This window comes from Eublepharis macularius, chromosome 12 (genome assembly GCF_028583425.1).
Source record: "Eublepharis macularius isolate TG4126 chromosome 12, MPM_Emac_v1.0, whole genome shotgun sequence".
Taxonomy (NCBI): domain Eukaryota; kingdom Metazoa; phylum Chordata; class Lepidosauria; order Squamata; family Eublepharidae; genus Eublepharis; species Eublepharis macularius.
Genome location: NC_072801.1, coordinates 64,777,217 through 64,849,305, shown reverse-complemented (window position 1 = coordinate 64,849,305; position 72,089 = coordinate 64,777,217). Strand labels below are relative to the sequence as shown.

General features: G+C 46.0%; 1 protein-coding gene across 1 annotated transcript; it reads right to left on the bottom strand.

Moving 5' to 3' along the window:
- Window positions 1-15,235: 15,235 nt before the first annotated feature.
- LOC129339545 (uncharacterized) lies at window positions 15,236-59,720 on the bottom strand. Its single transcript, XM_054994127.1, has 20 exons — window positions 59,456-59,720; window positions 59,084-59,136; window positions 56,502-56,707; window positions 55,301-55,575; window positions 52,693-52,944; window positions 51,763-52,011; window positions 47,765-47,806; window positions 46,028-46,273; window positions 42,854-43,096; window positions 40,825-41,052; window positions 40,360-40,608; window positions 38,654-38,730; window positions 36,243-36,304; window positions 33,700-33,923; window positions 30,816-31,066; window positions 25,938-26,066; window positions 21,875-22,013; window positions 21,036-21,098; window positions 20,222-20,311; window positions 15,236-17,840 (listed from the first exon to the last, which is right to left on the bottom strand). Exons 1-20 carry the CDS (start codon window positions 59,718-59,720, stop codon window positions 17,560-17,562), a joined length of 3,624 nt encoding a protein of 1,207 aa, XP_054850102.1. The 3' UTR covers window positions 15,236-17,559.
- Between the last annotated feature and the right edge of the window lie 12,369 nt (window positions 59,721-72,089).

Here is a 72,089-nt window from a genome sequence, read left to right as displayed (position 1 = left end):
TTAATCATTGTACTACGTAGAAATGGAAAGCATTGAAACAGGCCAGGTGGGAGTCTCAAACAGGCTTTCCCGCTTATTTACAGATAACTGTTGGAGGGTTAGTTTCAAGAAAGGCTCTCAGAGCTTGTCCTTATTAAAGAGGTTTGTCAAAGAAATAAGACTGGGTCATAAAATATGAAATAAGGGTGAAATAGCACGAGCAGCTGTCACACAAAACCCTGAAAACATGCTGTTGGGATCAGCAGCAGGAAGTCATGCTGTTTCCCACTATTGTTCCCAGTTCATTACTTACCATTGTGCTGAAAATCCGCAAGTTTCCATGCCAGGGCTTCCTGGTTCATAGACTTTTTTTTTTAAAGAAATTTTTATTAGGTGAGTACATTTTTACAAACATTATTTCAGTTCAAAAACCTAAATATCAATTTCCCCCCACCCTTTCCCTCCCCCCTTTTCTGGTGACTTCCAACAGTTTTCCAACCCATATCCTATTCTATAACTTACTTTTCTATTCTCTCTCTATATAATTAACTCATATTTCATTAATAAACTAAATAATTTCCATTAAACTCAAATCTATTCAAAATTTAAACTTTACAATAATTAAAGCTTCTCTTTAAATGGTAAAGATTACTATCCCCGCTAAATTCTCCAATTAATAACTTTCAAATTGCCACAATTTCCCCTTCACGTCCCACTTTTTCTCCAATTACTCCTTCAATCTACCCCAGTCTTTGAAAAAATCTTCAGAATTCTGGTCTCTCAGAACAGGACCACAAGTGACGCCTGACACAGGTTGGACACTTGCCAGCTTCCCTCAAGTTTTGATGGGAAATGTAGGCAGCTTGGCGGAATGTTGGACGAGTGACAGTTGAAAAGTCCATTGGACAGCAGTCAGAGAGTCAAGCTGCAAGACCAGGATGCCTACATTTCCCATCAAAACTTGAGGGAAGCAGACAAGTGTCCAACCTGTGTCAGGCGTCACTTGTGGTCCCGCTCTCAGCCTTCTTGTCATTTTGTCCATTTCTGCCATGTACAGCAACTTTTGTATCCAATCTCCTATAGATGGTATTTCTTGCACTTTCCATTTCTGCGCGTATAAAATTCTTGCTGCTGTTGTCATATAAAATAACAATGTTCTATATTGTGTAGGAACATCTTCCATATTTAAGTTCAGTAGCAGGAGTTCTGGGTTCTTTATTATTGAAATCTGCAAAATTTCATTTATCACTTCTAAAATATCTCCCCAGAACTGCCTAGCAACCTCACAAGTCCACCACATATGATACAGTGATCCTTCATGCTTTTTACATTTCCAACACTTATCTGACATCTTAGCGTTTCCATAAGCAATTTTTTTTGGCGTCAAATACCACCTATATATCATCTTAAAGACATTTTCCTTAATACTGGTACAAGTTGAAATCTTCAATGTATTTTTCCACAAATGCTCCCACACCTCCATTGTTATATCTCTTTGACAGTTTATAGCCCACTTCACCATCTGGACTTTAACAACTTCATCTTCTGTATACCACTTCAAAAGCATTTTATAAATTTTTGAAATTTTCTTCTTACTTTCTTGTAATATGATTTCTTCCAATTCTGAATCTTTCCATTTAATTCTGTCTTTAGCACGATTCGAGTTATATAAGTCCTTTATCTGCCTATATTGGAACCATCCATAACAAAAAGCTAATTCTTCTTCTGATTAAATTCTTATCATATTCTGCTCCTGAATAAGAATCTTCTTATAGGACAAACATTGGTCTTTATTGTAGATAACTCTCGGATCGATAACTTCAAATGGTACCACCCACGAGGGGATACCCTCACCAAAATAACTTTTGTATTTTTTCCAGACTGTGAAGAGACTTCTTCTAACATAGTGATGCAGAAACATAGAATCAGCTTTCAGTTTATCATACCACAAGTAGGCATGCCATCCAAACAGTTTTTTATAGCCTTCCAAAGTTAGTAACTTAAGAGTTCTCCAAAGACATCCAATCTTTAAGCCAGACCAAACAAACTGCTTCATAATATAGTCTAATATTTGGCAGCTGCAGTCCACCTCTCTCTTCGGCATCACATAATACTTTCATTTTTACTCGAGGTTTCTTGCCTGCCCACACAAAGTCGGAAATCTTCCTCTGCCACTTTTCAAATTGCTTATTGTCTCTAATAATTGGAATTGTTTGTAATAAAAACATAATCCGTGGTAACACATTCATCTTGACTGCTGCTATTCTTCCCAGCCATGACAAATTTAATTTATTCCATTTAAACAAATCTCTATCAATCTGCTGCCACAGCTTTTCATAATTATTCTTAAACAAATCAATATTCTTCGCAGTAATCTCAATTCCTAAATATTTCACTTTATGCATTACTTCACAATTTGTAATCTCCATCAATTCCTGTTGCTTTTGTTTAATCATATTCTTACATAATATCTTTGATTTTCTCTTATTAACATAAAATCCCACCAGATGTCCGAATTCCTTTATTTTATCAAGCAATTTTGGCATATTTTGTATTGGGTCTTCAACAATAACCATCACATTGTCTGCGAAAGCTCTAACTTTGTAGGTAAAATATTTAATCTTTATGCCTCTTATAGCATCATTCTCTCGAATCTGAATCAATAACATTTTCAAAATCAAAATAAACAACAATGGAGATAGTGGGCAACCTTGTCTTGTACCTTTTCTAATTTCCAGTTTTTTGGTCAAATTGTTGTTAACTACAATTGCTGCACATTGGTCTTGATACATCGCTCTTACTGCTTGTATAAAGTCTTTTCCCATCTGCAGTTTTTCCATTGCGGCAAACATGAAACTCCAATTTAAATTGTCAAAAGCTTTCTCTGCATCCACAAAAAAGAAACCAACTTCCTTCTCACAGTGCTTATCATAATACTCTATCGCATTTAAAACAGTTCTCAAATTGTCTTTGATTTGTCTATTTGGAAGGAAACCTGCTTGCTCTTCCGCAATAAATTCCATTAGCCCCTCCTTTAATCTCTCCGCCAATACTTTTGCAAAGATTTTGTAATCATTGTTCAGCAACGAAATAGGCCGATAATTTTTTACATCACATAAGTCCTGATTTTCCTTTGGTATCAATGATATAATAGCCTCATTCCAAGATTCTGGAACCTTTTGTCCTCTTAAAATTTCATTCATTACCACCTTCAAAAAAGGTACCAATTCATTTACTAGTGATTTATAAAATTTAGCGGTAATTCCATCTGGACCTGGTGCTTTGCCTAATTTAGTCGACTGAATAGCTTCTCTTATCTCTGTCTCTGTAATTTCTGCGTTCAGCTTTTCCTTCCATTTCTCTGATATCAATGGTAATTTAATTCTCTCCAAATATTGTTCAATAGCATCCAAATTTACTTCCTTCCTTTGATATAATTTTACATAAAATTTAAAAAATGCTCTGCTAATCGCTGATTGATCTATCAAAGTCATTCCGTTATCTTAAATCTTTGTTATCGCCTTTTTTTCTCTTTTCTTTTTTAGCTGCCACGCTAGATATTTTCCAGGTTTATTTGCCCCTTCGAAAGACTTTTGATTTAATTTCTTAAGTTCCCATTCCAACTCTTTATTCTCCATTGCTTTCAATTGTTCTTGCAAGATTTTAATTTCCTGATAAAGTTTCTTTTTTCCTGGCCTTTTCTTCAATTGTACCTCCTTAATTCTTATATTCTCCACAATTTCTTTCTTTTTTTCCTCTTTTCTTTTTTTGTCCCTTGCGTTTAAGTCCATTAATACTCCTCTAATAACTGCTTTATACATATCCCAAACTTTGTGAGTTGGAACGGTATTATTCAAATTATACTGTATAAAAAATTTGGTCTCCTTTTGTAACAGTTCTAAATTTCCATTTTGATGCAGCAAGTCCTCATTTATCCTCCATCCTTGCCTTTTGGTGCATTTTCCAAACTTCCACATAATTGGATTATGATCTGAGCCTACCTTTGGCGTTATCTCTGCATCTTTTGTCCATACCACCAAGTCCTTAGAGGCCCAGATCATATCAATTCTTGATAAAACAGGGTTAACATACCTGTAACTTATGTTCATCGAGTTCTTCTGTGCTGACACACATGGGACTGCGCAGGCGCAGGCCAGCCGCCGGAGAATTTTCTAGAGCTTCCATGGCTCCGAAGGGGCCGTTTGTCGCGCGCCTCAGCGACCGTTTTCCCGCCCAAACGGTCACGTGATCCTCCAGCGACCAACGGCCCCTTCCCTCAGTTCTCCCTTGCCGCCGCTTGACCAACACACTTCTTTTAGCCATAACACCTTAAAAACACCAATTTCCGTTACAGCCATCACAATATCGTGCATTGGAGTTCACAGCGGGGTAGGAGGGAGGGTTGTGTGTCAGCACAGAAGAACTCGATGAACATAAGTTACAGGTATGTTAACCCTGTTTTCATCTTCGTTCTTCTGTGCCTCCACACATGGGAGTGTACCAAGCTTCACACAATAAGGAAGGCGGGGGTGAAGTCCAACACAATTTTATTAAGCAAACAAGATCAACAATAAATAGATATGCATATATACATCTATGTAAAAATACTGTGTAAGGACACATAAATACTCAATATTTACATATATACACACCCCCAGGTACATATATACACACTTTCACTCAAGGGTACCCAACAGGTACGCCAAGAAAGTCATTCCAAAACTCCCTCAGGAAAAAAGGGAGTGTAAGACAGCCTTGGCCACAGATACATCCTGCTCCGCATTGACATCAACGGCGTAATGCCTGACAAAGGTGTCTGCAGAGGACCATGTGGCTGCTTTACAAATGTTAACCAGGGGCACCCCCCTGAGGAGTGCCGAAGAGGATGCTTGGGACCGCGTGGAGTGGGCCCTGACACGAAGCGGGCAAGCCACCCCTGCCAGGGAATAGGCCTTGCTAATGGCCGTCACAATCCACCTAGACAGGGTCTGTGAGGAAGCCCTGTTACCCTTTTCCTTGGCCCCAAAACATACAAACAGGTGAGGACAGGAGCGGAATCCCTTCGTCCTATCCAGGTAATAGGCTAGGGCCCTCTTCAAGTCTAGGGAATGGAGGGCCTTTTCCCCCTTAGAGGAAGGTTGAGGAAAGAATGCAGGCAGTGAGATATCCTGCGAGAGGTGGAAGGCGGACACCACCTTGGGCAGGAACCCGAGGCAGGGACGCAGGACCACCTTGTTGGGATGAAACACAAGAAAGGGAGGGTCAGACCGCAGTGCAGACAGCTCACTGACCCTCCTGGCCGATGTGACGGCCACCAAGAATGCTACCTTGTAGGACAGCATATCCAAGGGGCATGTAGCCATAGGTTCAAATGGAGGCAACATGAGACGTGAGAGCACCAAGGACAGCGACCACTGAGGCACTGGCGCCGACACAGGTGGGTAAAGATTGTACATGCCCTTAAGGAACTGGCGGGATTGTGGGTGAGAAAACACCGTAGCACCCTCTACTCGGGCGTGAGCAGCTGATATCGCTGCCAAATGTACCTTGAGGGAGGACACCTTCAAGCCCAGGCCACGCAAGTGGCACAAATACTCGAACACAATCCCCAAGGGACTGCTTTCGGGCACCACTCCTCTGGCAAGTGCCCAGAGCTCAAACCTGCGCCACTTGGCCGCATAAGCGCGCCTAGTGGATGGCCGACGAGCATTCAGGAGGACCCTCTGTACCTCGTCAGTAAAGCCTACAGGGGAGGAACGATCCGCCAAGCCGTCAGGTGCAGCTTCCTGGGATCGTGGTGGACTAGGCTCCCGTTTAGGAGAAGGTCTTGCCGAGGGGGCAGACTCACATACGTCCGTTGGGACATTCGCAGGAGCTTCGGGAACCAAACCTGCCGTGGCCAGAAGGGGGCCACTAGGATGCAGTCCGTCCCGTCCTCCTCTATCTTGCACAGGACCCTGGGAATCAAGGGGAACGGAGGAAACATATAGTGCAAGCCCTGCGTCCACGTAAACTGGAAGGCATCCCCAATAGAGAGGGGGTCGCTCCCTGCCCTGGAACAGAACGTGTGGGCCTTGGTGGTCGCCGCAGTGGCGAACACGTCTATCACCGGATGACCCCACATCTGGAAGATCGGCCCAACGCACTCTCCGTTCAGTTCCCACTCGTGGTCTAGTAAAGGGGCCCTGCTGAGGGCATCTGCCCGGGCATTGTCTGACCCAGCCACGTGTATAGCACGGAGCGACACGCCGTTCTTGATAGCCCACTGCCAAGTGAGTGTGGCTTCCCGGCACAGGGCCATGGACACTGTGCCCCCCTGCTGATTCACGTAGTACATGGCAGTCGTGTTGTCCGTCTGCACCAAGACCTGACGATTTCTCAGCAGTGCTGTAAGAGACACAAGTGCGAAACGAATGGCCCTTAGTTCAAGCACATTGATATGGAGGGTCTTTTCCCTGTCAGACCAGATATCTTGCACAGACACATCACCACAGTAAGCCCCCCATCCCAACAGAGAGGCATCAGTGGTAACCGTGATGTCATGGTGTTGATACCCAAAAGGGGTCCCTCTAAACAAGTTGTCATCAGACAGCCACCAGTCCAAGGAGGAGAGGATGACCCTCGGGATAGAGAATTTGAGGGACGGAGGGTGCAGTAAAGCATCGTACCTCCGCACAAACCAGTTCTGGAGAGGGCGCATACGCAGCCTAGCGAAAGGCACTACAGAGGTGGCCGCTGCCATATGCCCTAGTAAGCACTGGATAGTGCGCACAGACTGGAACCGGTTCCTTTTAAACATGGACACTAGACCCCTTAGGGACCGAGCCCTCTCCAAGGGGAGCAGGGCCTTACCCTCCACAGAGTCTAAAAGTGCACCAATGTAGGACACCTTGCAGTTGGGCACCAGCTTGGATTTCTCCAAGTTCACCAGGAGCCCCAGGCGTTGGCAAGTGCTAAGTACCAAGCCAATGTCCTGCACCAGCCTAGACTCCGATTCAGCCACGATGAGCCAGTCATCGAGGTACGGAAAGATGGTACAGCCTTCTTCCCGTAGGAAGGAAACCACAGGGGCCACACATTTAGTGAACACTCGTGGGGCAGTGGACAGGCCAAAGGGGAGCACCTTATACCGGAAAACCCTTTGCCGGTAAACAAAGCTCAGGTACTTCCTGTGCTCCTTCCGTATGCCCACGTGAAAGTATGCGTCTTTTAAGTCAAGAACCGCAAACCAATCTCCCTGTTTCAGTAAGGCGATCACAGCCGCCAACGTAACCATTTTGAATTTGGTCACCTTGAGGAAGGCATTAAGGCCCCTCAGATCTAAAATGGGACGTAAGCCCCCATCCTTCTTAGGGACCAGGAAGAACCTAGAGAAGAAACCCTTTACAGAGTCCTCATAGGGCAATTCTTCCACAGCACCCTTGGCCAAGAGCGACACGATCTCCGCATCCAGCTCGGCCATAGTGTTATTGACAGCTGTCAGGGGTGAACTGCATCTAGGCAGCTCAACAAACTCCAGCCCGTATCCCAGTTCAACAATAGTTAAGACCCATGAGTCAGATGTTATTGACTCCCACTCAGAGAGGAGTGGACTCAGTCTGTCCGAAAAGTTCGGGGATACGGCTGGCGTGACCCGTCAGTACTGCCTCCCAGCGCCCTGCTGATCTTTCTGCTGGGCCGGTTGCTGTGCCGGACGAGGCTTGAAGGGCCGACGCCTCCTCTGCTGTTGTGCGGGAGGGTAAGGCCGCTGCTGGTAGGCAGGATACTGCTGGTAGCCCGGCCGCTGTTGTTGGTATCTGCCCTGGTAATGGTAAGGGCCAGACCGGGGAGCGTACCGTGACCTGGAGGAGGGCTTGTCCGCTGGAGCCAGACCCAAAGACCGCGCCGTCTGCCTGTCCTCCTTTTTCTTCTTCAGGGTCTCGTCGGTGGACTTGGAGAACAGCGAGTCCCCTTCAAAGGGCATGCTCTCCACCCTGGAACGCACCTCTTGGGACAGGGCCGTCGACCGCAACCAAGAGTGGCGCCTGAGGACCACCGCAGAAGCCATCCCCCTAGCAGCAGTGTCAGCAGCGTGACTCCCAGCGTTCATTTGCTGTTTAGACAGCCGGACAGCCTCTGTCTGCAACAGGGAGACGACAGCCTTCTGCTCAGGTGGGAGGTCTCGAGTGTAGGATGCCAACTTCTCCCAGAGGTACAGTTGGTACCCTGCCATGATGGTCTGGTAGTTGGCAATCCTCAGACCCAGCGAAGCTACAATGTACTGGCGCCTGCCCATGGCATCAAGCTTCTTGCCCTCTTTATCGGCAGGCACCGAGGAGTGACCCGATCGTCGGGGGTTGAACTCCTCTGTGACCAAGGAGGAAGGTGGAGGGTGCTTCACCAACGCCGGCCAGGTGCCCTGCTTGATCTTGTAAAGCTGCTCGATGCGCTTAGATGTTGGAGGTTGATCACAGGGCACCTGCCACACCTTCTCCACAATCTCCTCAATACCCTCGAGCATGGGGAAGCCAACGTACGCCGGATTATCCCCATAGATACGCTTGAGGAGCTTGTCCTTGGTCTGGGGGACTGCCGAAGAGATATCCATCTCGAGAGCCTTGGCCATCCTTGCCATCTGGTCGGCGTAGATGCGGAGGTCCTCGAATGGCGAGTCCGCAGATGGCACTAGCTCCTCAGCTGGCGATGGTTCGGACCAGGACTCCGACTGGTAGCCGCCAAAGCTCTCCACATCCTCCTCATCGGAACCGAGCTGGGATTCCGGAACCTGGAGTGGAGGGGGAGCCCACGCCGACCTCGATGTCGAAGGCCTCGGTTCCGACACGGAGAAGCCCGCAGGTGCCCCCTCCCATTGGCAACGGTATGGCGAGGGGAGGTAGGAAGCCTGTCGATGCCGGGACGCAGTGGACCGGATTGATCGGACACTGTCCCCGGAACCATGCCGCTCACGACCGACCGGAGGTGGAGACGGACGGACAGGCGACGGACGGCTCCGACGAGGAGACGGGCTCGGTTCCAGCCTCGGCGACCGAAGGGCAAGCGATGGTCGGCTCCGACGGTGTGGGCTCGGCTCCGGCCCCGACGAGAACTCTGCGGGCACCGTCTCGAAGGCCATCGGATCCGGCACCGGCACGGAGAGTTCCTCCGGTTCGGGGGAACCCAGATGAGGGGAAGGCGTGTGAGGAAGCACGATGACCTCCTCCTGGGGAGCGGGATGCGGCGACCGATGATGTTTGGTCTTCTTCTTCTTCTTTGCTGGTTCCGAAGAAGACCTCGGAACCGACGCGCTCCTCGCCTTCGAAGGGGACCTCGGCTTCGACCTCTTCGCCTTGATCGGGATCGAACCGGTCGTCGGTTCCGACCGGGGACTCGGTACCAGGATCCTCGGTTCCGAAGCTGGTCTCGGATCCGACCTGGTAGATGACGCGCTACGGGGCGGCCGCACCGGTCCCTGCGCTGGAGAGGCCGCTCTCGACGCCGAGGTACTCGGGGGACGCGGTTTCGACCCCGACCTCGCGGAGGCCACTGAGCCAGCTCTTGAATGCCGTTCGGCAGAGGGGCTAGGGCCGGCCTTGGGGGAGGGCAACGGAGCGCCTCCGGACATGACCTTCTGCCACAGGGAGGAGTTCAGTCGGGCCTTGCGCTCCTGCCGGGCCTTGCTGGTGAAGCCCTGGCAAATCTTACAGGCCGACACATTATGGGTCTCCCCCAAACAAAACAGGCACAGTTCATGGCCATCGGTCTTGGCCATTTTCGTGTGGCATTGGAGGCAATGCTTGAAGAGAGCCTTTGAGGCCATCTTCAGGGGCACGCGAAAGGAAGGTCAAAAACAGTCCGAGTCAAATTACCGAGTCCACAACAAAGTCCAAAACGAGATCCGAAGAATAGTCGAGGTCACGAAGTCCGAAGTCAAAAGCCAAGCAATCAGTCAGAATAAAGCACGAAGCACAAAAAAGCACAGAGCAACGAAGCTCACGTTCTCTCCAAGCGGCGGCAAGAAGAGAACTGAGGGAAGGGGCCGTTGGTCGCTGGAGGATCACGTGACCGTTTGGGCGGGAAAACGGTCGCTGAGGCGCGCGACAAACGGCCCCTTCGGAGCCATGGAAGCTCTAGAAAATTCTCCGGCGGCTGGCCTGCGCCTGCGCAGTCCCATGTGTGGAGGCACAGAAGAACGAAGATGAATGTCAAATGTCTTGGTGAATAATACGTAAATTGCTTAACTTTTGGATTATTTCTCCTCCACATGTCCTCCAAATTCTCCTGATCCTTAATTTCAAAGAAGGATTTTGGCAAAAGTCCTCTTTTTTTATAAGCACCTTTTGTTTCTTTGTCAAGATCTAAAGTCGTGACTCCATTAAAGTCACTTGCCAGAATTATTTGTGAGTAAGATAGTCCATCCAGTTGTTTCTGTAGATCCTTTAAAAAATTGTCCTTAGCACCATTGGGTGCATAAATCCCAATCAACAAAATCTTTTCTGTATTCCAAATAATTTCCACAGCTATATATCTACCTTCCACATCATTAAATATCATTTTGGGTTGCATCTCATCTTTGATATATAAAACAACTCCTCTTTTTTTTGTTTCGATGTAGCTGCAAACTCGTTTCCCAGTTTCACATTTTTCAAATATTTCACATCTTGTTTCTTAATATGGGTCTCCTGCAGACAAATTATAATAATAATAACATTCGATTTATATACCGCCCTTCAGGACAACTTAATGCCCACTCAGAGCGGTTTACAAAGTGTTATTATTACCCCACAACAATCACCCTGTGAGGTGGGTGGGGCTGAGAGAGCTCCAGAGAACTGTGACTTGCCCAAGATCACCCAGCTGGCTTCGTGGAGGAGTGGGGAATCAAACCCGGTTCTCCAGATTAGAGTCCCGTGCTCTTAACCACTACACCAAACTGGCTGTTTACAATGCTGTTTAGATAGCCAATGGAAGATAGTTTTACGTTTAGAAGGTGAATTCAGTCCGTTTACATTCCAAGATATAATTTTGCACTCCATAATCAAATTCTGGATCTTTTAGGTAAGTCTTTTTCATTATCCATAAAAAACATCTGCATCTCATGACTGGACCTAATAGTCTTTTTAACTGATTGAAATTCAAAACTCAAACCCTCTGGTATCTCCCATCTGTATCTAATATTCAACTCCTTCAACATTTGAACCAATTCTCTATATTTCTTCCTTTCCAACAAAACTCCCCTGGGTAGTTCTTTCATTATTCGCACTCTTTTCCCGTCAATTTCCAAAGGGCTTTGAAATTGCTTACTCACAATGTCTTCCCTTGTTCTTTTTGTTGTAAATTGCACTATCATATCCCTTGGTAAACTTTTTTGTGCTGCATATTTTGAATTAATTCTGTACACATCTAGAAAAGCTGCAACTTCCTCCATCTCTTTATTCAGAAATCCTGCAAGTATTTCTGTTATCTGCTCTTGGGCTGATTTCCCCTCTACTTCTGGGACTCCACGAAATCTAAGTTGTTTTTCCATATGTTTACATTCCATCACGGCCATTCTTCCTTTTAGATCCTTGGTTTCTATCTTAAAAGAAGCAGACAGCTTATCCGCTTCACCTTCCATTACATTAACTTTCTGGGGTGTCGTTTGTAATTCCTTCTTGACCTCATCAATACTCTTTGTTAATTCTGCCACCTCTGCTTTAAGTGTCTCTTTAAAATCATTCACCATCTCTTTTATCATATCTTTGATCTCTTTATTTCCCTCTGCCACCTTCTTATCCAAGCTCTCCAATGCCGATTGCCACTCCTTCTTCGACATCACGGGGCTGGCTTTCCCTCGCTCCCACGAGTCTGCTCTTTTCCGCAACTCCGTGGCGAAAATACCCTGGTTTGTGAACCCCGAACCAGCCTGGTTCATCGGGTTTTTTGGGTCGTATTTAGGTTCATGCCCATCTCTACTCCTGAGTAGTAATCTACACATCAAAAGGCAGTAAAGGAATAAACAGTAAGCAGATGCTCTGACCTGTCTATCTTTCTAACTCTCTGGTTTCTCCCCCTCTGAAACCTGAGGAATGGGACAGCATTAGAAGTGGAATCTTCTAACATTCCCTGAATGTAAATTGTAGCCAAGCACTTATATTGAACTTATATCCAACAGAGGTCTTGCAATCTGACTGTTGCTACATTGAAAATGGGTGGAGCCAGCCAGGGTTAAGGGCTAAGCTAATTAGTGTGTCATAGTCAAAGGTATTTTAAGGCAGTGTTTAAATTCTTTTATATAAAATTTATTTTTATAAATATAAGCAGAACAGAAAAAAGAAAATAAAAACAATAGCACAATTATAATTATGTCCAAAGAAAAACAGTAAACATAATATAACAAACAATATAAATAACTCGGGTTTTTTATATCCAGCACATATCAATCCTTGAATGTGTTTGGTCTGTCCGAAAAGAAAGTATAGTCTCCAATATTCAGATTTTTGATCCTACAAGAATCTTCCAATTGTAACATTTCAGAACACATTTTGGAGAAGATGGGGGGAAGTGAAGAGAAGGGAGAGACTTCTGAGGTAAATGCTCTCTGGATTTATGGTTGTCAAAATCTCACATGCTCTCTGGTCCTTTCTTTTATTTATGTAAACCGCTTCAGTCACCCACAATGTAAAAGAGACACAAGCTTGGTTGACAGTTTGTAAGCTTTGTGTTCCATTTGTAGGATCAAAAATCTTTTAGACATTTAACCCACTGAAGCCATCATATACTATTTAAGATATTACTTCAAAAACAGTTTCTTGATAGGAGGGGAGAAAGCACATTTTGGGGAAGTTTGCCTTCTTTGTTTTTGTTTTTTCCACATATCTTTTTCTTAGATCCATTACCCCATTCATGTCTCCGAAGATCATTATCTTCTTGAAAATAGAAAATGGATTGGAAAACATTTTCATAAAAACTTTCTCTTGCATTGTTTGGTGCAGATATTGTTGCTAGTGTGTAAATCTTGCCTTCCAGAAGCCTGATTTCTTCTGTAACATTTATTTGTAAATTGTTTATACAAACTGCAATACCTTTTAAAAATGATAAATTCTTAATAAACACACTAATACATACAAGCAAAAAAACCAGGAACAAAGCCCCAAAGAATCATAGAAATTATAACAGGAAGGGGGGAACAATCCTGTGCTTCATCAGCTATTGTAACTGAGACACTCATTTGAGATCTGAGGGGGCTTGACCCCTTAGCCCCCATGTAGTTCACTGGCTGCCCAGGGGGGGGCTCAGCCCCCCCTGGCCAAGTCCGGGGGGGGCTTGAGCCCCTCAGCCCCCCCATAGTTTACACCTATGATCTGAAGAGGAACTGATCTCCAATGTCAAAAAGAGTCCAGTAGCACCTTTAAGACTAACCAATTTTATTTTAGCATAAGCTTTCGAGAATCAAGTTCTCTTCGTCAGATGCCTGAGTGCTTGCTGTTAAACCGAAGGAAAGAAAACAATATGAAAGCCATGACTTACTGTATGAAATTGATGAGATTTCACTTATATGAATTGTATGAAACTGATGAAACATTTTCCGTGTATTTGAGCACTGGTCACTTTAATACAAGTTTATAGTATGAATTGAAGAGATATTGGAAGGATCTTGTTATTTCCCGGGTGGGGTTTCCCGCTTTTTCACAGCGTTACTGTACCGGGTCAGCCTTGTTTGTCAGTGGGTGAGCACGGGCATCCCCCAATGACGGGGGTTCCTGGCAGCAAAGGGGCAAACAAAAGTGCATGCCATGGACCGTCACAGTGTATCACAAGGACAAACAGCCCATGCCTCCAACCAGAGGATCTAGCAGTTGGCGCCAGTTAGTTGAGGAAACCTTATTGCAATGCATTTCAATGACATGGACATGGAGCATTTACAGTAAAACAAAAGTCAAAGAAAGGTAAGGTATGTCTTGTACTTCTGGTGAATGTAGTAGTATGGCAAAGTCATTTTGCAGAAGTCACCTGGAGGCACACTCTCGTAGTAGTGATGGAAAGATCCATCAGAAAACTGGATTCATAAGTAATCAGTAAGTCATGGCTTAAATAAGTTCCTTCAGACTGAAAAATTGCTGTAAGGTAGCAGAAAAGGACTGTTGTAGATTCAGCAGTGCTAAAGTTTAGCAAGCTTCCTGTCTTCTCTTCCTAAGTTCTCAGAAACACAGATGCTAGTGATGCTTGAGAGCAGAAACCGTACGAGACATCCTGTTTCTTACAAAGATAGGTGTGAAGTCATTATAGATAACTTAGCCACATGAGCTCACTTTAAGAGCAGAACAAGCCGGTTTAGAACTTGTTTTTCACCAAGTTTAACTGCTTGCTTAGATCATGCGCAGAAAGCTTTAAAAGTATAAGCATAACGGAAAATTCCATTAGACAGGATGCTAAACAGACATGCGCAAGAATATTGTTTACTTAACTGTTTAAAAGTGCAACCCCTGCTAGGATTTTCATGGCAAGAGACTATCAGAGGTGGTTTGCCATTGCCTGGCTCTGCAACCCTGGTCTTTGTTGGAGGTCTTCCATTCAATTACTAACCAAGGCTAACCCTGCTTAGCTTCTGAGATCTGACAAGATCAGGCTCACAGGTCACCATAAGTCAACTCTGACTTGAGAGCACTCTCCACCACCAACTGTATAAAAGTAGCAAGATCCTGTGTTTGGGCAGGTTCAGAGATTTTTCAGATAACTAAGCTCTGCACCTCTGTTTCATGAAATAAAAGCTTTGTACTGTCCCCAGTCTCGATCTTGTGCGATTGATTGGCTTCGTAGGCCCCTTTCGCACTCACGGTTTAAAGGGCCATTTTTAAGCATTTGAAGTGGCTTCGGCTCAGCACCGATCCTTTCACGCTTCCCAACAGTTTCGATTTTGCCTCTTGTGATTCCTTTCAGACCTGCCTCTGTTCAGTTTCGAACTTTTGGAGCATTGCAGTGCACGTCATCGCTGGGTTTTTTAAAACTTTGAGCATGCATAGTAACATTTGTACATCTTCTGACGGACAAGGCCACCCCATGCCCACCCTTCAACCACCCACCCCAACCCCACTCTTTCATAGGGGTAAGGCAGGACCTCAATTTGCACAACACCTTTTTAAAAAAACTCTGAGCATATGTAGTAACGTTCCTGCATTACTATGTCTTCTGACAGACAAGCCTCCCCCCATGCCGCTCCTTCAACCCCCCACCCCACCCCACCCCACTCTTCCCGGGGTAAGGCAGAAGTTGCCTCCCCAGGGGTAAGGCACAGCAGACTCCTATCCACCCCAGCTCAGCTGAGACGCTCCGAGCCGAGGCTTGGCTGGGGCGACCGCTCTCCTGCTCCGCAGCCAGGTTGCACAGCACGAGAGGCGCCCCAGCCAAGCCCCAGCTCAGACGAGGCAGCTCTCGTGCGCCACAGCCTGGCGGAGCCTCGCAACGTTAATTATGAGGGAGGATACTGTGGAAAGAGACTGTGGAACAGAGAAGCCCTCAATTTCCATCTGAGAGTTTATGGAGTGGGTTTTTTCCCGGAATGTTTAAAAGTCCAACAGTAGCTGTTCGGGACATAACGCAGGGACAGCAGGAGAGCTAAGCGTTCCATCCCCGAAAGGTTAAAATGATTGAAATCAGAACACACACACGCAATACTGTTATTAGCTCAGGAACGGGAGGGCGGGGGACCAGACAGCCCTTCTTTGCCTGTTTATTTCTCCTTCTAGGCCTAGTAAGGAGTCCGTTTCAATTGGTGAAACCATCCAAGAGTAGGAGGGCATAGATGAGAAACCGTTTGGTTTTAATGTTGTTTAATGTTTATATTTTAGGTAAAATGCATTTTATAGTAATTTTATTTATATCTATGTAACTATATCTGTATTCTTGTATCTTGTTGCTGTTTTTTAATGAATGATTTGAGATTGTGAAGGCCTATGGCCACATTCAATAAATTCGCATAAGTAAGTAGAAGGGTTAGATGCTTTCTTGCCTTGTGCCGCAGCTCTGAACGGTCTATTGAGCTTCTTAAAACGCTAGGAAGAGCCAATCATGGATCTCTTAGCATTTTGTCTACTCAAGCATTGAGGTAATATTTTATTTATTTTAAAAATATGTCTATTACATTTTCCCCTTTGAAGTAACTTACGGTACAAAAATTAAAACAAGACCAAAACGGAGTCGATAACAGCCATTCCAACGCCCCAAACACAGCATTGGCTAACAGCACTACCACAGCCAGGATTACAGCTCAGCAGGGAAAGCCCCTCGAAACAAGACCTCCTTTCAGAGTTCGCAGGTGGCCAGTAAAGAGGGCGCTCTGTGACTCTCCGCTAGAATGCTCTTACACTCTGTAAGTTCTACAACTCTAACAGTGCCACCTTAAGAACACTTTCTGGAGGGTAAGCCCTAGTGAAAAGATTTAGTTAAATTCTGAGTAGACCTCTTTAGGACTGCTGTCTAAATAGATAATTATGGAAGACCGTAGCTGGTGAAAGGGAAGCACTGCCAGTGGCTCAAAGGGAAGACTGAAAATGCCACGTGGGTTGCTATGTGGAGAGGCAGTCCTTCAGGTACGAGGGTCCCAGGCCACAACGGGCTTTCCAGGAAAGGACCAACACCTTGAATTGCAGCTAGAAACAAATCAGTAAAAAGTGCAGTGGCTTTAAGATGGACAGTACAAGTTCTTATTGCATCAGACCCATCAAAAGAAGGGAATCTTCATTCAAGCTGAAGATTCTGTGGTAGCTTTAAGGGCAGCCTCATGTACAGCATATTACAATAACCCTATCTACAAATTACAGATGTGTGGGACAGTGTAGCTAGATCAGCAGCACCTATGAAGGATGACAGTTCATGAGCTAAGTGTAGGTGATACAAGACAGTTGTAGCAACTACTCCAACTTGTTCTTCAATTAGCAAGGCTAGATCTAAGAGAACTAGGGGTGCCATTCCCCTGCCTGGGGCAGGCAATCCCCTGCTCCCACCCTTCCCTCCCCTGTGTCCACTTACATGGCCAGCGGAGGGGGCGCTCTCCAGGGTGCCTCCAGGTGGTACAGCACGCTCCTGCAGCCTGAACTGTGTCCCACAGCACCCTGCAGCGGACCCGTTTCAGGCCAAATCAGTGCCGCATGCGGAGCACCCTTCTGCCTGCGCCCTTTGACCCTGCATGATGACATCGCTCCTGGAAGTGACATCATCATGCACGCAGGGAGCACGTGCGCACAAGGGAAGACTCTCAAGCCTTCACAGGGTAAGTGCCAGGCTCCCAATCTCCCACTGGTGGAGTTGAGGGACCTGGCAACCCTAGAGAACCACCGTTGGTTTTTTGCTCAATCTGATAAGGGCATCACTCAGAATGATATATAGGAGATAGAGACAGTACGATATCAAAAATACTCCCTCCGTCAGTGGCTATTGCTCCCACTGCATTGTTCCCATAATGCCCATGTGCCTACCATTCCTTTCTCATAGTGCAAAAGAGATAATGTATCTCCCATAATGTTCCACTCGGAGCATAATATACTCTCCAGAGAGAGTATTATATGGTCCTGAGGGAGTCCCGAGGCATGGGATTCTGGACTTCCTGTGCCCATCTTCTTTCTAGCTTCATCGCCCTTCAAGGTCTGCTATGAGGAATGGATTGTTCTTCTTCAGTGCCTCGTACAGCTGATCCTTACAAGAGAGATTCCAGCTCGGCACCAGCCTGTACAGCTCCCGCATTTTTTCTTTGTTGGATCCCCTTGAAGAGATTCTTTCGTATTGCTCTTCATCCAGGACAACTCCATACAACAAATCCAGAACTCCCTCCACTGTGGCTGTCCTCTGGATCAGCTGCTGCCGGTGCTGCTCAATGAAATGAGGCTCCGGTGTGAAGGCCGCCTGCCTCCCTGCCAGAGAAAGAACTGAAGTCTAAGAACTCATCCATGCCACGGCAGGCTTAAACGGCTTTTTCAGGTATGTCTTTATCCCCTGAGCATTAGGGAGTGTAATTCTCCAAGGGATCTAACAGATTTCTTAGCAACTCAGCAACCTATGCCGATTCCAGATGGCCAGAAATTGAGGTTTTTCTGCGGAAATAATCGCTTACCAGCCATGCGTTCACTTTCATCTCCATCCGCTTTGTCTCGCAGCGTGCCGTGCCGTCCCGCTTCCGAATGTTCGCACGGCCAACTGAGGTACCCGGGATTGGTTGTTTCCTCCCCGTCACAGTTGACGTCGGGGGCCTTCATTGGTTCGCATTTCGTTTTTTTAAAAAAAATTTTTTATGTGTTTTGCGCAAATGCGCAAACGCGCAGGTATGCGAATACGCAGCGTCGACATTTGTGCGCTTTTGTGCATTTGTGCACATTTGCGCAGTTTGATGTGCGCAAACGTGCGACTGCGCAAATGGCGCCCGGTTTAAAAAAAAAATTAAGGGAATATTGTTGCCGGCCGGCAAAGGAAGGAGGGAAAGGGGAGGGCCTCTCCGTGGCGACGAAGCGTCCAGAAGTGTGCAAACCCGCAATACCGCGTTCACACCGTCCGCTTATAGAGCGCAACCAAGCGCCATGGACCGCAGGTAAGCCGGGACGGGAAATTGCGGGTTTTTACGAGTGAGGTTGCTGAAAAAGTGAAAGCACTCGCTCTATTTATGCCCATCTGGAATCGGCCCTACAGTTCCAGATTTCATTGAGGGAAGCCATGACAGTTAAAGTGGTAGCTAAGCTAAGCGAATTGTGTAAACCAGTGTTTTCCAACCTGTAAGTCCTGACCCAAAAGGAGGTAGTGAAGTCTGTGAAAGTGCGTCCCAAGCTTTTGCAGGTTTATCGATTTGCATCTGCTCAGTGTTTTTTCTTTTCTTTTTTCCGAGTGGGTCTCCATACCAAAAAAGTTGAATGAGAGTAAGCTACAAAAACCCTCCATAGCTGAAGTGAGACACAACAGCTAGTTAGCACTGAGTTAGCTGGCTTCCTGGCCATTTGCAGTTTGACAGTCTCCGAGAAGCTGGAACACGGGAACTCGGTGGAACGGAGTTCCGGAATGCCTTGAAAATGGTCACATGGCTGGTGGCCCCGCCCCCTGATCTCCAGACAGAGGAGAGTTTAGATTGTCCTCAACACCACGAGGAGGGCAATCTAAACTCCCCTCTGTCTGGAGATCAGGGGGTGGGGCCACCAGCCATGTGACCATTTTCTCCGAGGGCAACCCACTGAGTTCCACCACCCAGAAAAAAGCTCTGGTTGTCACCATTGTCTCCTCCTGATCTCTTGTATCTAAATATGAAAAACAAAGTAAAGCTAATTCATAATCCAGATTTAGCAGTCAGAAGTAGAGGTAGTTATACCACTAGAAGAGATGCAACTGCTCTTCCTAGATCTGAACAGCTAAGAGTGTTTGCTTGGCAAAGATATGTGCTCTTTTACATTCCTCTTATGTTTACCAGACTGACACTTCAAATGAATTAGGAACTATTCAGTTTCCACTTGCCACTATCTCTCGTTTCTGGCTGCAACCTGCACAACTTTTCCAGTTGAACAGCATCAACCCAACTACCGTGTATGGCAGAACAAGGGCTTGATAACCTCAATAATCTCTTGGTTTGTAAAAATGGTGTGTAACTAACAGACCCAAGTGCCACATCACATAGGCTGTGGATTCTACCCAGCTTGGATCACAAATTGTGTGTTGTATGCTTGTGTCAGATGTTCTCTAAGGACAGAATCCAAGAGTTTGGTTCCCAGCCCCAACCCTCACTCTTCTTAAATTATCCTGTTCCTATTGTAAGATCCACTCGGTGCTGTTAATTGTTTCATTCTGCTTCATTATAAGGTGAGCTTTTAGTCCACTCATAACGCCTTCACTGTTCTTTAAAATCCCTTCTGGAATGTTTACGTTGTTGCTGTCCCCCATTATTCAAGCATTTCCTCAAACGGCTTTATGCCCTTAACATGCGCTTTTACTTTTGCAAGCACTCTTGATGTCTTTGCCTTCTTGCTGCATTTAGCTTTGGGATGGGGAGACTCCAGCATCTGTTTAAAAAATGGACTTCTCCCAGCTCAACTAGTCTGATCCAATCATCGGTTCTGTTATTTCCTTATGATGTGATATATGTAAACTGTATACTGCGTTGTACACAGATTCATAAAATGAGGGCGAGAATAATAAGCGTCTTATGAATTAGGGCACAAAAGGGCAGGCTTGCTTAACGGTTGGGGGGATGACGGGTTGCTGTGTTTGAGGCGCTTGGTGCATTCTTATTCTATCTGGATTTATATCCATCTTTCATTACCTTCTGCAATGGAAGATACAGGAATCGATTCTGTTTGAGAGTTGGTATCACTTCTTATGGAAAGTGTTTGAAGGCTGAGGTGCAGGTCCGCTAGGAGAGAATCGGAGAAGTGGATAGGTGAAACTTTGATGGGCAAAGCCAGAGATCTTCAGTAGTCATTCCGGATGTTCAAGGCCTTTTTTACTTCCGAATTCTGGAGTTAAATGTCCAGAATTCGGAAGAAAACCTGATGAGGTAAGGAGCCAAACGTAGCAAAAAAAAAAGCCCTAGCTCACAATTATTTCTGCCCTGTGACTGGGGTCTTCAGCTAGTTGTTTGGAATTCTGAGGAACGGCGAGGGCTCCGATTTCATTTTATTTTTGGTGTTCTAGAAACCGCTTTGGAAAATGCATGCAGCAGAGTGCCACCACCATCCACTCGCTCTCTAACGTTTAAGGCTGGTGATGTGGATTAAATTAGACATTTTAAATTAGACCTTGTGTTGTACTGCCCAATTAGATCCTTGAAAAATTGGCTTGCAAATTTTGTAAATAAATGAGCCTACAATAACTTGTAAATGACATGCAGTATTCTCCCACAGAGAACATAATTTTTATCAACACAGTGTGCACTATCCTTGCACAAGTGCCAACGGGCATCTTCATTATTTGCTCCACTGTGCCATGATATTTTGGAATGTACAGTATTAATTTTTATTGGAGGAAGAAGGTCAGTTTGTAATTCTTAATTTCAAGTGCTCAAAGACCCTGGTATATTATCTCCACTGCCTGGATTTGTACACAGAGGCCGCACCCTTAGAATATTTTCTGAGTACCTCTTTCTTCCTCTCTGATTTCTCTGTTAGACACCTGATGTTCCTCTTGAACCAGGATATCCTCTAGAATGAAACAAAAGAAAAATGAATTGTGCGTTTTCATCTCAAGAAGAGAGGGAAAATGACAGAGCAAGAAAGACAATATTTGTTGTTTCCTCTTTTTTCAATTTCTTTAAAACAAAACCAGCTTCTCATCAAACCCTGTATGGCCAACTTTGCTCTCACTGCACAATTCTTCCCCACTTCACAAAACGTGTCAGCATGCTTCAGGGCAGAATTTCCCTTTCCTTTTTACCATGGTGGATTGGAAAGTACTTGTAAAGTTAGTGTAGCCAGGGCTTTTTTTCATTGGGAATGTGGTGGAAGGGAGTTCTGGCACCTCTTAAAAATGGTCACATGGCTGGTGGCCCCGCCCCCTGATCTCCAGACAGAGGGGAGTTTAGATTGCCCTGTGCGCCACTAAACTCCCCTCTGTCTGAAGATCAGGGGGTGGGGCCACCGGCCATGTGACCATTTTTGCCAAGGGCGATTTAAACTTTAAAAAACTCCCCCGTTGTTCCAACTGACCCAAAGTGATGTCATTGTGCAGTCTTGCGTTCTACCACCTCTTTTCCCAGAAAAAAAAGCCCTGAGTGTAGCAATTAATCTGTCTCATCAAGAGCAGCAGGTGTGTACAGAGCCAGGTGTTTTCATCCAGAGTTACTAGGCAGTAAAATCTTTATAAACTGAGAAAGTTTGATGTCATCTTTCCTTTCAGGCCGTCATTATGCAACAAATTGCTCACACAATTTTCTTCCTGATAGGCTACATCTACTCAAAAAATATAACATCGTGTGTACCTGATTCTAGCCAAGCATCCCAGATAGAGAAAAGACCTTCCTTCTTTTTCAAACTGAGGTTTATTCTTTCTATTTTTCCAAGGTAGATATCCACAAAGGATTGCAGTTGTCCTGGATTCTTATAGGAAAATTCCAATTCCTAATAAAGAAGTAGAAAGGAGCCATGTCAGTGGGGGGATGGCTTGGAGCCAAAGGAAGCTAAGCAGGGTCAGTACTTGGATGGGAGACCACCAAGGAAGACTCTGCAGAGGAAGGCAATGGCAAACCACCTCTGCTTCTCACTTGCCTTGAAAGCCCCAGCAGGGGTCGCCATAAGTCAGTTGTGACTTGATGGCACTTTACACACACACACACAATGGTTTTAGTAAATATCATGCTTAAAACTTGGTTGTTTAAAACATATGGGCCGTTTCCACACATCCTTATTTTAGTGCCACAATCAGGGCTTTTTTCCTGGGAACAGAAGTGGTGGAACTCAGTGGGTTGCCCTCGGAGAAAATGGTCACATGGCTGGTGGCCCTGCCCCCTGATCTCCAGACAGAGGGGAGCTTAGATTGCCCTCCGTGCTGCTTGGCGGCGCGGAGAACAATCTAAACTCCCCTCTGTCCGGAGATCAGGGGGCGGGGCCACCAGCCATGTGACCATTTTCAAGAGGTTCCGGAACTCCGTTCCACTGCGTTCCCACTGAAAAAAAGCCCTGGCCACAGTATTGTAATTGTTCCGCTATACTCACAGCTGTACACACACCCTCATAATCCACCCGTGAAAACCCCCTTTGTCATTGTTGTAATTTATTCAAGAACGTAGATTTCCCATTTATTCCACTATGCAATGCGTTTTTAGCACTTTTTTCGCATGCATGAGAATGCTTGGAAACGCTTCTCCAGAGACTGCCCTCTCAACCCCTCCTCCTTTCTCAGTTTCTACTCCCTAGGAAGAGATTTTCCCACCCACAACCAGGAATCCTGCAAGCCTCTGTGGACTCCTGGCGACAGTTATGCCTAAAGTTTTTTTAAAAGGACACCTTTGTTGCGATATTGCAATGTCTTGTTTAGAAAGACTGCCCTAACAACCAACTTTTAAAAACCAAGGACATTAAATGTTTTATGCTAAAGTTACGCATTGCAAATAACAGAACAACCCTAGACTGTTTGCTTAAAAAAAAAATTATGACCGCTCAATCCCACAAATTCATTGAAAAGCAAACTGGGTTTTGAGTGGGAACGTACTGGCTGGCAGTGGTTTGCTGCGCATGCGCGTGCCATTTTGAGATCACTGTCTCCCAAGGTTCTCCCCACTGTTAACCTTTGATCCACCAATGTCTTTTAAAGTAAATTGGTGGGCAAAAAATACAGCCAACCGTTGGGGAGGGGAGGTTCAGTCTTCCAATATAGAAAGAGCAATATCGAGCAAATCTGGATTCCTGTTTTAAAAAACCAGGCACAATGGGTGGGAAGGTGCTTTTGTCAGCTGTGAGGCGAGCTCATCCACTGCCCAGAATAGCGCTTTTTCTGCGGCATGGAAACCAGTCCTGAAAAACATTAGGCTATCAAAACACTCTATACCCAACAATAGCCCTGCAGAGAAGATTAGCATATCAAGCACCAATCCAGATGCAAAAGAACCTCCTCAGGATACAGTGAAGCCTCCCTCCATTAGCATTCCACACCCTGGGAAACGCTTACAGGACGACTCAGCCCAACCCCACCCCTCCTGAGTAGATATAAATGACCTGCCAACACCTTTTCCACACTGTGACACTGAGAGATCTCTGTCTTTTGGTGCTACACCTCTGAAGATGCCAGCCACAGCTGCTGGCGAAACGTCAGGAACTACAATGCCAAGACCACGGCCATACAGCCCGGAAAATCCACAACAACCATATATAACTTAAGTATATGTATGTGTACACACACACACAAACTTGGTTTATGTAGCATAATTTATTCTGCCAGTCATGAGCAAAGAGGCCCCCATGATCTAACTGTGCATACCTTTCCCTCCCCCATATTTCTGGACTTCCTCAGGTCCGAAGCAGTGATACTGATGATACCTGCCCCCCTCTAAAGTAGATTTCATTTACATAAATAATCCATGAATCTGTTTAACCCCCTTTTAAAGCCATCTATGCTTGCGGCTACCACTATGTCTACTAGCAGTGAATTATACAGTAGAGAAGCATTTCCTTTTGTCCATCCTAAGCCTGTTGTCCATCAGCTTCTGTGAGGCTTCACCCTGCTCTGGCCCTGCCTTGGCGGGTTCAGCTGTAGCATCGTTGACCAGGCAGGCCCTAGATGGGTGACCTGGGCCTCAGGGAAAGAGTGTGCCGCGGAGATGCCCCTCACTACTCTCTTGGCTATGCTCTGAACTCGTTCTGTACTCTCCTCCAAACTCCTTCCTCTCCACCTCTGCTTTCCCTTTTATCCCTTCATCATTCCCAGCCTCCAGCTCTTCTTCCCACCCCCAACAACCTAGTCATTGCCCTGGCTGCCCTAGGTAGTCACACCTGTGGTCGCTCTGCTGCCCGCCTCTTCTAGCTATTTCCCACCCCCTCTGGCCTGCCTGCTGGTTTGCTGTGCTGCTGAACTTCTCCTGCCTCCCTCTGTGTGGGAGTGTGGACTGGTGCCGCCTGCGCTGCCCTCGGTCTGCTGCTTGTGGTGGCACTGGCTGGCTGTCTCTGCCTCCTGCATCCTCTCCCTCTGGTTGGGCTTCTGAGCTTCCCATAGGCTGAGGAAAGGGGCTGCTCTGGAGCCTTGGCTGGGAAGATGGTGGTAGCTAGGATCCAGGAGCCACTGCCTAGCCTGCCTCCTGCTGCTGAGGCCTTGTTATTCAACCTCTATAGAAAGCCTTTAGGAGAACTCATTCGTAGCTATGGAATTGGATGCTGTCAAATATGCAGATGACACCCAGCAATATGTCTTACTGTCTCACTATCCAAATCACCACTGAACGCAGTAGAGATCTTGGGTTGCTGTCTGTCTGACAGCTGTAGTCAAATGGCTGAAAGTGCACAAATTAAAACTGAACCCAGACAAGATGGAAGTGATGCTGGTTGGGAGGGCAGAGACCTTGCAGGGCATTGTACTCTGCACTTTTGATGGCATCTGTTTGACCCTTGCAGACGCAACCAAAAGGTTATAGGAGTTATACTGGATTCAGCATTCCTGCTAGAGAAGCAAGTTAAGGCAGCTTCAAAAAATGTTTTCTTCCACCTCAGTCTAATGTGGAAGATGGTCCTCTACCTCGACACAGCAGATCTGGATCCATGCCTGGACCCATGCCCTGGTAACGTCAAGGCTTGACTACGGTAATGCACTCTGCATAGGTCTCCCCTCTAAATTAACTTGGGGACTCAAGTTGGTGCAGATCGCTGCAGCTTGGTCAATATTGGGAGCCAGGAGGAGCATGAATATTACTCTCGTTCTGCAGTCACTCCACTGCCTACCTATCAGTGACTGAGCTCCATTCAAGATATTGGCCATCACATATAAAGCTCTTCACAACCTTGGCCCATCATATCTACAGGATAGCCCCTCCCCCTCTGTTCCGTCACAGCAGCTTCGCTCATCTGAACAGGGCCTTCTGAGAGTGCCATCTTGTACATGGGCACAATCAACAGCTGTCGGTACAGGTGCCCTCTCTGTGGTGGCCCCCACTTTATAGAACGACATTCTTGAAAGCTCCCACTCTCCTGGCTTCGCACAAACAAGAGGGCTGTACTGTAAGGAAGTGGTCTCAAAAGAGATATATTAATAAAAGGATAGAGACTATAGTCTTTACTACTATGTACTCTCTGTTTCCATAAGTACTACTCAGTAGTTTCCGTGTTGTTTAATATGACAGAATTTCTTATGCTTTGTTTAAGCATTTCTTCTGAACTGTATTTCTGCTGGTTTAAATCTTTATATACTTGCACTTATACACTCTATTATATTGTTTATTGAAATGTCTCTGAAATTGACTGTACTGACAGACACCGTGTAATCCGCCTTGAGTCTCAGTGAGAAAGGTGAACTATAAATTATATAAATAAGTAAATCTTACATCTGATGTGACTACTAACCAATGGGTTTATCCGGAGTTCTGCTGAGCTGAAGACAATGTACCGAGAGCCATAGTACAAGGGCTCATCCGTTTGAGGGTGTTTATCCACCAGCACGGAGCGCCGGCTTTTCTCACGATCTTCGATGGCCTGTTTAGAGTGAAAAGGGACGGTACTGTCAATGTTGATATGGGGGAAATGAAGTCAAGCAACTCGGATCCTCCAAGTCACAGCCAATTATGCAACCCTACCTCATGGGGTTTCCAAGGCAAGTACGGATCATGGCCACCCCTGCTTAGAGTCACTCTACACGATACTCGAGGATAGGGGTGTGCAAGGAAAAAACTTTCGGCTTTCTTGTTTCGGGATTACCCGAAACAAGATTGTCTACCGTTAAAGCCGAAAGCCGAAACAAGAATCTCTTTCGGGATTCGGGATTCGGGATTCTTTCGGCATTATTTCGGCATTCTTTCGGGTTTTTTTTTTGGGAAAATGCCTCCGTCTTTCAGGACGCCTGGAGGAGGCATTTTCCCCCCTAATAAGCCCAAAATTGGTGGGGACCTTCCTCTAACCCTTCTCTAACAACCACCCAAGTTTCAGACAGATTGGACTTTGGGGGGCCATGTTATGGCCCCCCAAAGCAGGTCCCCCCATCCTCCCATAAGAAAGCGAAGGAGCAGCATATTGTTAGCATGCTGCTGCTGATCTTTCTTCATTATTTCCTATGGGGAAAAAATGAAGAGGCAGGCTTCCTTTGCCAGGGGTGGCATTTTGCATGCAAAATGCCCCCCAGCCCTCAGGGGCCCTTCTCCCACCCCTCCTCCCACCCCCCACCAAGGCTCAGCCTGCTCCCACTTGGGGGGGGCCATTTCATGGCCTCCCCAAGTAGGTGCTCTAATCTCTACCACTGACAGCTGGGGGAGGCTTGTGTTGCCAGGGGTGGCATTTTGCATGCAAAATGCCCCCCAACCCTCTGGGGCCCTTCTCCCACCCCTCCTCCCACCCCCCACCAAGGCTCAGCCTGCTCCCACTTGGGGGGGGCATTTCATGGCCTCCCCAAGTAGATGCTCTGCTCTCATCTCTACCACTGACAGCTGGGGGAGGCTTGTGTTGCCAGGGGTGGCATTTTGCATGCAAAATGCCCCCCAGCCCTCTGGGGCCCTTCTCCCACCCTTCCTCCCACCCCCCACCAAGGCTCAGACTGCTCCCACTTGGGGGGGCCATTTCATGGCTTCCCCAAGTAGGTCCTCTCAGCCCCTAAAGTCCACCCCTTACAGCCCCACACAAACCCAATTCCCCCCCCAGCTGCCACACACAGACCCAAATCCCCACATTAGCCCCTCACAGACCCAAATCCACCCCCACCTGCCCTACACCCATAACCCCAGGAACAGGCTGGCAAAGGCCAGCCCTCTCCCTTTGTTCCCTATGCTGGGAACTTCTAAACTCTCTTTCCCTGGGCAATTCTGCACAGCCCAGGGGTGCCACAATGGTGGACACACTTCTGAGTGCCAGCTGGTCCCTGTGAAAGAGCACCTGAACCACAGACACCCTCCCTCAAATTCCCCCACCACCTACAGAGATGGCTGGCCAGCCAGCCCCATTGTTCCCTATGATGGGAACCAACTGCACAACAAAGAATAAAACAAGAACAACACAAAATAAAGTTTTAAAAAAATTATATTCTCCCTTCCAAAGTACAAGTAGGCAAAGCATTATGACACATTACACCAGCAGTCCCCCACACAGAAAAATTAAAACAAAACTCACTTAACATCAGAGAATCACAAAGCATGATTCCTGTCAAAAACACTTTATTTCTTGAACAGCTTTAGGTTACACAGCAGGGGGGAACACCAAAGGGCATGGCAGCACTATCTTACACAAAAATAACACAACTCGCTTCACATTAAAGAATCACCCCAAAAAATTGCTGTCAAAAGCACTTTATTTCTGTAACTGCTTTAGGAAGGCACCACAGAGCAGGAAAGCAGTGTACTACACAAAAATAACACAACTCACTTCACATCAGAGAATCACACAAACACAATTGCTGTCAAAAACGATGAAGTGGGTTGTATTATTTTTTGCAGTACATTGCTATCATGCCCTGTTGTGCCCTCCTACTGTGTAACCTAAAGCTGTTCAAGAAATAAAGTGTTTTTGCCAGGAATTGTGTTTTTGTGATTCTCTGATGTTAAGTGAGTTGTGTTATTTTTGTGTAAGATAGTGCTGCCATGCCCTTTGGTGTTCCCCCCTGCTGTGTAACCTAAAGCTGTTCAAGAAATAAAGTGTTTTTAACAGGAATTGTGCTTTGTGATTCTCTGATGTTAAGTGAGTTGTGTTATTTTTGTGTAAGATAGTGCTGCCATGCCCTTTGGTGTTCCCCCCTGCTGTGTAACCTAAAGCTGTTCAAGAAATAAAGTGTTTTTGACAGGAATCATGCTTTGTGATTCTCTGATGTTAAGTGAGTTTTGTTTTAATTTTTCTGTGTGGGGGACTGCTGGTGTAATGTGTCATAATGCTTTGCCTACTTGTACTTTGGAAGGGAGAAAATAATTTTTTTAAAACTTTATTTTGTGTTGTTCTTGTTTTATTCTTTGTTGTGCAGTTGGTTCCCATCATAGGGAACAATGGGGCTGGCTGGCCAGCCATCTCTGTAGGTGGTGGGGGAATTTGAGGGAGGGTGTCTGTGGTTCAGGTGCTCTTTCACAGGGACCAGCTGGCACTCAGAAGTGTGCCCACCATTGTGGCACCCCTGGGCTGTGCAGAATTGCCCAGGGAAAGAGAGTTTAGAAGTTCCCAGCATAGGGAACAAAGGGAGAGGGCTGGCCTTTGCCAGCCTGTTCCTGGGGTTATGGGTGTGGGGCAGGTGGGGGTGGATTTGGGTCTGTGAGGGGCTAATGTGGGGATTTGGGTCTGTGTGTGGCAGCTGGGGGGGAATTGGGTTTGTGTGGGGCTGTAAGGGGTGGACTTTAGGGGCTGAGAGGACCTACTTGGGGAGGCCATGAAATGGCCCCCCCAAGTGGGAGCAGTCTGAGCCTTGGTGGGGGGTGGGAGGAAGGGTGGGAGAAGGGCCCCAGAGGGCTGGGGGGCATTTTGCATGCAAAATGCCACCCCTGGCAACACAAGCCTCCCCCAGCTGTCAGTGGTAGAGATGAGAGCAGAGCATCTACTTGGGGAGGCCATGAAATGCCCCCCCAAGTGGGAGCAGGCTGAGCCTTGGTGGGGGGTGGGAGGAGGGGTGGGAGAAGGGCCCCAGAGGGTTGGGGGGCATTTTGCATGCAAAATGCCACCCCTGGCAACACAAGCCTCCCCCAGCTGTCAGTGGTAGAGATTAGAGCACCTACTTGGGGAGGCCATGAAATGGCCCCCCCAAGTGGAAGCAGGCTGAGCCTTGGTGGGGGGTGGGAGGAGGGGTGGGAGAAGGGCCCCTGAGGGCTGGGGGGCATTTTGCATGCAAAATGCCACCCCTGGCAAAGGAAGCCTGCCTCTTCATTTTTTCCCCATAGGAAATAATGAAGAAAGATCAGCAGCAGCATGCTAACAATATGCTGCTCCTTCGCTTTCTTATGGGAGGATGGGGGGACCTGCTTTGGGGGGCCATAACATGGCCCCCCAAAGTCCAATCTGCCTGAAACTTGGGTGGTTGTTAGAGAAGGGTTAGAGGAAGGTCCCCACCAATTTTGGGCTTATTCGGTGGGAAAATGCCTCCTCCAGACGTCCTGGAAGACGGAGGCATTTTCCCATAGAAAAGCTGAAAGAAAGCCGAAAGAATCCCGAAACGTTTCGGCTTTTTTCTTTCGGCTACCCGAAACGTTTCGGCATTCCCCGAAACGTTTCGGCATTCCCCGAAAGAAGCCGAAACACTTTTGTTTCGGCATTCTTTCGGCATTCTGAATGCCGAAACGCACATCCCTACTCGAGGATGCTCAAGTGAAAGGAGATGCAATGTTAGCCGAGACGTATAGTTTAAAACAGGGGTCATTTCATAGAAAAAGAGCTGGAGGAACTTATTAGCATAACTCATTAGCATATGCCACACCCCTTGCCATCATTGGAAGTGTATCATTGGCATAATTGATTTGCATATGCCACACCCCATGACATCACCTATCCTGGCTGTTTTGGACCCAATCCTGGCCATTCAAGGCCAAAGTTGGGGCAAAAATGGCAAAAGGGGGCTGAAAATGGCCGAAAAGGGGCCCCAAAATGGTCAGGACTGGGCCACTGCTGAGTGGGAGAGTGATCCACCACCCGTCAGAGGTCCGATCTGGGCCATTTCGGCCCCAATCCAGGCTGAAAGGGCCCAAAATGGCCGAGAATCAGGTGGGCGGGGCCACCTGACATGTGACCTCTTTGAGGAACTGCCGGATCTGCGTTCCTGTGCATTCCCCCTTGAAATGAGCCCTGGTTTAAAAAGACAGAACAGAAAGCTCTGTTAATTTCCCCTCTCTGCAGAAGGGTAGTTTAAAAAGAGAGTGGGCAGAGATGCTCCTCAGAGGATTTGTTAATTAGATGAAATTAACAAATGCTTTGAGGAGCTATCCCGCTCTGTTTTTTCAAGCTACCCTCCTGTGGAGAGAGGGAATTGACAGAGCCACCTGCTTTTAAACTACACCTCCCAGCTCAGACGAGAATGGAATAGGCTGCTTGGATCCTCTTACACCCAGAAATGCTGAACAGAAGCCTTTGCCCTCCCTTCCCCATGTCCATGTCCAGCCAGTTCCCAGACAAACCAAGGGATCTTCACCAGGGAAGTTTTCGTTCTTTGTTCCTTATTTAGTGCATACACTAAACCCCCAACCACTTCCTCCTTACAAAAAAGGGCCTCATTTAATGCTCTCTAGGTGAAAACTCTTTCTATGGCTTCATTGACTTATATCGGTTCTCACCCACCTTTGTCAAGGAAGAATCATTGGGAACCAGATAGAGGTGAAGGGTCACAGTCCTCCTGCAGGTCTGATAGAGCAGCACCACGGAGTGGATGGGGATGAACCTCTGGAGGGGTTTCAGCAGCACACCCAGAAGAGAGAACTGGGGGTTCTCCAGCACCGCATGGAACTGGGTCACCCGTGACGGTGCCTCCAGAGCCATCCCAGCTTCAACAATATGGGCAATTTTCATCTGGGAGATGTCAGTCTTTCCCTCTGTGAACAAATGAGTAGGGAATAAAGGCTAACATCTTTTTTAAAAGTACGTTATCATGAGCAGGGGCAATTTAGTGATTCTGGAGTCCTGAGCAAAAATCAAAGATGGGAACTGAGGATCTATGAGTGTGGCAGTTGGAGCAGCCTCAGGGCAGCCAACAGTCAGCTGTAGGGCGTTCAGAGGGGGGGGCCTACAGCTGATTGCTGGCTGCTGCCTGAGTAAAGCTGCTGGCTTCTTACCCGTGCAAAGGCGATGGCGAGGGAGAAAGGAGTCAACCCTCTACATAGTTGCCTCTGAAGTAGCAGTGGTAGCAACTTCAGAGCAGAGGCCAGCAGCAGTGAGCGGTAAGGCAGTCAGAGGGATGTTCCCCTTTCACTGCCCTCTTGGGATTGGGGACGATGCCTCCCAGACTGTGCTGGACCCACCTTGGGAGAGAGGGAGATTCAGTGACCCACTGGCCTCCCACTGCTACTATGGGATGTCCTTCTCTGCTTCAAGTGGTGTTGACAGCAGGAAGATGGGTCAGAAGTTGTGTTTCCAGGTTGATCAAAAATAAGGGAGGTCCCAACTGAGGCAGAGGTTTTGTTTTGTTTTTTTAAATTGGCAACTGGCATACATTTAGGGCTTTTTTGTTTTTATTGACAACTGACATGTTATAATGGTATAACAATTCATCTACTAGTTTCTCTGAATTCCCAGCTTTCATTTTACAAAAAGTCAGTCCCTAAACTTTTCCGCTGCAGGGTTTTAAGTAGAAAGGTGCAGTCTATACATTTCCCTTTATAACCCCAGAGTGAAAAGGGTTATAGACTTACTTTAAAAAAAAAAGAAAGCTCGAAACTAGTATATTGTTGCAACAAATCATTATAATTTGTCTAACTTTTTTTTTAAAAGTGTAGGGTAGAATGGGGTTGTTTTCACAAAGAGGTTTTGCTCTGATTTGTTATCCAAACTGGAATTGTGAGTTTTGTTTTCTTTCTGAGCATACACATGATGTATTGTCGAAGGCTTTCACGGCCAGAGAATGATGGTTGTTGCGGATTTTCCGGGATGTATCGCCGTGGTCTTAGCATTGTAGTTTCTGACGTTTTGCCAGCACCTGTGACTGGCATCTTCATTTGGAGCCACAGTGAGGAAGAATTGATGGAGTTTTTAAACCACCTCAACAATATCCACCTGAAATACAATTCACCATGGAGAAAGAAATCGAAGGTAAACTCCCATTTCTTGGTTATCCACAAAGCAAACTTTCAGTTAGGTCACAAGGTCTACAGGAAACCAACTCACACAGATCAGTACTTACACAAAAACTCCAATCACCCTCGACAGAAAAGAGGCATAATAAAAACATTAGTAGACCATGCAAGACAGATATGTGAACTGCACTTTCTCAACAAGGTAAACCATGCACTTTAAGCAAATGGCTACTCCAGAAATGAAATCAGAAGAGCAATTAAGCCAAGGATAAATCAAACAACTAAGGAAAAACAGTCTCCCAAAGGAAAAGTATTTTTTGCTATATATCAAAGGAATCACTGAGCAGATGGGAAAACTTATGAAAAAGCACAACCTACAAACAGTATTCAGACCCACCAGAAAAATATAACAGATGCTACGATCAGCAAAAGACAGTAGAGACCCCCTCACCTCTGTAGGAGTATACCGCATACCATGCAGCTGTGGACAAGTTTACATCGGGACCACACAGTGTAGCATCCAGACAAGAACAAAAGAACAGGAAAGATACTGCAGACTTGGCCAACCTGAAAAATCAGCAGTGGCTGAACATAGGCTAACTCAAACATGACACAGTATCTTATTCTAGGACACTAAAATACTGGACAACACTTCCAACTACTTTGTCAGATTGCACAGGGAAGCCATTGAAATTCATAAGCATAAGCACAACTTCAACAGGAAAGAAGAGACTTTAAGAATGAATAGAGCTTGGTTTCCAGTCCTAAAAAACACCAGGCTAACAAAATACTCTACATCTTACAATAGCCCTGCAGATAAGATTAGCATATCAAGCACCAATCCATATGCAAAAGAACCTCCTCAGGAAATAGTGAAGCATTAGCATTCCACGCCCTGGGAAACTCTTACGGGATGATGCAACCCAAACCCACCTTCCTGAGTAGATATAAATTACCTGCTAACATCTTCTCCACAGTTTGACACTGAGAGATCTCTGTCTTTCGGTGCTACACCTCTGAAGATGCCAGTCACAGCTGCTGGCAAAAACGTCAGGAACTACAATGCCAAGACCACGGCGATACAGCCCGGAAAACCCACAACAACCATACACATGATGCTCCCCCTAATTATTCACTATCCAGGTTTCCCCTTTGCCTTGTTCCAAATTTTCCAAACCCCAAAGACGATGTATTTTATTGCTCCTGGTCAAAAGGAAAAGTCCCAGGAGCCACATACATGATGCTCGGGATGAGCATGGTGTCATGTGGAAGCACCCCCTTCTGCAATTGAAGAGAAAAGATGGACCAAAACTCCATGTGGAAGGCACCTCCATTCACTATGGAGATTTCATTGCAGCAGCAATGCAAGCTCCACAGTGAACTGATACAACATCGAAGCAGCCTAGAATTGCCTTATTGCCTCAAAGCTGCCTTACCTTGAAGACATATAAAATGAGGGAGGTGAACAGCTGCCACCTCCCCTGCTGGATCTGCATGAATGTCAAACAACGGACCAGCCACCACCCATGTCTGCATCTCAGCCTCGCTCAGGTGCTCATCCCAGGAGCCGTATGTATATTTGACAGTCACGGCTGCCCTCACTTCAAACTTGAGCTCAGTTACCGAGCAAAAGAAAATGCCAGCCCCGGGCAGCCGAATTCTGTAATGTCAGAGATAGAAGAGGAAGAATGTATTATGAATAATTTTCCAAAATGTCAGATTTTTGATCTTTACTAACTGTTAGGGGAGGAGTGGCTGTCTGTAGATTAGATGTGCTGCTACTAATCAGGATCCAATTTGATCAGGTGAATAGGTCAGAGAAACTTTATTTCATGTGTTCCTGAGCAATCTCAAGGAAAAACAGGGAGATTTCAGTTTTGACTGAAGATGCTGGGATTGCTAGGCCCAGTTAATGAGATTTCTCAGGCTCGGTCTACATGTTATTGTAACTGTACTGATTGGCTACATGTACACCCTCCCCAAGTAGCAAATAGCACCTTCTAGATCCATTTCAAGTCAACAGAACAGTGCTGGGGGGAAGATGAGGGATATAGATGAGGGACTAGATGAGGCTCTAGTCCCAATTTAAATTGGGCCCTTGCACATTTGGAAAACACTCCTGATGCCTAACTATCTGAGTTAGATCAAGATGGGTAGCCATGTTAGTCTGTCTGTAGCAGTAGAAAAGAGCAAGAGCCCAGTAGTCCCTCTAAGACTGATAAAATTTATGGTAGGGCATGAGCTTTCTTGAGTCACAGCTGGGGCTTTTTTCTGGGGAAAGAGGTGGGGGAACTCTCACTCTGGGCAACTTCCAGGAGAAGGTGGCGCCCGTCATTACATGCATGCACGTGCTCCCAGAAATGCATGATGACTTCATTCAGAAACTGATGTCATCACACAGGTCATGGCTGCGCCGGGAGCACTCCCGTGCTCCCCAAGGGGCCTGATTCGGCCTGGATCAGGCCGAATTCAGCTAGGATTGGTCCTGAATCAGCCCAAAACAGGCTGCTGCAGCATGGGGAAGCACTCCCCCACCTGGCAGCGGCCAGATCCAAGCCATTTTGGGCCCAAATTGGTCTGAAACAGGCCCGAAACAGCCAGAATCGGGCCCGAATCAGCCTGGAATGGGCTGATGCCACATGAGAGAATACTCCCCCACCTGGCAGCGGCCCGATCCAGTCTGTTTTGGGCCCAAATTGAGCTGAAATGCGCCTGAAATGGCCAGGATCAGGCTCGATTTGGCCTGGATTGGGCTGCTGCCAAGTGGGGGATTGCTTCCCCACCTGGCAGCGGCTTGTTCCAGGCCATTCACCCACCCTCCTGCTGCGTGTGCTTCCCCCCCTCTCAGAAGCAGGCTTACCTTAATGGCCATTTACTCTAGGGGAACTGATCTCCATTTGGAGAACTGGGGGCGGAGCCACCACACACGGAGAAGTGCTGGAATGTCATTCCAGAGCATTCTGGCAGAAAAAAAGCCCTGGTCACAGCTCACTTCTTCAGATTCAGGAATCTGAAGAAGTGGGCTGTGACTCATGAAAGCTCATACCATGCCACAAATTTTGTTAGTCTTAGAGGTGCTACTGGGCTCTTGCTCTTTTCTACTGCTATCTGAGTCAGAGTCAGATATAGTTAGGCCAGGCTCTACACTTCAATGGACTAAGACGAGTGTAGCTCCGTACAGAATGCACTGATAGAGGACTAGAAGATAGCTAACAAAAGACAGAAGATAGTTGCCCTCAGAGATCTTTTCCTCTCTTCATTCTTTCTTCTTTGCTCCCCAACACCACCTTCACTGCTTTCTGTTTGGGTTCTCTGTTGTACCGCATAGGCTTCCACTGCTCGAACATCCTATTTTAAAATGGGCACACCAGGAGGAGGTCTGTTGGCAAACTGCTGATTCTCCTCCTGTGGGCAAGGACTGCAAGCAGGAGATTCAGGCACGAGGCAAGGCCTTAAGGCGACAAGCCAATGCAGGGGGGCTGGGAAACTTGGCCCTCTTGCTGGGCCTTTCCTACAAAGACCAAGTGGTGGGGTGAAATACAAAAAGGAAGAGAGAAAATCCCCTCTGAGGGTTGGGGGAGCCAGGTGAGTGGCATTTGCCAGATGGAAGCTGGGCAGCAAGTGGTGCCCAGATGCCTCAGAGGTCCGTACAGGGTTGTTCTACATGATGCAGAGAAAACAGCCCCCCTGACCCATGAGTTTCGTCCCACCTTGCCCTCTGAGGCATCCGGGCACCAGTAGCATTCCAAGTCTCCCCCTGGCAATGTGCCAGCCTCCTGGCTCTCCCAACCGTTGGAGGGGCTATTTTGAAGTATTTATACGTACCTCATTCTGAGGGCATATTTGATACATTGACAACATACCAATGGTAGTTGGAAGAGATTAGACAGAAGATCACGGGTGCTGCACTTTGATCTCCAAAAGAAAATTCTGGCTAAAGGTTCTCAGTGGCTCCATGACGGCTATCCTAGATCCTCACCTGTATGTCTTCAGTTTCCCTTCAGCATCTGGAATGAATTCAGGTTGAACCACTGGAAAACCCTGGAGAACAAGAGATTACTTTAAGAAGTGGCCAGGACTTGGTTTTGGAATCCACGAGGATCTTTGAAACTCTGGATCCAATCATACTTCCAGCACTCCCAATCATAATGGCCGACTGAATTCCATATCTCTGAACAGCAGAGCCTCCCACTGGAGTTTGTAGCTAATCCATCCATATTATACTAATAAAGGGTAAGAAGACTGGGAGGTGGGATATAACGTGGATATTCTTATCATTATTACTTTAAAGCACTGGATCAAGGACTTTACTTTTATTATTTATTTACAAAATTTACCATACACTCAGCCTTTCTGCCCTCATTAGGGCCGCCAAGGCAGCTAACAGATTAAAAATATGCATAATAAAATCACATTGTAAAAACCATTAAAACCCCACACATCAATGAAACAAAACCAAAGTTAAAACTAAAACCAGTTAAAAAATTTGGCAGGGAGGAGGATTACTGGGGGAATACCAAATAAAACAAGTCCTCTCCTTCCGGCCGAAGATGGCAACAGAAAAGGGACAGCAGAGTCTCCCTGGGAGGGAGTTTGACAGTTTTGGTGTCATGGTTAAGGGGGCCTTCTCAGAAGGTGGGGGCACCCAAAGCAAGGCCTTAGAAGATGACTGCCATGGTTGAGTAGGTTCATACGGGATTAGGTGTTCCCAAGCCATGTAAGGCTTTAAAGGTCAATACCAGCTCCTTGAATTGTCCCTAGAAACAGACTGGGAGCCAGCACGGATGGGCCATGACGGGGGTGATATGGTCCATATGACCCACTCCAGTTAACATCCTGGCTGCAGCATTCTGCACCAACTGAAGTTTCCAGACACTTCTCAAGGGCAGCCCCACAAAGAGTGCATGTACCTCAGTGGGCAGATCTTTTCCACCCATAAAAGGCCACAGTTGGCTAACCAGCTGAAACTGGTAAAAGGTACCTCTGGCCAAAGCTCCACTCTACTTAGGAAGCAACAGGTCTGGATCCAAGAGCACTTCCAAACTACAGACCAGTTCCTTCAAGGGGAGTGCAATCCCAAACAGAACAGGTGACACCTTAAATCCTGGTTCAGATCTTCCGGCCTCCAATAGCATTTCCATCTTGTCAGGATTAGACTTCAGTTTATTAGCCCACATCCACTCGGTAACTGCCTCCAAGAACTGGTTCAGAGTTTCTACAGCTTCACTGGAATCAGCCAGCAGCTCGAAATAGAACTGCATGTCATCCACATAGTGGTGACAAAACAATACAAATCTCCCAATAATCTCACCCAGAAGTTTCATGTAGATGTTGAAGAGCACAGGGGACACGGTGAGTTGCATACAACCACTCTGCTCAGTTATTGTGGTGCTTTCCACCAACACAAGGAATCTTTCTCTAACATCAGAGGAAGAGCCTCCTGCATTAAGGAAGTATCTTTGCACTGGAGAAAGACATGGCCATTAACTAAGCAGAGAAGATTAAAACCTTTCAAATTACCCTTGGTGTGAACTAGCTAGATCAGTTTGCTTCTTTGGGTAGAATACAGAGGAAACGCAGCTTTAGAACTTTTTAATCTTAGGACATTGTTTACTACCATACAGGTGACAATGAGCCAAGCCACAAGTGACAAATGACACTTGCCTGGCAAGTGTAATTTGTCACATGTGGCTTGGCTCAATGTCTCTAAAGTACAGCCACTTACAGATTACTTTCTGTAAACAAAAAAGCAACTGTGGTAAGAAATAAAAATCCTTTTTGCCATTGGAGTATTCCACCCTCCCATGAGTTTATTAATAAAAGTGATGCAGGGAACATGCTGTGGAGAGAGACAGCCTTCGTGGGACATTTTTTATTCCTACATACATGGAAATTTTTCTTGGGACATCAATCTACCCTAAATGCAAGATATACACATTTTCCAATGGTTGTTAGAAGATTAAAACCCATTGCTCTTACAGCTGAAGCTAAATTCCTACAAGAGTCTTGGCTTACAGGTTCTGGCTGCATTCGTGTATGATGAACAAACCACTAATGTGATTTAGAATCCTAGTTTGTTGGCAAGAAAGAAACCACAGTTTGCAATTCCAGTGACATGCTAAATCATGATTTATTTTGAGCCTTAATTTTCCATCTGTGCACCTGGGGGAGGGAGAAAGTAGCAAGTGAAGCCAGGATGGCAGAGGCACTTTCTTGGGGACAGGGTGGCTACTGATAACTTTGGACATCTCCCCTATTGGGATGGTATATACTTCAACACACCTTGGTTCTGATGGTTATTTGGTTTCTTTAACCAGGCAATGTTTCTTATATAGAATAACTACTCAGTATCCAGAAAAGCCTACCCTCATCAAAGAGCAATACCTTTACCTTCTCCTTTGGGCACAAGTAGCATTTCTCCTCTGCAAGTGGGTCAGGAACCAAGCCCTCTTTACTGCTTCTTCTACCTACATCAAAAGAAGAAAGATTAGATCTTAGCAGAAAGGGCCACCATTTCCCCTTTACCAAGCAGAGCATGCTTTACTTCTTGGGAACCCTGAAATCCAATTCTTTGATCAATTGTCCCATGGTGCAACATCACAAGAATTATCCAAATCATGTCTATGCCGGTCATCCCACCATGGCTTTTGTTCTGGGAAAAGAGGTGGTGGAACTCTCTATTATCACATGTGCGTGTGCTTGCTCCCGGAAATGTATGATCACATCACTCCTGGAAGTGACATCACTCCTGGAAGTGCCACCGCTTCCCGGAACCCAGCACAATGCATCATGATGAGATAAATGGTAGTAAACTTGGGAAATTACACTATTATGAGAAAGGGTTTTTTCTGTATCCTCTACCAAAAGTGAAATCTTCCATTCCCTTTCCCAAACATTTCATTTCTTTGGAATCATATTTTAAAATATGCAAAAAGGAGGGGGGCTCTAAACATCCGAAACCCATCTCACAAATCTGAATTCTAACAGATTCCCTCTGCCAGCGTAGACATTTTTTTTTCAAAATTCTTTCTCAAAATTTCAGAGTCTGAAATTCCTAATCCAATCCAGTCCAATCCAATCTAATGAATAGGGGTGTACACCCCAAAAATATTCCGAAAACATTTGGAAATGCCCAAAACCTGAAGCAGCAAGCTTCGGCTGCCCATATTAGTTGGAGCCCCCATATTAAAGTTACAAAAGAAACATCATGTTATCAGAAGAAACCATCACTACTATTACTTCATGGTATTTCTTAGGCTCAAATTAAAGTGTTAGGGTCACTCTAAATGTTACTTCCATCATGAGTTTGCTACGGAGCCAACCTGGGCTCTGTACAGACACTCAGCAGCTCTGGGGAACGGCTTACATAAAAAAGGAGAGCCCAAATGGGCTTGGAAAGCTGCCTCCAGGGGAGGGAATGCTCTTGCCTTTCTCCGAAGCATTTCCCCCTGTAAAATACACTGCCAGGGGTGGGGTCTGTTTCTGCTGCCACACTTGCACACAATACCTCCACGTGCAGCAGCAGAAATGGAAAAACTCTCCCCCTTCACTGTTTTTGCACGGGGGGGGGGGGAAGCTTGGACGAAGGCAGGAGGCCTCCCTCCCCTGGCAGCAGCTTTCTGAGCCCATTTGGTCTCTCTCTCTCTCTCTCTCTCTTTAATGGAAGCCGTTCCCCAGAGCTGCTGTGTGTCTGTGTGGAGCCCAGGTTGACTCCATAGGGAACTCGTGAAGCAAGTAACATTTAGAGTGACCCTTAGTAACCGCATGGCAAAGGCCATAGCAGCAGCAGTTGTTTTTTTAATTCCAACCCATTCACATCCCAGCATCACATCACCACCCTAGCAGCCCATCTCTGGTGGACACATATTTAGTGTCGCATGTCATTTGGACTCTTCCACATTAATTGATGAATCAAACTGATTTTTTTCTGTATGACATCATTATTGAAGCGTTCTGCATTCCTCTTCACCATGAGATTTGATTTTTGCTACTGAGCAACTTGCATGGTATTCTAAATTCCGATTTCATGTGGTTATTTAATATATATTAACAAAGAACTTGGAACATTGGCAATGAATTGCAGCCCACTGACTTACCCTCAAGCTCCTTAATCAGGGGTTCATTTGTTGCCCTTAGTTCTTGGTACAGACGGTTCTTCCAGACCCCATTCCAGCTTGGCACCACGTTGCAGAGTATCTCCATTCGTTCCTTGTCTGTATCCTTCTTCACAATGTTGACATACAATTGACGACAGTTTATATAACGTAGCAGTAATTGTGCCACTCTTTGTACCTTAGTGACATTTTCAATCAACTCTTTCTTGTGCCTCTCAACAAAGTGCCCCTCTGAGAAAAGAGAGATGTTAGACACGTAAGTCCAGCTGGGCAGGTTTATGTTTTCACAGGAACAATGGATGTTCCCTAATGATGCAGAAGCAGCGTAAGTCTGAGAACACTTTCAGGTCAAGTGAAATCCTATTTGAGGCCCCAAGATCTATTCCAGCCCAAGCCCCTGGAGTAGTTTCAAATTCAAAGTTCTAAGTTAAGAAGTAGTAATTTTACCTTCCATTTCTGCAACAAGGGGTCCATTGGTCGTCTTCAGCACCATGTACAGATAATCTTTCTGCTTCCTGTTCCACTTTGGCACTTGTGTGTACAACTGCTCCATTTTCTGCTGGTCTGAGCCCTCTTTCATCAGGGACTGTTGATCCTGGAGCCGACGTAAGATAGCATCAACTCTGGAGGCTCGATGAATCAATTCCTCCCGGTGCTTTTCAATAAAATGTTCCTCTGATATGAAACAAATTACAGTCTCAATCACTGCAATCTAAAGGAACAGATTTGCAGCCTGGGGCTACTGTTGTACGGGGTCGAGGGGGCAGGGAGGCTCCGGTTGGATAAGCAGATAGCAGCACTGGCCAGGGTCCTTTTCAACAGCTTTGGCTAGTAAGCCGGCTGCAGCCTTTTCCATATAAGAAAGATTTTGCTACTCTGATATATGACCTGGTATCATCCCTATTAGATTAGTGCAGGGCTTCTTTTCAGCAGGAACACGGGCGAACGGAGTTCTGGAACCTCTTGAAAATGGTCACATGGCTGGTGGCCCTGCCCCCTGATCTCCAGACAGAGGGCAATCTAAACTCCCCTCTGTCTGGAGATCAGGGGGTGGGGCCACCAGCCATGTGACCATTTTCGCCGAGGGCAACCCACTGAGTTCCACCACCTCTTTTCCCAGAAAAAAAGCCCTGGATTAGTGCAATGCTCTCTACGTGCTGCTGCTGCCCTTCAACGTTGCAGCGAGGGTGCTGTCTGGGGTGGGTTGTGGGGACCGTATCATGCCAGTCATGTTCTGTCTTCACTGGCTTTCAATGTGCTTCCAGGCCCAATTAAAGATGCTGCTGGTATTGACTTTAAAACCCTATTCATCCTGGGACCAGCATACTTTAGGGATCACCTGGTCCCATTCAAATCTACCTGACCTTTCTGTCTGTTTTTAATTGCTGTGAATCTCCTTGGGGAGCCCTTCCAGTTTTATGCTTTTCTGTGTCTAATCTCTGGCTTTATATACATATACAGTTTTAAAGTTGATTTTAATGTCTTTTTAATTTTCCACCACCTTGAAGGCCCTAACTGGGTGAAAAGGTGAGATACAAATGTTTTAAATAAATACATACTACTGCCAAATTTCCTAGTGCCAAATTACCTTTAACTCCAGGAGACACATGATAGGATCTCCTCTAGTGTATTAAAATGATAAAAGCAACCTTAAGAGACGAAGGGAATGCCATGTTGTTCTTTGCTGCATACGACTATCAGTGCAGCAGCACCAGAGAGGAGGAAACCACAATCAGGCAGAACTGGGGCCCGGGGTGGGGGGGTGGGTGGAAGGGGGGAACAGAACAGGTCCTGGAATCTGCTGTTTTTAATTCTGCTAGGCTACGAATAAAAGTTACAAAAATGCTGCATATTTCCTAAACAATAAAGCAAATTAAGGTATCTCATAATGAAATAATCTTCAGAAGCAGCAAAACTCTCTCTCTTTTCCCTAGTACTGACCAAACTTTATTCTGTATGGCTGTAATCCAGCAATGGAGAATGACACCCACAGGAATCGTGGATCATCCTCACTTCTACCCCCTACCCCACCCCAATAAGAAAGGAGTGGAAAGTGAAATTTGCCCTGGAGGAAGGCAAGTTGAAATATCCTTCCCGTGCTACAAGCTAGTGATGCAGGGATGCTCTGCTGAAAGCAGATCTAGCAGTGGGTATTTGATCACTCGCTGCTTCTTCCTGTAAACTGGCAGCCATGTGGGAGGAGATAATACATGAGCTGACACCAACTGCCATTGCCAGGGAACAGTCTGAGCCAATAAAGTGGTCCCAGAGGCACTGAGGCACTGGTGGAGTTGCTGGGACTGGGTTCTGTTTGCTCAGGGCCACTGGTGACCCTCTAGAGTAGTGGCCTAAAGTTAAATGGCAGTCCATCCATGGATCCAATCTGATAATTCATTCAAAACATGGTGTTTTCTCCTTCACAATAAACATTCAAGCTTCATGAAGACACAGTATAGAAAGCTGCTTCTGGATTTACCCTCGAGAATTTTAATAACATCTGGATTGGTTTCTGCCAGCGCTCGGTACAGTCGATCCTTCTGCTGCCTGTTCCACTTCTGCTCCATCTGGAACAGGGCTAACATCTGCATCTTGGCTGTGGCGCAGTGAAGGAGAGTCTCATATTGCTCCTCATCCAGTGCAAACCCACGAAGCTGGTTCAGGGGGACCTCCGTCACTCGTTCGATCAGCTCCTCCTGATGTCTGTCCACAAAATGGCCCCCTGGGAAAAGATACAGTCAAACAGCATGTCCATGTGATTCTGTATCCTCACAGGATGTGGGACTCATCACAGGCATTAATTAAAATGAGGTACATAAACAGTGGTTTGCCTGAGGAAGGCCAGCTGATAATCATAACTGAATGAATGCAGATGTTCTCAAGTCTTAAGTCTGATTTCTTCCCTGTACGGTTCATCAAGAGTCTAGAACAAGGATGGAACCTCCACAGTAAAGGGAAAGATGGCTAACATTGCTGTCTTAAACCCAATAAAGTCAATGGACTTAGACAAATGTAACATTACACTGTACACCTCTTTCTCTCTCTGAGAATTTCCTGCTTTTAAAACTGTTGTGCTATTCCAGCTGTCCTCTGTGAATGGGGCAGGAGATCTGCTTAAGACTTTCACGGAATGTTCTCTATCAAACTTTATGTGAGTGTTTTGTGAAGTAGGACATTCTAATCTAGGTTCAAGCATTTTGTATAAAAGATAGAATATGACGAATTTGAAGGCTTCCCGTTATTAAAATCCATGGGAACGAAATGGCTTGGTGAAAATCAAGAACCATTGCGTCAACAGCAATTATAGTCTGAGCGAAAACACATGATATTAAATCCATGAGTCACAGTACAGATTTCTGACTCACGATTGTATGTTCCAGCAGCGTCCCACCTTTAAAAAGCTCCCTGTTTCTTCATTCAGCTGCAAATGGGATGTGCAGGAGGGAGGGGCTTCAGGCTTCCCTCCCTGGTCATTTTTGCCTCTGAAAACAGCATCGGAGTCTTTGTTCTGCCCGTCTTTTGGCACCACGTGTTCATCCCATGGGTTGTGAAGCTACAGGAATGGGCAAATAGTCCCTCCCCAGCACTGTTTCCAGTGGCCAAAAGGCAGTGGGGAGGGAAATCCAAAACCCCTCCCTCCTACACACTTGTTTGCAAACAAATTAAGAAATGGAGGGATTTTTAAAGGTGAGTCCTTGCTTGAATGCACAACCGTGAGTGAGGCTGGGAACCAGTGTCCTGACTTGTTGGTTTCATATTGTATATTTTGGCCCTCAGATTGGAACTCTTTCTGGCAATCAAGACTGCTTGAAAGGCATGGTGGCCCTGCTTCCTTGTGAAGGGCAGCCAAAAACCTTAACCAAAAGCTTTGTGGAGAGCTGCCCTGCCACTGCAGCAGCAGGAGTAGTGGAGAGCTCCATCCCTAAGTAATCTGTCCCAAGTATTTTGTTTTTTCTGAATTCTAGTATGACAATAGGAAGTATCTTAATAAAGCTGAAGATGATGTGAATGAATGCAGAGACTCAAGAATCGCTCCCCGCTCAGTGATTCCCCGCTCAGTGATCCGGGGAAGTCAACATGGTTTTGTTCCTAACAGATCTTGCCAGACCAACCTGGTTTCCTTCTTTGATCGAGTGACCAGCTTACTGGATCGGGGGAACTCTGTTGATGTGATTTATCTGGATTTCAGTAAAGCTTTTGATAAGGTCCCCCATGACATTCTGATGGGCAAACTGGAAGACTGTGGAGTAGACTATAGGACAGTTCGGTGGATAGGGAACTGGTTGGAGGACCGCACTCAAAGAGTGGTGGTCAACGGCATTTCATCAGATTGGAGGGAGGTGTCCAGTGGGGTGCTGCAGGGCTCGGTTTTGGGCCTGGTACTTTTCAATATTTTTATCAATGATCTGGATGAAGGAGTGGAAGGGCTGCTCATTAAATTTGCTGATGCTACCAAATTGGGAGCGGTAGCAAACACCCAAGAAGATAGAATTAAAATTCAACAAGACCTGAATACTCTGGAGAAGTGGGCAGCTGTGAATAGGATGCAATTCAACAAAGACAAGTGCACAGTATTACATCTGGGCCACAAAAATGGGAAGCACAAATACTGGATGGGGGATACACTTCTGGGCAGTAGTATATGTGAAAGGGATCTTGGGGTAAGAGTGGACTGTAAACTGAATATGAGCAGTCAGTGTGATGCGGTGGCAAAAAAGGCTAATTCAATCCTGGGTTGTATCAAAGGGGCCATAGCGTTGAAATCGCAGGAGGTCATAGCCCCTCTCTATACTGCCTTGGTCAGGCCACACCTGGAGTATTGTGTGCAGTTCTGGAGGCCTCACTTCAAAAAGGATGTGGACAAAATCGAGAGGGTGCAGAGGAGAGCGACGAGAATGATCAGGGGTCTGGAGACTGAGCCCTACGAGGAAAGGCTGAGGGCCTTGGGAATGTTTAGTTTGGAGAAGAGGAGGTTGAGTGGGGACATGATTGCTCTCTTTAAATATTTGAAAGGCTGTCATTTGGAGGAGGGCAAAGAGCTGTTCCAGTTGGCAGCAGAGGGTAGGACGCGAAGCAATGTGCTAAAACTACATGCACAAAGGTACCGGCTGGATATTAGGAAAAACGTTTTCATGGTCAGAGTAGTTCAAAAGTGGAATCAGCTGCCTAGGGAGGTGGTGAGCTCCCCTTCACTGGCAGTTTTCAAGAAGAGGTTGGATGAACACTTGTCAGAGATGCTTTAGGCTGATCCTGCACTGGGCAGGGGGTTGGACTAGATGGTCTGTATGGCCCCTTCCAACTTATGAATCCAGCCGGATTGTCCTGATTTATCATTAGTTAGGCACAAGGATGGGGATTTCACAGGCCAAGGAAGAATGCCAATGTGTTTTGCAGGATCTCAGAATGGGGGTAGATAAGCATGGCGATTATACTATAAATAAGAACCAGTGATACATACATGTGCTGTACATGGCAGCGGACACCATGAGACTCCAAGAAACACACCTTGTCTAAGGCCCTGATCCCACATTGAGAGATGAGGAACTGACACCAGGATAAAGTTGGCATTCGTTATCTCTTTTGGATGGGATAAGGATCATGTAACCAACAAGGACAGTAATAGCCCATTCATGGCCAACTTCAGTATATTTACCTGCAAGCTGGGCAATAAGCCATTGGTTTGTTTCCATTAGAATGTATTGCAATTTTTCCTTGTCCTCTGTATTCCAACTTGGTACCAATTCATACAGTTTCTGCATTTGCTGTTGAGGGCTGCCTTTGATTTCCTTCATTTGTTCTCTTGTTATTAGACTATCACACAGTGCAGAGTGTAAAACAACCTCCACCCCAATGATACGGCGAATCAGCTCTTCCTGGTGCTTCTCAATGAAGTGTTCCTCTAAGAACAGATGGTATAAAAGCAGCCATCAGTTCACACTCAGATCACTCTTAATGTCCTGTACAAAGGCCACCATATCCCATGTGCCGTTTGACTAACTAAGGACGCAATCCAAGCAAAGTGAACTTTTTCATTACATGGATCCATGTAACTAAAAGTCTTCAATTTGGGTGGCACAGTAACAAAGTAAAGCAACAAATCTAAAATATACAGTTAATAATACTGATCCCAATAATACTGGTTGCCTGTAAAATTATACCCCATTGTCCAATTGAGTTGAAACTTGAGGGTTCTTTAGAAGAGAGGGCAGACTAAGTTCCTTGATATTTTGATAACATTTGGTGGGAAAAGTCCGCTCAGGAAAATCTGCAATTTTATGGACACAGAAAACAACAGGTGCACATCTACCCTGCTCATAATGAAAGTGGAAATGGAACTCAACGAGGCTTCATGATGCAACAATAACATTTCTCAAAAATTCTTAAAACAGACATATCTCGCCTTTCTTATATTACAACAGGAAATTAAAATGACAATTTTTCCACTGCGCAACCCTATTTCCTGGTGGAATTTTGCCCTAGAGAGCAAAACTGTTTCTCTTGAGGGATGATTTCACATTTATTATCCCTGTTTCAATCTTATTCTTCTCTGTGAAAACCAATTTCAAGAGATTTTAATTTTTATTAAATTTTATTTATTAAAATATTTATATTCCGCCTTTCCTCTCAGCTCAAGGCAGATTTTTTGTGTGCCATCTTCTGTTTCCTCACAATAAATTTAAGCAGTTTAACATTTTGGCATACTAATAGCATAAAAGAAATAAATGAACAGCAAAAAATGGGGAGGCGGAATGAAAAGCTATTAATAAAATTAAAAAAATAAAAGAGCATATTCATACATCCCATCTCTCTTACTCTGCTACCTTTAATGGCACCCAAAATATGTAATCTTTCCTCAAGGTAAAGCCATCTCTGCTTGGAAATCACTTCTGTGGAGGAATTAACTTAACATCTATAGGTAGCTTTTATAATAATAACATTCTATTTATATACTGCCCTTTGGGACAACTTAACGCCCCCTCAGAGTGGTTTACAAAGTATGTTGTTATTATCCCCACAACAATCACCCTGTGAGGTGGGTGGAGCTGAGAGAGCTCTGGAAGAGCTGTGACTGACCCAAGGTCAACTAGCTGGCATCAAGCGGATGAAAGGGGAATCAAACCCGGCTCTCCAGATTATTTTCATGATGTGATGAACATACCCACATATGTATCATATAAAACATGCACAACTATACCCATCTCATATGACTATTTACATATGCATATACCGTTTCCTCTACTGAAGCACTTTTTGTGCAGTAGAACCATCATGTGTATGGTAAACTTTGAACACCAGAAGGCATTAGAAACTGTGCCATTTTGTGGACTAACAGCTGTCACAATTTAAAAATGCACAGTGCCACTCAAGGTGCAATTTCTGTACTACTTACCATTTCTGAGAGATGCCATAATGTCTTCAGCTTCACTTCCACCTGCAGGAGGAGGCAGAGAGGAGAATGAAGGGCGGCGTCTCTCATTGTGTAATGCAAACTGTATTCAGAAATGTTGGGTACTGGTATAGAACACTCCCTTTGAGCGTAGGATATTGCTTTGGATTTTCCACATTCAGACAATAAAAGCCCGTCGAACCAGCTGCAGTGAGGCTTGTAATCGGGTTCAGAAACGTTATGTTCAGTTCTATTGCCTCCCAACCCCTGCACAAAATCAGAACATAAGGAGTATTTCTCAGCAGACCTGCTTAGGAACGCTCCCTTCTTATCTGATTTCCCCCCTAAATTAAATTTAAAAATATTTTGAGACAGAGTTCAAAAAAGAGACTGAAAACCAGCCAGGGTAGTTCCTTCTCCTTTTAGAAATGCAGTGTCATTTTGTGTGTCTTCATTTTTACAGCTATTTATTTATTAAAATGTTTCTGTTGTGCCTTTTCCCCAAGCCATGGTGATTCAAGACAGCATAACCCACCTTAACCTTGAAATACCAAATAGTAAAGCATTAAAATGGAAAAACAGTATGCCTTTTGTTCAAAACGAGTCCTTTCCATCAATTAATTACTGAAAGTCTCGCTTTAAAAAAGCCTCACTTTTAAATGGAAAATAGTCAATGTGGAAGTCTTACATGCCTCCTCGAGGACAGTTCATGATCCTTAAGAGTTTCCAACAAGCCTGGGGAGAAATGTCCTGTACCTTAGATATCAGATCTGCAGTAATTATCTGGTGATGTTATTTAACTCCATGCCACGAAAAGATTCAACTGTCTATTTCCACACATTAAGATGCTATTAAAAAGATCAGAACATTTTTCTCCAGCCCTGTTGGCAACCCTAACTACAATAGAATGGCTACTGAGAAAAGACAGGAGCGAGCTGTGGCTGATTGTGGGACGTTTCCACAAGCAGGAGGATCTGAAGTGGCAAAAACCTGTTTGCAGGCTCTACATCCTGCTCCAGTGTTGAGTCACACACTTCTCTTTATCTTCTATATATATAACTGAGTAAGCGTGTTTCAGACAACTGACTTTATATCTTGGTGCACCACCAGAGGGCACTGCTGCAAAGGAAAGCCCAGGTAACTCACCATATTGCTCCAGAAAACATGCCTTGGTGGGAAGCCCAGGCAGGGAACAGAAGTGGAGCAGGTAGCAATGCCCTCCCAGTGCCTTAACCCAGCCGGTATTAGGTATGGAGCAGGTAGCAATGCCCACCCCCACCTTAACCCAGCTGATATTAGGAGCAGAGCGAGTGGCAATGACTGCCCCTACTTCAGCCTGGTATAGAATGGAGCAGGTGGCAATGCCCATTCCCCGCATTAACTCAGCTGGTATTAGAAGCGGAACAGGTGTCAATGCCAACCCCCTGCATTAACCCAGCTAATATTACGAGTGGAGCAGGAGGCAATACCTGCCCCCTTTCAGGCAACTGGGATCAGGAGCAGAGAAGGTGGTAATGCCTACTGTCTGCCATAACCCATCTGTTATTAGGAGTGGAGCAGGTGGCAATGCCACCCCAAACTTAAGCCAGCTGATATTAGGAGTGAAGAAGGTAGCAATGCCCTCCATTCTTTCACCCAGTTGGGATCAGGAGCAGACTAGGTAGATATGCCCACTCTCTGCCTTAACCCAACCAGTATTAGGAACGGAGAAGGTGGCAATGCCCATCTCCAGCCTTAACACAGCCAGTAATACGAGAGGAGCACTTGGCAATGCCCACCCTCACATTAACCCAGCTGGCATTAGGTGTGGAGAAGGTGGCAATGCCCATCCCCCACCTTAACCCAGCTGGTATTAGGAGCAGAGTAGGTGGTAATGCCAGCCCCCCTTCAGCCAGCTGGGATCAGGAGCGGAGTAGGTGGTAATGCTTGCCCCTGCCTTAACCCAGGTGTTATTAGGAGCAGAGCTGGTGGCAATGCCTTCCCCTGTCAGAACTCAGCTGGTATTAGGAGCGGAGCAGGTGGCAATACACCCCCCTCCTTATCACAACTGGCAATAGGAGCTGAGCAGGTTACAATGCCTGCCCCCCTGCCTTAACGCAGTGGGTATAAGGGAGAAAAGGAGGTGGCAATTACCCACCCACTTCACTCAGCTGGGATCAGGAGCAGAGCAGATGGCAATGCCCACCCCCTTTTACCCAGCTGTGATCAGGAGAGCAGATGGCAATGCCCACTCTCTTCACCCAGCTGGGATCAGAAGTGGAGAAGGTGGCAGTGCCCACCTTGTGCCTTCACCTTGGTGGGATCAGGCACAGATCAGAAGGCAATTCCCTTCTTCACCCAGATGGGACAAGAAATGGAGCAGGCAGCAATGCCCACCCCATCTTCACCCTGTTGGTATCAGGCGCCAAGCAGGCATCAATCTCTACCCCCCTTCAACCTGCTGGAATCAGGAACAGAGAAGATGGCAATGCCTGCACCCCCTTCACCCAGCTGGGATCAGGAACGGAGCACGTAGCAAAGCCCTTCACCCTCCTTCACCTGTTGGGATCAGGCAAGGAGCAGGAGGTAGTGCTCGCTCCTCCCTTCACCCAGCAGGGAACAGGTAGCAATGCCCACCACCCAGCTGGGATCGGGCTTGGAGCAGGCAGCAATTCCTTCCCCCCTTCACCCAGCCGTAATCAGGTGCAGAGCAGAAGGCAATGCCCATTTTCCCTTTACCCGGCTGGGATCAGGAGCAGAGCAGGTGGCAATGCCTGCCCCCCTTTACCCAGTCTGTATCAGATGTGCAGCAGATAGCAAAGCCCACTACCCCTTCATGTTGCTGAGATCAGTTGTAGAGCAGGTGGCAATTCTTATCCCCCCTCCTTCACTGGTTGGGATCAGTGATGGAGGAAGAGTGAACATCTGCCTGCCCACCCTCCCCTTTCTAGAGCCCGTTGTATTTTCCCACCACAATGGGCGTTGTTTCTAGTTTTAAAATAAAATTACATCACCGCAAAGCTACTGCTACTCTTGCATTATAAGAAGAGTAGAAATAGTACAGCTATCTTTAAATATCGCTCTGGGTCCCCATCTATGAGAAAGGCAGGACATAAATGAAGGTAATTAATTAATTAAAGAACTCTCTGTTAATACTGTAGCAAAAGGTAGACAAAAAATAATCCTGACCTATGCAGAGGAAGGAGAAAAAATCAGAATGCAAGACCTCAGAGAGTGGTTACAGGCTATTATGTATCACTATCAATCTACAATGTGGTCAAAATCCTCTTTACTGTTTAGCAGTAGGGTTACCAGATCCCTTTACCTTACTGGTGGGAGGGAGGGGACCCAGCACTTACCTGTTCTACTGTACCTCACATGTGTTCTCCCACACCAGCACAAATGATATCACTTCTGGGAAGTGGCCTCATCGTGCAGGTGTAGGGGTGTGCATGTGCTTCGCAATGGGCTGATTCAGGCTCCACATGGGCCTGATTCAGCTCATTTGGGGTCCAAAATCCACCCGCCACTGCTGGCCACCTAAGTGGTGCTGGGGTGGAGGGTAAAGGCGGGGAATCGCCCACTCCCACCAGGAGAATGGGGTCCCAATGGGCAGTGATCTCCTATACAGGACCAAATTACCATGAGATGGACTCTCTCTCACTCCAGGCTAATTTGATCATCATTGAAGACCAAAGTGATAAAAATAATTTTAACACACGTCCAAAGAAATGCACAACAAACTAGTCCTTAACTACCATCCTAATCTGCTGACTTCCAAGTAGTCATAACTTGGTAAGTTCCCACGGGCAAATGGTCATATGTATCTCCACTAGGCTTGCCAGTCTCCAAGTGTGGTCTGGAAATCTCCCAGAATTAAATCTGATCTTCAGGTTAGAAAGATCAGTTCCCCTGGAAAAAAATGCTCCATTATTCCCTGCTGAGATCACAACCCTTCCCAAACCCAACCCTCCCAAGTCTCCATTCATAAATCTCCATATTTCTCCATGATATTCATTTACCCTCAAGGGCTGCAATAAGAGTCCCATGTGTTTGAATAAGCTCCCGGTAGAGCCGATTCTTCTCTTCTGTGTTCCAGGATGGCACCAGTTCATACAGTTTCTTCATCTTGAGTGCATCTGTCTCCTTAGTTATAAAGCAGTGATATTCATAAGGCTTCAGGTTATAACCAAGTAGCCGAAATAATATGATGTCCACCCCAGAGACTTTTTCAATCAACTCTTTTTGGTAACGTTCCACAAAATGTCCCCCTAGAAGAAAAATATTAGAAAAGTTGCTGAGATTTGATTCTATATCATGGACCCAGGATTATGGCCCAATGGAAATCTGCTGGCTACAACTTATCTTGCTGAGTAGTCCCACCTGATCCTAGGTAACATGCCCGGTGCAACCACTGCCAAACATCTCATGGATAGCTAGAATGTCTAGTTTTGTTGTTTCTCTCGCGGACCATTTTGGGTTCCCTCTCCTGTCCTTAGCATTAAGTCTTGTCTGGTACCATACGAATGAATACATCCATTATATACAAAGAGAGAAGACACTGACTCTTTAGGAATGATCAGGGCTTTTTTTCTGGGAAAAGAGGTGGTGGAACTCAGTCAGGTCCCCACAATGACATCACTTTGGGTCAGCTAGAACAAAGGAGGGGTTTTTTAAAGTTTAACTTGCCCTCAGTGAAAATGCTCACATGGCCAGTGGCCTTGCCACTGACTGGCCACTAGCCAGTGGCCTCGCCACAGTGGCACAAAGGGCAATCTAAACTCCCCTCTGTCTGGAGATCAGGGGGCGGGGCCACCAGCCATGTGACTATTTTCAAGAGGTTCCAGAACTCCATTCCACCACGTTCCAGCTGAAAAAAAGCCCTGGGAATGATCCAGGGTGCAATCCCTAGAGAAATATAACAAATGAACTTCCAGATACCACTGGCTTACCTTCCATTTCTTTGAGGAGGAACGGATTTGTCTCCCTAAGTGCCTGGTACAGACAATCCTTGTTTTTGTTGTTCCACTTTAACACCAGTTTATACAATTCCTTCATTTTCTGCCTGTCAGTGCCCTCAGCCATGATTCTCCCATATTGATAAGGATCTATCACCTTTGACACCTTCAGTACCTCCAGGACCTGTTGTACCATGTAGACTCGGCGAATTAACTCTTTCTTGTTCCTCTCAACAAAGTGTTGTGCTAATGAGAAAGACATTGGGAATGAATTTGCTAAACTGCAGAGAACATAATTTAGGAATAGGAAACCATGTTTTGAGAAACAGCCCGCTTTTGCACCAAGGGCCCTAAATTACTGCAAATTTGTGAGATATCCACCCACCATCAAGACTTTGGCCAAAGGAGAGAACTACACAATAAGCACCTGAAATAGCAAAGTAGGTTTTTGCATGCTGCAGACCCTGGCATAGCAAGTCAAGTAGCACTACTTTTTCTGTCAATTAGATGCCAAGCCAAGTAACTACCCCCCCAAGCAGTAGAGGGGGGGTAGTTGTGAAGTTCCTGCATTGTGCAGGGGGCTGGACTAGATGGCCTTAGAGGTCCCTTCCAACAAGGCTTTGCCATCATCCTGCCAGGGGCGGGGGATCCCCTGTTCCCACCTCCTTCCCCACCCCCACTTACCTGGCTAGCGGAGCGGTGCCCCCGGGGCGCCCCTGGTGGTGTGGTACCTCCCCAGGTGGCACAGCGTGTCTCCCTCACCCCACTCCCGTGCCCCACAACGGGCCTGTCTGGGGCCAAATCAGGGGAAGGGGGATTTTGCCCTTTGGGGAGCACATGCACGCTCCCAGGCAGCCCTTTGACCTGTGCCAGGAACGCAGATGCACAAAGCGCATGCACAAGTAGAAAGACAGAAGACAGCGAAGCATAAGTGCCAGAGTCCCAGTCTCCCACTGGGAGACTTAAAGGACCTGGCCACCCTAACTTCCAGTCCTATGATTCTATTCACTTGACTGAAGGCTTCTACTAGCCTGACCTGCCAGCAAGGCTACAAAACAGAATTGTTTAAGGGGCCTTTGGAGCAGCATAACCATTTCATGACTAGGCCTGGTGGGTTATTTTTAAACTAGGATGTGTTTAAAATGTTACTTGGGGTATACTACATCTTGCTGTTACCCCTTTGGGCCCTGATTTTCCTGAAAATATCATCACTAAATCTTAAATACAGGAAGGGAAGGCAGCATTGTATACCCCATTTCATCAGATTTTGAAAGTTAAGCATTATTGCATTCGTTCATTGAGACTACATTGTGAGTTTGCTCAGGGATCCTGCTAAAAACTAATAGCTAACCAACAAAGGGAACCCCCTGGCTATACAGACAACTCAAGCACAACAACCAGGGTCACAAAAATTAATCATGCAAGGTTGATATAAATTTTTATATTATATCCAAAGTGCAACAGTGCAAAAGTGCAATATATATCAAACAAGATTTAAGGTGCATAGTTACCGATAGTTAGTAACTATCGGTGTACCTGGAATTGCAATGGTGTGTGGAGTGAGGGGAGATGCCAGTGGACATCCATAGAGTCTAGCCCAGGATGAAGAAAGACCGAAACGGGAATTGGAAATAGCAAGCTGTAGCCCGTCGGCTAGGTGTCTTTGGACACGTCCTTTTTCCACTCTTGGACATATGGACATTTTCCGTGTGCATTCTTCCATCTGTCTACACTCTCCCACCACCAGAATATTTATTGTATATAGAAATATATTTATTGTCAACCCGATAGACTACCTCTTCTTGTATATATATGCACCTTAAATCTTGTTTGATATATATTGCACTTTTGCACTGTTGCACTTTGAAAAACTAATAGCTGGCAGGAAAGAGGAGGCTGAAGAAAGGAGTCATCAGGTTCCCAGCACAGAGCACCCAAGCTCTTGGTTACTCTTATTTGTCTGGCAAAAGCAGGTCAACAGCTTACTACCTCCTATCCTGCTGCCAGGCCACACCCAAAAGGGACAAAGACTGCTTGGAGCCGAACAACTAGAAAGTTGAGAGAGAGGGAATGAGGAAATCGGTGGCCTTAAAAGCTTTAGGTTGTCCATAAAGGTCATACGTAAAAAAAAATCCATCTTTAAACATGGAAATTTCTGGAGATTCCACACACCTCTTAATATGCTAAGGAGAAAGAGGAGGAGGAGTCAGGGAAAGATACACTGTGCTGCAAAATTTATACAGAACTTTCAAGTCATTACAGATAAAAATGATTTTAAAAAACAAAGCAATGCAGGAAGACCTGGGCAGCAAAATGGTGGTGGGGGCACGCAGAGGGTGTTTTAGGAACACATTTTTTAATCATTGTACTACGTAGAAATGGAAAGCATTGAAACAGGCCAGGTGGGAGTCTCAAACAGGCTTTCCCGCTTATTTACAGATAACTGTTGGAGGGTTAGTTTCAAGAAAGACTCTCAGAGCTTGTCCTTATTAAAGAGGTTTGTCAAAGAAATAACACTGGGTCATAAAATATGAAATAAGGGTGAAATAGCACGAGCAGCTGTCACACTGTTTCCCACCATTCTTCCCAGTTCATTTCTTACCATTGTGCTGAAAATCCGCAAGTTTCTTTGCCAGGGCTTCCTGGTACATAGACTTGAGCACTTTCACAGTTACCTCTGTCCCATAGTCCACCCCATAATGATCGAGGAGGAGATCAGTGAGCTTCTTGGGATCATCTGATACCGTATAAAAATAGAATCTGTCACCCTTTGGCTCGATTTGTCTCAGATAGTGTAGGAACACCCTCAGGTGCCTTGCATCGAGCTGTTCCAGGGTTTCCAGCAGATAAACTTCTCTCTGATCATCTATTTCTGCTCTACGAATAAAGCGTTCACAAACTTCGCATAATAGTGTTCAAGTGGCTCTTGTGCTTCCTGATCGGGAAAAGGAAACTGCCTTTCACCCAATGAAAAGACTGCAGCCTGCTCTTGTCCCTTTGCTGCTAACCACTTCCTGGTTTAAATCTGATTATTTGAGCCGAGCAGAGGTTGATCGTATTTCTCTTGGGCTGCACTTTTAGGACACTCCATAAAGGATCCTTACTATAAATATTGAGGCAAGACATTGCATTCCAGGCTTCTCTCGGGCTTGTTTGCTTGTCACACGTCAAGAAGTCAGTGTGAGGAGATGTTCTCTGCTCCATGGCAATTTAATAAAAAAAAATACATTAGGTGGATCCAAGCAGCTGTCCTCCAACCTAGGGCCCCTACAGGTAGCTCTACCTACAATGGAGCAGCCACAAAAGCCAGAGGGAGGCTCCTGGGATACAAGGAAGGCTTCAAACATGAGCCAAAAGGAAAGGGGGGTGTCAGGCTCCATGCTGGGGTTGTCGGAGCGGGGGGGGGGGCTTGTCCTCCAGGTTGATCTAGGTGTTGAACTCAACTCTGGGGAGGCCTCAGAAATGGGGAGAGGAGGGAGGTTTACAGCACCCTCTCTCCCTCCATTGGGCTGACTTGGCTTGCCTTCTCCCTTGTCCTTGCCTTGCTCTCTCCTTCTCTGCCTTGCACTTACTCTCACTCCTCAGAGGCCCCGTTGGCTGGGTTCGCCTTTATAGGGCCTCTCTGTGCTGCCTCACCAGGCCTAAATTACTCTGGCACAGTTCCCTGGCAGCAACTCATCAGGCTGGTGTGCCAGTGGTGCCTTGCCACAGCTGGCCACCAGTGGGCCTCAGGTAAGGTTGCCAGTCCCCCGCTGGGGGGCAGGGTATCCCCTGCTCCCACCCTCCACCCCCTGCCCCCTTACCTGGCCAGCAGGGAAGGCATGGGTCGCTTGAGGGCACACTCCCAGGTGGCATGGCATGCGTCCATGGGCCCGATCCAGGCCTGAGTCAGCCCAAACCTGCCTGGAATGGGCTGCTGCAGCCCATTCCAAGCAGATTCCATCCTGATCTGGGCTGATTCGGGCCCAATTAGGCACGAATTTGGCCCAAATCGGGCTCGAATCGACCCCTGCATGGAGCAGGGGAGCACTCCTGGGGGCGGCCGCAACCTGCACGATGACATCACTTCCTGGAAGTGACATAGGCTTTGCTTATGTACATCTGCTACACAGCAGGTAGATCCCAGGACTCCACACCTCTCACCGGGGGGACAGGGGGACCTGGCAACCCTAGCCTTGGGTGTAAATCCCTGCATCTGCATGGGAGTGGGTGGGCAAGGGAGCAAGCTGGGAGCTAGCTATGTAAGCTGCTCCATGCTGGGTAACACCCCCAAACAGTGGTGGACAGTTACATCATGAAAAAAGAGGGTGTAGTCCATAGGCACCCATGCAAAAGGAAAAGTCTTGCCCTGAGGGATCCTTTCTGAGTAGAAACGTAAGATGTCCTTTAAAAAGATGGCGGTGGGGTTTATCTAAACACTGCCTTTCAGCCCCAGTGGGGACCCAAGGTGGCTATAACATTTTATACCTTTCCATTCCATCCACAGAACAACCCTGCAAAGCAAGCCAGACTGAGAGCGGGACCACAAGTGACGCCTGACACAGGTTGGACACATGTCAGCTTCCCTCAAGTTTTGATGGGAAATGTAGGCATCCTGGTCTTGCAGCTTGGCTCTCTGACTGCTGTCCAGTGGACTTTTCAACTGTCACTTGTCCAACATTCCGCCAAGCTGCCTACATTTCCCATCAAAACTTGAGGGAAGCTGGCAAGTGTCCAACCTGTGTCAGGCGTCACTTGTGGTCCCGCTCTGAGAGAATGTGATGGGCCTGTCGCCCGAAGGCAGCTGGGCCAGACGGCCAGACCCTTCCCGCTTCAAACCACAAGAAGAGAGAGATCGAGGCTCTGAGAGGAACAAGCCGTTTTATTGAAGCAATAGGAGTACACAGGCCTGTGGATGCCAAAGAGGAACCCAGAGGCTTCCTGAACAAGGATTTTTATAGACTGTAAATCATTACTGATAATTGACAGATTTCAAGCATCCTATCCTCGTCCACAATTTCCCTCTCTCTTTCCCCATTGGCTGAGGTACTTGGGAGTTACACCTTTCCGGTCTTCGCCTAAAACTCCGCTTTAGTTTACATCTCCCATTACTCTGATGGTGAAACCCCCTACTCATATTTGTTTTATACCATACATAGTTTGTCACACATTAGCGCGCACACACGTCTGCAAGTCTAACCACAAAGGTCATAGCCCTTAGTGCGTCTGTTATTTTACTTCCTATTTTATATAGCTGAGCACAAGTATCTGCTACTTACTTCCTATTTTCCATGGCTAAGCACAGCTATACTTATCTTGCAAAAACCCACACACCTTTCCTGTTTCAGTGAGACAGAAAACAGCTATGTATAAACTTCTTTATAATCTGTAGGTAAGAAAAAGGGTCATAGCGAGCAAGCAAATGATCACTTTATCTAACCCCCTGCATATATATAATATAGCCTGAGTTGTAGCTGAACCTGTAAGCAGGGCAGGGGTCTGAGATATATCTAGGGTTTGCAGGCAGGGTGAGGGCCTGAGACAGGAGGGGGGCAATTATGGATTTTCTCTTTTTAGTGCTGGCTTACAGCCCCAAGGTCACAGGCAAGGCTTTCAGGTAGAATGGCGTTAGAATCTGGATTTCCTGGATCCTAGCCCAATGCGTTGACCGCTACAGAAAACAGGCTCTTGTTAGAAATGGTGTCATACAGAAATGACCCCAGGGACAGGATGAACACAATTGCAACAAGAACTCTCTCCTAGCTGCTTTGGAATCTGTTTCATGTTTTATGTTAGTCCCAGGATAGTAAAATCTGGAGCACTTCCAGTCCAGGTTTTACTTTTGTCTGTGTAAACTGGCTGAAGGTCTGCTAGGGAGGGCCAGAGTTAGGCCTTGTGTTCTTTCTTTGTTCCTGCTGAATAAAGTTACTCTGTGCTAACTAAAGAAAAGACCCTTTGCACATTCTTAAATGATTGCTGCGTCTTACGGCAATGAGATTGAGACTCCTGGGGAGAGCCAGCACCATTCCCTGGTAGGAAAAAGGGAGTGTGGGCTTTATATGGAACCAACAGGAAAAAACTGCCTTCAAAATGCATCGGGCTTAGAGTTGCAGGTTCATCATCTCTGTTAAAACAGAAACAGCTAAGGAGCACCAGTCATTACATTGATGGCTCCAGGCAGCTGTCAATGTATTAACGCCTGCCTCCAGGCACTGCACCTCACAACCAAAGACGGATTTGGCAGGAGGAGGGATTCCTGGAACCAGGCAGGCACATCTCCAACCTTTGGCTGGTTGCATTGATTGCCTTGTCTCACTTTTAGGGTTGCCCGGCACTTGGAGTCCCTCAATGGGAGATCTCCAGGTCCCTGGGCTCTCCCAGTGGGGGACTGGGAGTCGGCACTTACCCTGGCTTCTTTCTTTGCATACGCACTCCCGGCTTGTGTGATGACGTCACTTCCTGGAATGATATAATCATGCAGGGGTCAAAGGGTGTCCCTGAGTCAAAGGTGGCCTTGTCCTCGCTGATGTGGACTGCTCTTGCTGCTGTGGCCGTGGCCCACTCTCATTTGGTGGAAAGGGGCCATAGTAGCAGCAACAGGAGAGGGTGGTGGCAGCAAGAGAGGGAGCACGCCCTCCAACCAGGGGTGCGCTACACTGCCCGGGGAGGGAGCACCCCAGGAAGCGCCCCCCCCTGCTGGCCAAGTAAGTGAGCGCGGGGGGAAGGGTGGGGTTGGGGGATCCCCTGCCCAGGGTGGGGGAATGGGAACCCTACTCACCTTCTACTGTGTCTCCCTCTTGGTCAGGCATCTCTGGTGAGGCAGCAGTTGCTGTTCTGTCAATCAGGATAATCTCTGGATCTGATGTCTCTTCTCTCAGACTGTTCACATCAAGATACATTATCTGGCTGTTCACTTCTGTGCAGTCCCCTTCTGCAGGTGGGAGTTCCTCACTCTCAAAGTAAACAGCTCTGCTGATGCTGATCTTGTTGGTGCATAGATGTGTAATCCTGTAGCCTTTGCGTTTGACTGAGTAGCCTACCATAATAACTTGTATGGTCCTGTCATCAAACTCTGACCTTTTCTCTTTTGGAACCTTACTATATAAAAGGCAAGCCATATTGGTGATGACTCACTTTTCATCCGTTCGCAGGCGCACTCTGGCCTGCACAAGGATAAAGAGTCATCGCGAATATGACTTGCTTAGGAGGGGGTGGGGAGGCCAGCCCCTCCCAAGGCTCCTCAGCAGCCGCGTGAAGGCCCAGCGTGACCCGGTGCTACCACCTGGCACGCTGGTGGGGAGGGCTGCACTCCCACACCAGCTTTTTTGTTATTGCAGCAGCCTCCTTGGGGCCTCTGGAGGGTTGTGCACACTTTGAGGAGGCTGGTGTTGCAATGGGCTATTGAGTGCTGCTACGTTCTGCAGAAGCAGATTTCCGTCCATTTGAGGCTGAATTGGGCTGGTGCAGATCACAGGAACGCATCTGGGGCAGCACAATGGGCCCTGGAGTGCTCCTGCACTCTGCACTGGCCCAATTCCCACCTGTTTGAAGCCAAATTGGGCTGGTGTGGAGTGCAAGAACACTGTTAGGGTGGCAGGACAGGCCCTGGAGTACTCCTGCACTCCATACTGGGCCAATTTTGGCCCATTTCAAGCCAAAATCAGCCCGCTGCAGAGCACAGGGATGCTGCTGGGTTGGCGTATGCCCTCACAAGGCCCCGCTAGAGCCCACTGTATTGTTAAACACAATTGGTTCTGTTGCTAGTATATGTAGTATATGTGCTCTAGATGCCTATGCGGTAGATTAATGCAGCTGTCAGTAGAATATAATTTTGTGAAATTCATTTTTTCATTTGCTTTTTCTGTATATTCTTTTATGTTGAAAAAGACTGATATATTATGTACCCATTGCATAAGTTTCTCTGTCTAAGGGAATTGTATATTTTCCATCTTTAATATGTATTTCAAAATCACGAACAATCAAGTCTTGCAAGGGAAATTAAGGGTCAGGCTAAACGAGATGCCAGGCGAGTGTTCATTCACATGCTGTAGTTCTCAAAGACAGAGCCAGGCAGGATCGCCAGGGGAGAGGAATGACCCTCTCCCACCCCTGCATTCTGGGTGGAATCTGCTGTTTAAATGTCTTATGAAGATAAGCAGATCAGTTGCCAGGTCTTTTAAAAAAAAAAACAGATGAGATTAGGAACTCTATGACCACAGTTTACTTTTGTTGTTACTTCAAAGAACCTGCAGGGTCCTGTGCTGGTGCAGGCATGAGTGGTGTTGTCTAACTTTCACTTGTAGAATTAGCACTAGGATCCGGGGAGGGAATTTAGTTTGGGAAAACAGTACAGGAGGAAAGGTTTAAAACTCGCCGCGCTCCACTTCTGCAATCAAATTAGCAGCCCCACATGGTTGCTTACATTGTTTTTAAATAAAAGATCACACAGATCTCTTGCAATATTGTCTAGTTTGAACCCCAAGCTATGTTTCATCAATGTCCTTATCAGTAATAGCAGCTAGACTCTGGGGGCAGGGTGGCGGCGGCTGAGAAGCCCGCAGAAAGGGCAGCGAGGGAATCCTTCCTTCCCCCCCTCAATCCTGTCTAGCTCTGCCTTTGAAAACTGCAGTTCCCAGGTAAAGTTGCATCACTCTACACTTGATTGAACACTTGCCTGGCTGACCCTAGGCTGACCCTAAGTTTGCATTAAGGTAAGGTAAAGGTCCCTGTGCAAGCACCAAGTCATTACTGACCCATGGAGGGGTGTTTTCTTGGCAGACTTTTTACGGGATGGTTTATCATTGCCTTCCCCAATCATCTACACTTTATCCTCAGGAAACTTTTACCGACCTTGGAAGGATGGAAGGCTGAGTCAATTCTGACAAAGCAAAAAGACCAAATCTAGGGGATGTGCAGTCAGCTAAGAAAAAATAGAGTCCCCTCTGCAACATTAACCAATAAACCAAAGATTATTCAAATTCAAGGTGCATACAATGCATAAATTTATAAATGTATAATTCACAAATGTTCAATGTTTCATACAGCCTCCAACAGATACAGCAACCGACCACTTTTATCTGCAAATATGTATGGTCAGTCAATAAAATGCAGAAAGTGCAAAAGAGACGGCAGGTGGGGTTGTGTCCTTCAGCCGGCGTCTGCTCCCAGACGTCCTTGCCCTATGGTCATTCGGCCACTTCCGTTTCACACGTGCTGTCTTTACACTGTGCTTCCTCAGGGGCACACAAATTACTAAATGCAGAAGAACATACTTGTATGTAACACAGTTCTCACAAAACATAGATGCACAATTGAAATTGTTACAGTACAAAATCTGTCAAACGTTTGTCAAACATTTCTTAAACATTTGTTAAACATTTCTACTCACTCTGCCAGTTACCACCGTTATCTCATGCACCACAATTTCACAGGTACTTCATCAATGTCAGCGTAATTACAAGGGTGGATCCCAAGCCTTAAATACTCTTGTCTGCAGTTAAATGGTTTCTGTGGCGTCTTAAAGGGAAATTGCTTACACGAAGCTTGATAAATCCCATTCATTGTTTAAACCTGAAGGGGTCATTGTACTTAACTCATAAATCCATTTTGCCTCCCTCTGCAACAGCACCCGCTGTGCTGATTTATTGCCATGATTGCTCACTACTTCTAGGACCCCAAACCTGATCTCGTCTAGAGCATGTTTTTTGGTTTGCCAGTGTGACGCCAAAGGAGCCTCTGTCACTTGCCTCCTGATTTTGGACATGTGCTGTTGGATCCTGATCTTGACCGGTCTGGTGGTGCTACCCAGATAGAAAAGTAGGCATGGGCACTTGATAACATACACTACCGCAGCTGTGCTGCACGTGGAGAAATGTTGTAACTTAATTGGAATGTTCCCAGGAGTCATCAATGTTGGTCCCTCTATAGTTAGTCTGCAAACATTATAATGTCCACATCTAAAATGTCCCCTTGGGTTTGTGTCCCTTGTCCTCTCTTCTCGCATGTCTGAATGTACTAGGATGTCTCTAACATTTCTAGTTCGCCTATACCGAATGAAAGGGGTGACCTCACAGCCTGGCAGGTGTTCTACTATATGCCAGTGTCTCTTCATAATTTCTTTGATGGCTGGGGTGCTGTTGGTATATTCAGTTGCCCAAAACAATCTGTTATCTTTATCCCTGGTCTTATCCTGCAGCAGCTGGTTCCTATCTACCCCCGCTGCTCTCCTGCTTGCCTGCTCAATGATCCTCCTCGGATAACTACTCAGATAATAGAGACTATGAATGGTTATCACATTATCACAGGTAACAGATTCCCTTTACAGAGGCGTGGTCTGGGGGAGCCCAGTGACGCCTGGTGTGGGCTTTCGGGGACCACAGTTCTCTTTGTCAGATGCAGCTGGCAGGGAGAGCTGTGGTTATCGAAGGCTTATACTACATAGGAATTGGATACTTTCACTGCTACAAACTAATACGGCAAACTGACTGCACACCAAAAGGAGATGTTTACATTTCCAAGCAAAGGAATGTTTTGATTGCCTCCACGCTAATTGCATTCTGTCTCCTTGTGATATATGTCCCCTTCTTCCTCCTCCCTCTCTCTTCTCCACTCCTCTTCTGTATCTGCCCAGTTTCGATCAGGCATCTGACGAAGAGAACTTGATTCTCGAAAGCTTATGCTACAATAAAATTGGTTAGTCTTAAAGGTGCTACTGGACTCTTTTTGATCATGCTTCTTGTAAGCAATTTCCCTTTAAGACACCACAGAAACCGGTTAACTGCAGACAGAGTATTTAAGGCTTGGGATCCACCCTTGTAATTACACTGACATTGATGAAGTAACTGTGAAATTGTGGTGTATGAGCTAACGGTAGTAACTGGCAGAGTGAGTAGAAATGTTTAACAAATGTTTGATAATTGTTTAACAGATTTTGCACTGTAACAATTTCAATTGTGCATCTATGTTTTGTGAGAACTGTGTTACATACAAGTATGTTCTTCTGCATTTAGTAATTTGTGTGCCCCTGAGGAAGCACAGTGTAAAGACAGCACGTGTGAAACGGAAGTGGCCGAATGACCATAGGGCAAGGACGTCTGGGAGCAGACGCCAGCTGAAGGACACAACCCCACCTGCTGTCTATTTTGCACTTTCTGCATTTTATTGACTGACCATACATATTTGCAGATAAAAGTGGTTGGTTGCTGTATCTGTTGGCAGCTGTATGAAACATTGTATATTTGTGAATTATACATTTATAAATTTATGCATTGTGTGCACTTTGAATTTGAATAATCTTTGAGTCAATTTTGAGCCAGCTACTTGAACTCAGCTCATGAGTAGAGCTTGGGGTGCAGTACTGCAGCTTACCCCTCTGTGCCACAGGGCTCTTAAGTTTGCATTAAATTGCAGTACAAACAAGACATCTTTCATTAAAACTGCTCTGGTGCCAGTACAGTAGGCCTTATTTTTATAAGGGCTTGCTTTCCTGAAGTCTGGTAGTTTACCTTGGCATTATGATTGGCAAGATCTTTTAAAAATGCTCTTAAGTAGAGCCCAGACACTTAGGCACCAACACAGACTCCTAAACATCTTAAAATTGATGAGCTGCTCAACTCACTGAAGACTTAAGTAATAACCACGTGATATCAATTATTCCTATTTCAAATAGATTTTCAGTTCTGGGGAGTCCTCTATTGCTAATTCCACATTAGCACCTAGGCCTGTCATGGACATGAATAATTGCCAGGACAATGTGCTTGATAATGAAGTGGAGAACTGCTTGGGAAACACTCCTTCTGATAATTAATCTGATTTACAACAGTTACAAGGTAATCCTTTGGTGTTTATGGTGAACCAATGTCTCCTAATTGCTCACTCAGCTATTTCTATTTTCAAGTAGTAAGCTAACATTAACAATTAGACCTGCTTACTAAATCCTTTAATACCTTGATTCAGAAATGTTTTAAGTAAGAACAAAGGTTTCCTGAACTCTCAAACCCCTGAGTTACCAAAGAAGCATATGCTTAGCAAGAATAATAAGGACAGCTGGAATGTGAGTTTTATAACAAGCAAACTTCCAAGGTCTGATAGCAATAGTAACTGTGAACAGATTTTACAAGTTAATCAAGTGATGCTAAAATTGTTTCTAACAGAATAAATGAAGGCAAGTGGGAGTCACAAAAAACAATTAAATATTCACTGAGCAAACTTTTATGAATGTATCTTCACTGTGTTGATTTAACTGCTGCTGAATGGCTCCCTAGTCCACCTGCTTTCAAGAGAATCTGGTTAGCATTTAATCGTTCCTGTTTTGTTAATGCTTTTCAAAATGATAATGAATGAAAAATTTCCTTGCTACTTTTCAAATATCTCCTGTCAGAGTTTTCCCCGAGGTTAGCCGCCCCCCCGCCCCCCCCCTCCCCGAGCGCCCACTAATGACAAATCCTTTGCAGATGGCTTGGAGGAAATGCTCCTCCTCAGTTGAGAACCCTGAATCAAGTGATGTTAAGGGGACTTGCATTTCTTCTGCTTTTGAAGTACTTCTTACACTTCTGCCAAGCACTAGCCCCTTTGCTCTGCTGAGAAACTTTTGGATAAACAAACAGTTGAATGCGAGAAAAGTTGCTTTTATTCCCCCTGTAGGATGGAACAAAAAATGTTTCCTTGAGGCTTGCTGATCTTAAGAAAACTTTATCAACTACACACGTTTTGGCAGACTCATAAATGTCTTTGATATTCCCTAAAGGGAAGGATCAAGTTGTGCTTGGAAAAAATCTGCTAAGTCTATGGCAGAGGCCGCAAGGACTACTGAGGGAGGGAACATAATTGAAACTCCTGAACAAAGCTCTAAACTCAGGGCATGGCAATTACAATGACTTAGATGGAGATTTCCTATATGACCCTGAAGAGCTGAGTGAGCTGTCAGATAAGTGTATAGGTGCTGAAAGGAGGAGCTTGGAAAATCATTAGCTTCTGGAATGACTAATATAATGGCTGATTCCTTATTAATACTCAGTGACAGACAACAATCCTCTGTTGTCCACCTCATCTGTTCGTCTCAACTTGAAGAGGTCCCTACATAGTCTACTGATGTTTCACCCGTTCTAAACAGAGGAGAATTGTCTCCTGTGGAGGTAACAGATTCTGGGTTGGAGGCAGGGCTAATTTTGAGGGGGAATGCGCAGGAACACAGTTCCAGTAGTTCCCCAAAGAGGTCACGTGACAAGTAGCCCCGCCCACCTGACTCTCAGCCATTTTGGGCCCGTTTCAGCCTGGATTGGAGCTGAAACGGCCCTGATCAGGCTGTGACAGGTGGTGGATCACTCTCCCACTTAGCAGTGGCCTGATCCTGACCATTTTGGGCCACTTTTCAGCCATTTTCAGCCCCTTTTTGCTATTTTTGGGCCCAATTTCACCCATGAATGGCCAGGATTGGGTCCAAAACAGCCAGGATAGGTGATGTCAGGGGGTGTGACATATGCAAATCAGTTATGCTAATGAGTTGTGCTAATGAGTTCCTCCAGCTCTTTTACTACAAAATGACCCCTGGTTGGAGGCTACAATCTTGGATTCACAATGCCCTCAGGATTCAGAGTGATCCATATGAAGATCAACATGCAACTCCTTTCACAGAGACTATAGAAACAAACAGCTTTTTCTTGAGGACTGGTTCTAAATTCCCTGAAAATTCCTCTCTGTTAAGTTGCTACCTTGGAATATTGCAGGGTTGTTTAGTAAAATTAACAACACCTCCTTCATTGAATGTGTTACCAAATTTGATGTTATCTTATTTCAGGAGACTTGGTCCCAAGAGGATCTAGTTGTGAATGGTTTTGCCACACACTTACTCAAAGAGATTCCTAGTGTCAAAGGAGGCAGATGTAAAGGTGGACTAGGAATTTGTGTGTCTAGAAGTTCTTCGAAGGGTTAAAGCCAGAGGGAAAGCCAGAAGGAGTTCAGACAGAGTTCAATCCCTCCCTGCCTCCAGTTGCCAAGGGGATTGATTGCAGGTGCCAGACTGTCTGGTTTGACAAATGGCTGCCAAAGGCAAGGGAGGAGGCTTACAACGACCACCTGTTCGTTTAGGATGGGGCCTCACAAACAGCTTGTTCAAGAACAGCAGATTAGGCTGTTCGTGGGTTTTTTCTGTTCATAATGCTGTTTGTGCCCATGTCTAGCCACAACACAAATAAATACTATGCAGAAGGGCTTTTTTTCTGGGAAAAGAGGTGGTGGAATTCAGTGGGTTGCCCTTGGAGAAAATGGTCACATGGCTGGTGGCCCTGCCCCCTGATCTCCAGACAGAGGGGAGTTGAGATTGCCCTTGGTGGCGCAGAGGGCAATCTAAACTCTGCTCTGTCTGGAGATTAGGGGGCGGGGCTACCAGCCATGTGACCATTTTCAAGAGGTTCCAGAACTCTGCTCCACTGCGTTCCAGCTGGAAAAAAGCCCTGCTATGCAGTGTTACAGTTTCTACAGTTTTTCTCTCACCAGTTTCCAAAATCTGAGTCTTGTAAGAAATTTCTTTGCAGGCCCTGATCACATCATACTTAAGATGCCCATTGCAAGGCCAGCTTTTTAAAAAAATAAAGCTGAAGATGTGGACTCTGTAAAAATTATTATTTCTAAATGTACATGTTGAGAATAAGGGCAGGCCCCACCAGCTGAGTAGCTCAGTCAGTACAAAAAAAAATCCTGGCTTAATTAAAGTTTTAAGGAGTTCTTAGAAGTTACCTACATGTTTCAAGCAAATATGTGCAATGGTAGTCTATACAACAACAACAACATTCAATTTATATACGGCCCTTCAGGACAACTTAATGCTCACTCAGAGTGGTTTACAACGTGTGTTACTATTATCCCCACAACAATCATCCTGTGAGGTGGATGAGGCTGAAAGAGCTCCAAGAAGCTGTGACTGACCTGCTGCTCTTAACCGCAGCACCAAACCAGGGCCGGCGTGCCCACTGAGGCCAGGTAGGCACTGGCCTCGGGCGCGAGGGCACTGGGGGGGCGCAGGAGGGGGTGTCGGGGACGGAGGAGCGCGCAGCAGAGCTGGTGTGGCAGGCTGCAGCTGCTGCTGCAGCCAGCCAGCCCCGTGCTTCCACCGCCGCCACCACACGCCCCAGCCGGGCGCAGCCTCTGCGCACCACCCCAGCAGCGGCTCGCAGCTTCTGCGCCCGGCTGGGGTGCGTGGTAGCGGCAGCGGCATGGGGCTGACTCCGCTGCGTGCTCCTCTGCCCCAGCCGGGCGCAGAAGCCGTGAGCTGCTGCTGGGGCGGTGCATGGAGCAGCCTCCGCGCGCCACCCCAGTAGCAGCTCACAGCTTCTGCGCTCGGCACTCGTCCGCACGCCGCCCAGCCCCCCTGTGGCATATGATGATGTCTGCGATGACGTCATCACGCAGTCCGTGGCGTGCGTGCGTGCAGAGCGCGCGTGCACGTTGCCACAGGTGCCAGAACCTCTGGCGCCGGCCCTGCACCAAACTGTCTCTGGTAATATGTGGTTGGTGTCCGGTAAGATGCTTTCCTTTTTAGAAAATAGCATCTGTCTGCGTTAGAAGTGTTTGCACTTTACATATGTTTAGTCCCTAAATTACAACATATGAAATCAAAGAATGTTGTCCTGGCTTGTGTAAAAATTTATGCAACCTGAATTTCTCTTGGGTTTTCAGGGAACTGCACAAAGAGGGAGAAGGCAAGAAAATCAACAGGGACGAAATAGGTTCTTTTCAAAATGAGGGATGCAACTGCTTATATAAGATCCTTCTGCACAAGCATGTTTGTTAGCACATCAATGAGAAAGAAGGAGAGTGTGTGGAGGTGGATTCCCTGGGCCTAGAAAGGCATCGCTTTGTTTTGTTTGCTGCCTCAGCTCTCTTCAAGGTCTTGGACGAGGAACTTGTTCTTCATCTTCAGTGCACTGTACAGCTTGTCCTTGCAAACCCGGTTCCAGGTGGGCACCAGCCGGTAGAGTACTCGCATTTTTTCCTGGTTGGTTCTCTTTAACAAGACTCTTTGATATTGCTCTTCATCCAGGATTTCTGATTCATATAGGATATCCAAGATCCCTTCTACGTTGCCAGTCCTCTGGATGAGTTGCTCTCGGTGAAGTTCAATAAAATGCTTCTGTCCTGTCAGGAATGACAGAAACACACAGGGAATGAAAACACAGAGGCTCTTTGGAGAAAGGGTGATATATGAGCATTTAAGTCATGGTGTGGGGGAATTGTTTTGTGTTTTGAAAGCTATAGGGGCTTGAATAAGCCTTATTGGTTTAATCGTATAGTGATTGAAACATCAGTCTAGGACCAGGGAGATGTGCTGAAATCTCCACTTTTCCATGAACCACACCTCCGGCCAGTCACTGTCTCATGCTCTAACCTATGGAGTTTCTGTGTGGCCAGTATGGAGTACAGAACTTTGTACACTGTCTCGAGATCCCTGGAGAAAGCCAAGGATAACAACACACTTGTGGAAATGCCTTGCAAACAACATGTCTAAGGCATCTTTTTCTTCTTCAGGTTTCAGATGGAAAAGGCCCTTGACAACATGGAAAAGCTCTAGTGGATGGTAGCATGGACAATGCAGTGGCAGAGGAATATCTTCACTGTGTCCATGGTGCAAAGATGTAGTTAAAATCCATCTGAAATTGCTCACTCCACATTTCCTTTCTCAAGCCCTCCATCCGTGTGTTTCATTGTCCTTAGATCCTCAGCCAAATAAGTCAGACTGGTGCTCTAAGTTGGAAGAGGGTGATGAGGAAGAATCTTGTCAGCCCAGTTCATCTCAGAAATCCAGAGACCAATCAGGGCTTCAACAGATCCTTTAGCAGATACTTGTCCCTGCTCCACTACCCCCAACACCTAGGGACAAGAACAGATAAGCAGATAAAAACAAGGAGTGAAGAAGAGAAAGGGCACTGATGGTTCCTGGTTCCCTTGGAGGAGTTTCAATTCTAAGGGGTCAGATGGTGATATTCTGGCTGACAAATGGACACTTTTTGTCAGTGTCGGTCTGGCAGCCATAGAATTCAAGTCCACCCCCACAGAACTGCATGGCTTCCACTTGATGGGGATTCTTCTGAAAGAGGGAAAGAGCCACAAGGATGGTGTCAAGTGGCTATGCTCTTGAAGGGTTTCCAGAAGTAGTCAACAAGACATGGAAAATTGTATGGACCAATGGCTAAATTTGCCCTCTTGTTTTGTTCCGCTTGAAGGAAAAAGCCTATGACTGTACACAAAGCAGTGTTTTTCTGCTCTTCTACTTGGGTTTCTGTCAGTTGCACAGACTCAAATCCTACTGAAAAAATATAAAAACTCTGCCCATGAACAGAAAATCCATTAATCTCTAAGCCTTTATGAATAGAGCATGGATTGGGAAAAAAAGTAACAAAATGTGTGTGTGTACTGTATGATTTGTTGGGATGCTGTGACTGCTAATTATAGGGAGTTTCAGCACTGGAATTCAAGCATTAGATTAAGGAGTGAGATTGATAGTGAGACGAGCTGTATCGCCCAGTGTGTGCTCTACTGCCAGTGCTTCTCCAACTGTGTTCAGGACTCAAGAGCAACTCTTACAGGTTTGTTGTGATTCATAAATCCAGGAGGGAGGAAGAGGAAGAGGCTCAGCTGTGATAGGAGGTTCTGGGATGCTCGAAAGCAAACGGGTTTCCTTCAGCATAATGTGCAAAAAGACCATAAAATACAACCTGTTGCTCAGTAATGCTACATGGGTGCATATTAAACATGAACAATAAAATATAAACATTTTCAATATTATGTATTTGAATAGAGAGTTAATTTGCAAATGAATCTTGAAAAATACAAGAGTCCAGTAGCACCTATAAGACTAACAAAATGTAGATTCTTGCTCTTTTCTACTACTACAAACAGATGAACACGGCTACCCATCTTGAAAACTACAGTAAATTTAGAAGTGGGCCCAACTTCAAAAAAGATTGAGAAACATTTCTCTAGTGAATAGATGCATAAGGGCAGGACTCTTGGGATGTCTTATCAGTACCTTTTTCCTGTTCTGGAATCTCTGTGCCGGAAGTATGAACCCCTTCCTCAATCAGCATGTCTTCTGGAATGGTAACAGCAGAAAAACAAATTGAATCTTTTGTCCAAAGATTATTTGGTTTACATTGGCGTGTCATCTGTTCAGGAAAGATAATTCTGCACCTCTGAAAATCAGATACAGGGGAAACATATTTTTAGGAGGGTAGCCTTGTTGGTCTGCAATAGAGAAGAAAGAGTTAAGTCCAGTAGCACCTTAGAAGACCAACAAGGTTTCCAGGGTACGTAGGGAAAATATATGCACTTCTGTAGTTCACAATGGTCAGAGGTAAGAAAGAGGGAAGGGGGGGGATGGTGCTTCCACTTTCCCTCTTGCTCTGCTTTTGCCAGGGGAAAGGACAGAGAAGGACATACGGAGACAAAAAAGGGGCAGAAAGGACAGAAAAGGACATACGGAGACAAAAAAGGGGCAGAAAGGACAGAGAAGGACATACGGAGACAAAAAAGGGGCAGAAAGGACAGAGAAGGACATACGGAGACAAAAAAGGGGCAGAAAGGACAGAGAAGGACATACGGAGACAAAAAAGGGGCAGAAAACCCCACCCCACTTCCCTTTCCACTAGCGAAAGTTTCCATATGTTGTTACCTCTACCGTAGATGAAAGAGAATTGAGCAGGAAGACATATCTCAAAGTGACATGTTTTCAAATCTGAGATCTGCACAGCCACAAAATCCACCAGTGTGATGCACAGAGGGAGAGATACACATAATAGTAACATTACATTTCCCCACAATCCTCTTTATCTCCGAGGAAATAAAGGGAAGACAGTTGGAATGAGACCCCATTTCCTTTCAAATTGCAAGAAATTACTTTCTCTTCATGCAAATTTCTTTACAGATTTTGGCGTTTCAAATTACCTGCCCCTGTTTCCAGAGTGGAATGGGTTTCATCAGGAATTCCCCATTATTTCATTTTCTGTTTCTGAATGTTGTCTGGTGCACGTGTGGCTTGCCACACCTGATAGTTCCTTCAGTGCTTGTGTGTCTTTGTCCCTTCTCTACAGTACTAATGCACTGCAAAAACCAACCTTGATGTGATCATATATTTTACTGTATCAAGGTGTTTTTACATGAAAAGTTCACTGAAATCTGAACTTGTTGCTGTTATTTTTAAAACCTTTCAAACCATTAAAGGAAGGGAACGGAGGAGATCAGTTTATCCCTACAAATTACCATGCAGAGAATGTGTGTGAAATAGGAACTTAGGGTCAAGCTACACATGACAGCATTCTTGTCACTGCCATAGGCTGCTGCAAGGGGCCCGATCCTGATTATGGTGGGATGAGGCACTATTGTTCCACTCTGCAAACCTTAACAAGTGCAGAAATGGCTAC

Excerpts from the sequence above, each read along its gene's own strand:
- LOC129339545 (XM_054994127.1), bottom strand. The coding sequence starts at position 59,720 with ATGGTAGGCTACTCAGTCAAACGCAAAGGCTACAGGATTACACATCTA. Across the intron at positions 59,137-59,455 it reads AGAGGGAGACACAGTAGAAG|GAAGTGACGTCATCACACAA; the intron begins GTGAGTAGGGTT and ends ATATCATTCCAG. Across the intron at positions 43,097-46,027 it reads GCTTATTGCCCAGCTTGCAG|GGGGCCATTTTGTGGACAGA; the intron begins GTAAATATACTG and ends ATCTTTTCCCAG.